Here is a 72,089-nt window from a genome sequence, read left to right on the forward strand (position 1 = left end):
TCCTCACAGCTAATGCCCTCCATACAAGGCAACATTTGCCAAACCGTTTCTGTAACTTCTCCAAAGTCTCCACATCCTTCTTGTAGTGTGGCGACCAGAACTGTGCACAATATTCCAAACATGCATGAACTAAAGTTCGTTAGAGCTGCAAAACGACTTTCAATTTTTATACTGTCTGCCCCAGTCAATGAAGGGAAGCAAACTATAGGCTTTCTTGACCATTGTTCCCACTTGTGTTGCCACTTTCAGGGAACAGTGGACCAGTACGCTTAGATCTCTCTGTACATTGATTCCTCTGAGAGTTCTGCCATTTACTGCATGCTTCCATCCTGCACTAGATCTTCCAAAATGCACCACGATATATTTGTCCAGATTTAACTCCATCTGCTATTTCTCCATCAAGTCTCCAGCCAATCTATATCCCATTGTATCCTCTGGCTATCCTTCTCAATTTCTTATTCCCCAAAATTTGTGTCATTCATACCATCTCCCGAAAAAAGATAAACAATGGATTGTCAACTAATTTTGCCTGGCTCAAGCTGTATTTACAGTTATATAGTTATGGAGTTCTAAACTATAGAAATAGACACTTTGTTCCAACTTGTCCAGATATCCTAAATTAATCTAGTCCCATTTGCCAGCATTTGGGCCATATCTCTCTAAACCCTTTCCATTCATATACCCATCCTGATGTCTTTTAAATGTTGTAATTCTATCAGACCCCACCACTTCCTCTGGCAGCTCATTCCATACAAGCACCACCCTCTGCATGAAGAAGTTGTCCGTAAGTTCTCTTTTAAACCATTCTGCCCCTCACCTTAAAGCTAAACCTTTTAGTTTTGAACACCATTAACCTGGGGAAAAGGCTTTGGCTTTTCACTCTAGCTGTGCACCTCATTATTTTAAAATCTTCTATACGGTTACCCATGAGCCTCCAATGCTCCAGAGAAAATAGCTCCAGCCAATTCAGCTTCTCCCTATAGCTCAAACCCTTCAACCTTGGCAACAACCTTGCAAATCTTTTGTGAAGCTTTTCAAGTTTCACAAGGTTCATCCTATAGCAGGGAGACCAGAAATGAATGTAGTGCTCCAAAAGTGGCCTAAACAATGTCCTGTACAGCCACACATGACTTCCCAACTATGTACTCAGTGCACTAATCAATAAAGGCAAGCATACTTCTTTGCTGATTTCAACTGATTGTTCAATTCAAGAGACTTACATTGTTTCTGATTGCTTCATTTTGGTTTCCATTTCTCAGCAGTGGCAGTAGACCATATTAGAGCAATATCCAGTAATCTGGACCTTTCAATACGACCAATCATTGAAGTAAAGGTTAACTGTACCAATAGTCCAGAAAAAATATCTACTGAGCATGTGCACAAGGTGCTGGGCCATGACGTTTCACCCAGAGGTTGATTGGTATCTGAAACACACTGTCAAAATGTTTGATGGAGGCAGGAACCCTTCAAATATTGACATGAACACATAAAATGCCATAAAATACAGGGTCAAGAGCTAAGTCGGAAAACTGGATTGGAATAGATGGCTGACAAGGACATAACAGGACAAAGGCCCTTTCTTCAAGTTGTGAAAACTCTACGGTGCACTGTTTCTATGTTCACATGGTTCTGAAGCCTGGGTGGATGGAGGGACCAGTGAAATCTTGCTTTCCCCATTTGTAGGCAAGCAACTTAGGCATGTGAGAAAGTTTTTATATTTTTAGCATCCCATAAAGGATTGAAACTGACCACAAACCACTAACAATTTTATTCAATGCCTTTACTGTCTGGTCAAATTTTATCTGAACTCCATGGACAAGTTCGCTGATGGAGTCACCCTTATGGACTGCATTTCAAACAATGATGAGACAAAATACAGGAAAGAGATAGAGTGCTTGGTGGCATGGTATTAAGATAACAATTTCTCCCTCAATGTCAGCAAAACTGAAGATCCAATCATCGACTTCAGAAAGCAAGGAGGAGGGCACGCTCCTCAGTGGAGCTGAGGTGGAGATGGTCGACAGCATCAAGTTCCAAGGATTTACAATCACCAACAATCTATCCTGGACTACACACATTGATTCCATAACCAAGAAGGCATAGCGGCATAATGAAATTCACATGTCCATGCCTTGCATTAAGTTTTACAGATACATCACAGAAAACACTCCATTTGGGTGCATCATGGCTTGGAATGGCAACAGCTCTATCCAGAACCATCAGAAACTCCAGAGAATTGTGAATAAAGCCCAGTCCATCATGCAAGCCAACCGTCCAATCTTTGATTACATTTACACTTCTCAATGCCTTGAAAGACAATCAACATCATCAAAGAACCCTCCCACCCCATTTATAATCTTTTTTGAACTCATTCATCAGGCACAAGATACAAAAGCTTAAAAAGACTTACCAACAGATTCAAGAACAGTTTCTTTCCTACTGTTATCACACTTCTGAATGGACTTCTCAAATTTCAACTCTAATGTCGATCTTGCTTTTTGTGTACCTTCTTTCCAGCCATAGCTTTGTATTCCTCACTCTGTTCAATCACTCCATGGTATTTATATGTTATGAACTGCCTGTACTGCATGCAAACATTTTCACTTCACCTAGGTACATGTGGCAAAGATAAATCAAATGAAAGCAAGCTGTTTACTATGTCAATTCAAATAAATAGCTCAACACCTCTGTTTGAAACCTCTCTTCAAAAACAAAACAGAACAAAATACACCTCACAAAGCCACAGTATCATCATTTCTGTTCTGTGAAAAAAAAAGAACCATCAATGCACAAAGATTTTGTTTCATTTTTATAAACCTCTGATAGGAAACCACATACATATATAATACGTTGACTCTAAGCATGCAAACATTCACTACTACAGTTTAGTTCAGTCCAGTTTTTTCCCACCTCCATCTTCCTTCATCAAAGCTGTGACATCAGCAAATACACTCACTCATCCTGCCACGTGTATAAATTTCAAATTGAATGGCTGCAATAATAAGGTCTCTGCAAACAGTCTGGAATTTGTTTCCTTAAATATCTCCAGAAACATTAAAGTGTTATGATCAGTATATATAATTGTTTCAACCATATTACTGGGATTATAAATGTAGAATTCTTGCAATGCCAACACTAAGCTCAAAGTCTCTTTCTCAATCATGAAATATTTATGTAATTTTCAACAAAAAAAAACAGCCAATAGGTCTTTCTACCTTCTTGTCATCTTCTTTCAACATTACAACACTGGCACCCACATCACTCACATCTATAACAACCTTAAGTGGCTTTGCTTAATTAGGTGTTGCTAACACAGCTTTCAGTCAAATGTCTTCTGACATTCTGTCATCCATTGATATTTTTTTCACTTCTTCAACAAGTCAGTCAGTGGAACAACGATATTGCTAAAATTTGATATAAACTTCCAATAAAAAACTCTCACTCTCAAGAATCATAGTATTTCCCTATTTATCAATGCCATGGGATACTCCCCAGTAAGATTTGTTTTCATATCCTCTGGGGCAATGTGTCCATGTTCAATAACATGGCCACGAACCTGATTTGGACTTTTGTGAACTCATTCTTAACCATTGAATAATTCTGACAGATGCTCTAAAAGTACTTTCCATGTGTGACTAAAACTCATCAGGTTGCCAATATACACCACAAAATTGTGGAATTCTGAAATTACTTCATTGATTCGTCTTTGAAATGGGACTGATGCAATTTTCATACCAAATGACTGGGCTTTCAACTGGTACAATCCGGCAGATGTCAGGAAAGCTGAAATTTCCTTCGCTCTTTCGGATAAATGTACCTGCCAGTATCCTCTGAGTAAGTCCAATGCTGAAATGTGAATTACTTTTCCCACCTTCTCAATGCATTCTTACACATACGGAGTAGGATATGAATCAGATTTGGTAACTGCAAAGACTTTGCAATAGTCCACAAATAATCATCGGGTACTTCCTAGTTTTGGCAGCATTGCTCTGGAGGAGTTTCATTCGCTGCAACTCACTTTGATTGTATTGTCTTTGAGCAGGCATTCAATCTCTTTTTGAACCTATGACAACTTTGAAAGGTGAGGTCTGTGAGGGTGATGCCGAATTGAAACCACATTTCCTACGTCTATACCATGCGTAATTAGATTAGTACTTCCCAGCTTATTCCCACATATCTCCCCACGCAATTTCAAGAACTCATTCAGGTCATTTTGATTTTCCTTTAGAAGGTGACTCAATAATTTATCCCAATTTATAAGAACCTCCTTATTGTCCAATTTAATTTGAGGAAAGTCCAAAGCAGAATCCTCCAAACTTGGTTCTTCACTCAGTGTTGTTAACAGTGACACACTCCCCTTTTGCTTTCCTTCCTTATCAATGTACCTTTTGAGCATGAGTTGCTGGAAAATCACAGCAGGTCAGGCAGCATCCAAGTCAGCCTGGCTCTCAGCCTCATTCCTGATGAAGGGTTCTGGCTGTAAACTATGATTTTCCTGCTCCTTGGATATTGCCTGACCTGCTGTGTTTTTCCCACAACACACTCTCAACTCTGATCTCCCACATTTGTAGACCTCACTGTCTTCAAGTAACTTTTCAGCATATTTACGTGACACATTCTGTGAAATATATTTCTGTCTGATAATCTCATTAAATAGCTCAACTCATTCAATCTCTTTTTGATTGGACAAGACCCATAATCCTGGGTTTTCATGGTTCACCTTCTACTAAAAGTGATACTGAGAATTAATCTGTACGTGTTAAGCGAATATGTACATTTTTGGTTTGTTTGCTTCCTGTTTCATCATTAGATGTGCTACTTTTAAATGCTGTCTCACAAACTCATCCGGTCTATTTTACCTTGCCCTTAACTTTGACACAAATTCTAAAAGTGTGGGCTCTCAATCTGACTCACCAATTTCTCCTGAATTGGTTTCAATGGTTCTCTCACCTCATGTTCAAAAACTAATTCAAATGGACTGTATTTTGTTGATTCATTAGGTGTACCTAAGGCTCTTTCTTTGACATTAAACTCACCTTCCAAGTGTCTGCACATTGTACTAGTCTCTCACGCATGGTTTATATTGCTAATCTCCACATTGCTCACAACACCTCTACATTTCGGATATTGAGCAAACATTGCAAATAAACCCTGGAAGTTCAGGATTTAACACATTTCAAATGACCTGTTTGTTGTGATATAGCCCCTGGGGGCGGGGTGGGGGGGTGTGGGTACAATAAACTTCCAGCCAGTTCAAGAAACAAATGTTCATAAAATGAGGCTGCTTTATGTCCCTTAACAGTTTTATATCAAATTCGCCTTTACCTTTTACCTTTGTTAACTAGTCAGTTTTATGTAAAGATCATTACATAGAATGATCAAAGGCAATAATGCCTGCAACTGGACAAGGGAGGGAGACAAATAGCACCTGTACCGATTCCAAATGTTTTTCCCAAGTGAGCAAAAAGCACCATGTTCTTCAAAGTTCCACATGATTGCATTCAGCACTAGTTGTAAAGTAATGTAGTGTACTATTCCTCCTGCTCTCAGTGCAGTAACACAACGAGTGAACCAGAACCAGAAAGACAGAACGTACTATGTCACCCACAGCCACCATTGTGCTTTGTGTAACACTCCAGCATGTTTTCTTTTCGTGCATGGGATTTATTGAGAAGGCCAGCAATAATCACCAATGGTGATGCTAATGGAAAGTTTACTGGGCCATTTCAAAGGATTGCTGGGAGTCAACCATACTGTTCTCACATAGGAACAATAGTAGCCCAATAGTAGCCAATAATAGCCCTGCTATTGAATACAATCACTGAACACCTCAATAACTTTTATTCACTCTATTCCAAAACCCAATATGCCACTGATAAACAGAACTTATCAATCCGTATCTAAAACACATTCAAAGACTGAGCTTCCACAGCCCTCTGTGGTAGAGAATTTGAAAGGTTCACAACTCGCTGAGTAAAACAATTTCTTCTTTTTCCGAACACCTAATTGGCTTTGCCCTGGTTTTAAATTTTCTCCCCAATTCTAGCTTCCACAGCCAGTGGAAGCATATTACCTGCTTCTACTCTGTCTCTTCCTTTAAGTGTTGGGTTGGTTTCAATGAAATCAAAACTCAAAATTCAAGAGAATACAGATCAATTTTGCAACATCTCTTTTCATTGGACAGTCATGATCCAGATGTGTTGGTGTTGGACTGGGGTGTACAAAGTTAAAAATCACACAACACCAGGTTATACTCCAACAGGTTTCTTTGCAGACACTAGCTTTCAGAGCACTGCTCCTTCATCAGGTGATTGTGGAGTATAAGATCGCAGGACACAGAATTTATAATAAATGTTTACAAAGAACGAAGAACAAAGAAAATTTACAGATCAGGAGCAGACCCTTTGGCCCACCAAGCCTGAGCAAATCCCAATCCACTGTTTAAACATATCGCCCACTTCCTAAGCATCTGTATGCTTCGGCTCCACACATCCGCATGCATCAGTTCAGATGCATTTTAATTGAATCTCTCGTGCCTGCCTCTATGACCTCTGCTGGCAACAAGTTCCAGTCACCGACCAGCCTTTTTACTTACCACATGTTTGCCCTTATACTTTTCACCTCTCACCTTGAAAGCCTTTCCTCTTATTATTGAATCCCTCACACAGGAAAAAAAACCTATCTCTATCCACCCTGTCTATACCCTTCATGATTTTGTAGGCCTCAATCAGGTCCTCTCTCAATTTTCTTTTCTCTATTGAAAACAATCCTAACTTACTCAACCTCTCTTCGTAGCTAGCACTTTCCATACCAGGCAACTTCCTCATAAACCTTCTCTGCATCCTCTCCAAATCATCCTCATCCTTTTGGTAATGTGGCGACCAGAACTGTACACAGTATTCTAAATGCAGCCCTATCAAAGTCCTGTACAATTTTATCATGACATGTCAGTTCTTACACTCAATACCATGTTCGATGAAGGCAAGCATACCATATGCCTTCTTGACCACTTTATCAACTGGTGCAACCCCCCCTCAGGATACAATGAAATTGATCTCCAAGATCTCTCTGCTTATCAACCGACTAAGGATCTTCCATTTATAATATAGTTCACTCTAGAATTAGACTTGCCAAAATGCATCACCTCAAATTGGCCTGTGTTGAACTCCATCTGTCATTTCTCTGCCCAAGTCTACAGTCTATCTATATTCTCCTGTATTCTTTTGACAGTCACCTATGTTTTCTGCTATTCCACCAATCTTTGTATCATCTGCAAACTTACTGATCAGACCAACAGTGCCCTCTTCCAGATCATTTAGGTATATCACAAACAACAGTGGCCCCAACACTGACTCCTGGGGAACACCACTGGTCACCTTTCTCCATCTCGAGAAATTCCATTCAACTACTACTCTCTGTCTCCTGTTACTCAACCAGTTCTTTATCCAATTAGCTAGTACATCCTGCACACCATGTGACTTCACTTTCTCTATTAGTTTACTGTGGGGAAGCTTATCAAACATCTCAATAAAGTTCATGTATATGACATCTACGCCCCTTCTTTCATCTATCAACTTGGTCACTTCCTCAAAGAACTGTATTAAGTTGGTAAGGCATGATCCCGCCCGCACAAACCATGTTGTCAATCTCTGATAAGCACATACTTTTCCACATATAAATAGATTTTATCCCTCAGTACTTTCTCCAGCAACTTTCCCACCACTGATGTCAGGCTCACTGGTCTGTAGTTACCTGAAATTTCCCTACACCCTTCTTGTACAGGAGGACAACATGAGCAGCCCTCCAGTCCACCGACACTTCACCTGTGTTTACAGATGCTACAAAGATATTTGTCAGGACCCCAGCTATTTCCTCCCTTGCCTCCCACGGCAACCTGGGATACATCCCATCCGACCTTGGGGATTTGTCCACCTTAATAACCTTTTGCCTACCCAACACAAACTCCCTTGTTATCGTGATCCAGAGAAAACAAGCTTCATCTCAAATCTCAAAATTCATCATGACCCTCTCCTCAGTGAACATTGATGCAAAGAAATCATTGAGAATCTCACCCATTTTCTCAGGTCCGACAGACAACCTTTCTTCCTTATTCTTTAGTGGGCAACTCTATCTCTTGTTACCCTCTTGCAACTTATATATGAGTAAAAGGTCTTGCAATTCTCCCTAAGCCTCCTTGCTAAAGTTATTTCATAACCCATTTTAGCCTACTTGATTCCTGTTTAAAATTGGCTCTACGCGCCCGATTTTCCTCCAAGGATCGTTCTGTTCTTAGCTGCATGGACCTTATGAATGCTTCCCTTTTCCTTAGTCCAAGACCTAAGTTTATGTGCCTTACCCACTATACTCCTCGTATTAATGTATATGCACTTCAAAACGCCAGTTCTTTTGTGTTTATCTGCTCTCTGCCTACTCTTGCCCTTGGTAATGCTAACGTCATGATCCTTACAGTCTCTAGGTTCCACCTCACTGTCCAATAGTCTTCGCCTCTAGTTCCCAGCCCCCTGCCACATCAATTTAAAACCTCCCCAACAGCTGTAGCAAAAACTCCCCTAAGGTCAATGGTTCCAGTCTGGTTCAGATGTAGACTATCCAATTTATAATAGTCCAAACTTCCCCAGAACAGCTCCCAATGTCCCACAAATCTGAACCCCTCCCTCCTATACCACCCCTCTAGCCATGTGTTCATCCTGCCTATTCTTTCATTTCTACCCTGGCTAGAAGGTGGCACTGGTAGCAATGTTGAAATCATTACCTTTGAGGCCCTCCTCTTTAACTTTTCTCCTAGCACCCTGAATTCTGATTTTGGGACCTCATCTTGCTTTTTACTTATATCATTGGTGCCTAGATGCACCACAAAATCTGGCTGCTCACCTTCCCTTTTCAGAATGCTCTGCAGCTGATCGGTGACATCTCTGACCCGAGCACCTGGGAAGCAACGTACCATTCGGGAGTCTCTTTTTCAGCCACAGAACCGTCTATTTACTCCCTTTACAATAGAATCCCCAAAGACTTTGGCCCTCCGAGCATATTTCATGCCCTTTTGAACACCAGTGCCAGCCACTTTGCCATGATCCTGTCAACTGCTGCCCTCCCCTGGTAAGCCATCTCCCCAACACTATCCGAAACAGTGTGATGTAACTCATATATTGAAATTATATACTGATTTATGTATCCAATACATAATTTCAGTTTCGTCAAACTGTAAACCTTTGCTCTAAATGTTGTGTCCTACCATCTTATACTCCACAACCACATTATGAAGGAGCAGCACTCTGAAGGTTAGTGCTTTCAAATAAACCTGTTGGACTATAACCTGATGTTGTGTGATCATTAATCCATGCCAGTATTTTCTTCCCGATCCCTTGTGCTTAAATTATTCTTGTGGGAGATTTATTCAAAAGAAAGTCCATATCTGCTCCATTCATTGGCTCTCCTTAATCAATTATGTCTCCCTCAGCCAGCTCTGATGACACAGAGGTAATTTGCCCACTTCTGAACTTAGAGGGTAGGGTTGAAATTGCACCTTCTCCTGAGGTATGTAATGATACCTCTGAACAGGTTGATTAGAAAATAGTAACACTGATTTATTTCCAAATTACTCATGTCTATCTTGTACTTAACATGTGGAAACTGTCATTTGGATTCCAAAGAATATATACTGGACAAAAAAGAGATTTAATGCAATTCGGGCTGGCAAAGTCAGTCAAGCTGGAATCAAATTGCCCAGCCTGAAGATTACAGAAGATTATTCAACACTTTCAACATTAAACCTCCAATATCAATGCACAGTAACAGAAGCATATACCACCAGCATGTTCCAAAAATCACAGCTAATATCATGTGGAAGAACAAGGGGAACCTGGAAAGAACTATCACCTGCAAGTTGCCTTTCTTTCTGCAGAGCATCCTGACTGGGAACCATATCATGGTTCCGTCACGTATTTGTCAAAATTCTGAAACGTGCGTAACAACAGTATTCTGAATGATTATGTAAGTTGCAGTGACTCACGAAGGTGTCTCTGCACCCTCAACTCAAAGGTAATTAAGGATGGTCACAAATGCATCATGAATTAAAGAAAAGGCTTAAGTCAGTGCGAAATTGAACTCAATATGCAATTGACCTCAGGAGACTTTGGAAAAGAAATTCCTTCTAAGAGTCACATTTTTACAGCCTGTTAAACCAAAAGTCACTGAAATAAAATAAAGAATTACACAGACTGAAGGTTGAAACCTGGAGAAATTCAACAAGTTCAGCTGCATTTTTGGAAAGACAACAGGGTTGACTTTTAGGATCCAGTCACCTTTCTACAGTAGAAGGATCACGCGACTTGAAACACTAACTCTGTTTTCTCTCCACATATACAGCCAAATGTGTTGATTTTCTTCAGCAGTTTCTGTTTTTTTGTAAACTAAAACACACACTTTCTCTACCGGCAAAGTTGGGCTTAATCCCAAATTTCCATACAGCGGGCAGGGCTACTCCCTTGGTATTAAAAAGTGGCCAATGTTTCACTTTTCAATGTTGCATAGAATTACTCACAAAATTCAGCACAGAAACACCCTCTGGGGACAATGGGGAAGGCTAATATTGATCTTGAGTGCCCCTCTACCTGCACTGGGAGAGTTTAATAAAACTCACAATGCTATCAAGATTAGGATCGTCCCAACAGCATGGGTAGAGGGACAGAGACTGATGTCTTCACAGCAGGGTGAGTGAGGAACACGAGAGGGAGAGAACGTCAGTACAAGCTCCTCTTCTCCTTTGTCTTTAAAGGAGAGTCCTGGGAAATTGTAGGAATTGGGTGGATGCAGAGATTCTAATCATATGCTCATTTGAGACATGCACAAGTTCACATTCAACAGGATTCACTGGACAATGTCTTGGAGCAGAAACTGATTAATTTACTACCCTGATTTGGCAAGGTTCCATAGGCCAATTGTAGATCAATTTCAACTTAGCACTTCTTTCCTTTCATTCAAAGATGTACATTTGACAGGGTGAGTGTGTGAAGAGGGAATGTGGGCTGTAACTGCCCCAGTCATTATATAATTCTGTTTGAAAAGTGATTGAAAACTTCTGTTGCCTGATATGTCCCTTGAGAACTGGTTTACTTCAGTGTTATGTACAGTGTGTCTTACACAAACAGCAAGTTTTCCTTTGAAATATATCGGGACATTACAAAATGAACAGCCATTAACTGGAATCCATGACTGGGCACTAGTTATGAGTCAGCTCTGCCAGGTCAGTATTCTCCATCTCCTCAAGTGAGCTTGCCCGTTGGGGTGCAGAATTAGTTCATCCATCCTGCAGGTTAGAAAAACAGAAACTCCCAGATGTTTTATAAACTATCTTGGCTGATTGGCCGAAGATGGATAAAAGGCTTAAACAGCTGTAAGAATGGGCAAACTCTCTGGATGTATTTAGCAGAGGTTAGATTGCATTATTTTCTCCAACAATGTCATTTAGATTTAACTCTCTCCCTTACTCTCCACCATTTTAAAAATATATTTGCTTTGCCCCTTTGCTTTGGTGGGTAGTGTTTGTTAAATGTTTGATTTGCGAAGTGGGTGATTTAAGACGTGGGTTATTTGATGGCTGTTGAATTCAAAGAAAACTGGGTAAAATCTTATTGATATGAGTGTTTCAGTCTCACATAATGACATTAAATTGAAACTGCAAATATATGACAGAGACAATTATGTGCTGCTTGCAATGGAAGACAGGTCATTGGTTTCCTAACTTAACGCATTCAAATGGTTTACTGGAGATGTGAAGTGTTCTGTCTGAGCAATTGCATGTGTAGTGTTAGGATCATGACACCCTATTTTCTGATATAGGGAGCAAGAGAGTGCAGCTCTGAGAGAGGGATAAAAGAACATAGTCAACCTCAACTATACTCAGTGTTCACAGGTCGAGTCGTCTCTCTGTTTTAAGATCTTACATGATCAGGCAATGAATATGACTACATCAGCAAGATGGATCTGGGAAGGCTCAAAGAACATTGGAGAACTTTGGGATTCAACAGTTTTAGTTGGATCACAAACAAGAACCTTATTAATGATTAATTAGCTGATTCTTTTAATGAGTTTGTCTCTGAGACTGAGAATAACGACACAAAGCCATTTTCTCTTCTAAGTGGTTTAATTCTCAAAATTCGAAGAGGGTCTCCACTTGCTGTTGTTCCAGCAGCTGTGCTGCAGCAGAGATGTTTTCGAAATGTCAATAATAATATTATGTAGTTTACATCTTTGAGCCGATATATTGTTCTACACACATGGAATGAGAGACTCTGATTTCAATGCAAAATTTAGATTTTATGATTTCAGACTCACGATAAGAACCTCCATTTGAAGCAGCTAATTTTCAGAATCAGGACGGACAGGTCAGCAGATCGTCTGGGATTTTCCAACTCATGATGACTGAGAATCTCTGCAGTTTGATCTTCTGGTTCTCAAATTGCTACAGTGAGCATTGACTATGAGAACAACTTTTTAAAGTGTAGACATTAGTAAATAATTTTAGTCGTGTCCATGTTGAGCGTATCTAGAAAGCAATGATAAAAGTAATTTTAAAATATTCTTTTATACACAGGATAGTTTATGTTTGGAATGAACTTCCAGAGGAAGTGGTGAATGCGGGTACCATTACAGCATCTAAAATAACTTTGGATAAGTACATGATAAAGAAAAGTTTGAAGGGACAAAGGGCCAAGCACAGACAAGTGGGACTAGTTTATTGTCGGGATTATGGTCGCCATGGACTGGTGAAACAGAAGGGTCTGTCTCTGTGGTGTACGACTCTATGACTCAAAAATTCTTGGGAACTTAGATATGTTTCTTTTTACAATATTTTGGTGATTTATGTATTGCCTTGTCTGCAAACTGGCATGTGAGACTGATTTGCCCAACTCAAGATCTGGAAGCATCTGGATACATCTTAAAATATCCTTTTCCACAGAGGATAGTTTATGTGTGGAATGAACTTCCAGAGGAAGTGGTGTATGCGGGTACAGTTACAGCGTTTAAAAGAAATTTGGATAAGTACATGATAAAGAAATGTTTGGAGGGGGCAAAGGGCCAAGCACAGACAAGTGGGACTCGTTTATGGTCAGGATTGTGTTTGGCGTGGACTGGTGAAACAGAAGGCTCTGTTTCTGTGCTGTATGACTCAAAGAAATCTTGGAAATTTTCCAGATGACCCCAAAATTGGTGGCCTAGATGCCGCAGAAGAAGAAGTACTGAGTTAACAAAGGGATCTTGATCAAATAGGTCGATGGGCTGAAAAATGGCAGGTGGAGTTCAATCTGGAATAAAACAAGGCATTGCATTTTAGTAAAACAAAAAGTGGTAGGACTTATACAAGAAAGAAAGAGCCTTGGGGTTCAGGTACAGAGGGATCTAGGGGTTCAGGTACATAATTCTCTGAAGTTTGCATTGCATTTGGACAGGGTGGTTAATAAGGTATTTGGCATGCTTGCTTTCATTGCTCAGTCCTTTGACTATCGGAGTTGGGAAGTCATGTTGAGGTTGTAGAAGACATTGCTGAGGCCTTTTCTGGAATACTGTATCCACTTCTTATCACCCAGTTATAGGAAGGACATTATTAAACTGGAGAGGATTCAGAAGAGATTTGTCAGCGTGTTGATGGGGATGGAAAGTTTGAGTTATAAATAAAGACTGGATAGACTGGGAAGTTTTTCATTGGAGGATAGGACATTGAGAGGTGACCCTACAGAAGTGTATAAAATCATAAGGGGTATTGTTAGCCAGGCTGCTCCACAGAGAGAAACAAGGGGACCAGTTGGCGACTACAGTTGAAAATAAGATGTTAGCCAGGAGGCTGCAGGGACACAGAAGTACCATCCACTGACAGGGACTTGGAATGCTCAGTACTCCAAAAAGTGTTCACGCAAAAATAGAGTATTCTCCTGACTGCTGGACCTTGACTTACAGACTGACTGTTGTCCACTCTCTGACTTTATTTGGATATATCTCCTGACCGTAAGAGATCCAAGCAGATAAGTGAGTATGGCTGAACACCTCATTTGTGTGTGGCCATTTCTCCATAACTGCCAGTATTGGAACCCCCTGACAGATAAATGTTGAAGTCTCAGTGTGCAAATCATAAAGAAACCTTAAAATCGAGTCACAGGTAGACAGGAGAGTGAAGAAAGCATTGATATGCGAGCCTTTATTGGTTATTGCATTGAGTATAGGAGTTGAAAAGTCATATCGTACCTGTACTGAACATTGATTAAGCCACTTTTGCAATACTGTGTCCAATTCTGGTCTCCATTCTATAGGAAAAATGATGTGAACCATGAAAATTTCCAGAAAAGATTTACAAGGATGTTGCCAGAGTTTGTGGTTTCAGCTGTAGGAAGAGTTTGAACAGGCTCGGATCACTTTCCCAGGAGCATCAAAGGCTGTGATGCGATCTGCTCGAAGTTTATAAAATCATGAGTTGGAATGGATAAGGTTTACAGCCAGGGTTCTTTCCCCAGGGTAATGGTGTCCAAAACTAGAGGGCATAGGTTTAGGTTGAGAGGGGAAAGATATAAAACGGACATGATGGGCAACTTTTTCACAGAGGGTGGTGTCCACGTAAGGAACAAGTTGCTCAAAGAAGTGTTGGAGGTTAGTTAAAAATAAGGACTGCACATGCTGGAAACCGGAGTCTGCATTAGAGTCGTGCTGGAAAAGCACAGCGGGTCAGGCAGGATCCGAGGAGCCGGAAAATTGATGTTTCGGGCAAAAGCCCTTCATCAGGAATAGAGCTGTTCCCGGGTTTTTGCCCGAAACATCGATTTTACTTCTTCTCGGATGCTGCCTGACCTGCTGTGCTTTTCCAGCACCACTCTAATCCAGTGTTGGAGGCTGATACAATTGCAACATTTAAAAGGTGTCAGGATGGTGACATGAATAGGAAGTGTTTGGAGGAATTTAGGCCAAATTCTGGCAAACGGGACTGGATTAATTTGAAATATCTGGTCAGCATGGATGTGTTAAACTGAAAGATCTGTATCCATGCATCCATGCTTTACAACACTATGACTCCATGACTTTATGTCACCTCCTCACCACCCCAACTCCTGGGCAGATCTTTAATAATGAGATATCTCCTTTAGTCTGTGAAAAAAATCATATCATATAGCAGTACTGATGGCTTCAGGCCCTGACTGGAGTGCCAACATGCAAACACACTGGGCACAGCAAGGCACAGCAAGGATGCTGTGAATATTGGGTAAACGCTAAGTGACCATGAAGAGAGCAAGTGAATAGCGCTGAGATGCAGCCTTTTCCAACCTGTGAGCTGGTTGCCTGTCTGTGAGCACAAAGTTTCCGCACTGCAACCTTTCAATGCTGGTTGCCAGTGCACCCGAGAATGCAAGTCTGGATTCCAGAGCTCCTTGCCAGTGTGTCAGAGAAGTGCCATGATGGTCATGTTGGGTTGGCAAACGTCAGATGCCAATATCTGTGGATGTGAGGTGTGTGCAGCTAGTGTCCATGGATTGTGCCAACATGGAAACTCCTCACAGTTTGCAAAGGTCACCAGGAATCCAATCTAATTTCCATGTTGAGATTTCTTGATGTCTAGCTTATTTGGCACAATTGGTAATGCAGGAAGCTGAATGTTAACAAGGGGATTAGTACTGTTAGTAAGGTAGAATCCTGCTTCATTGGCAACTCACCACTGCCTAGTAAGAAACTTTGTCACCCCCAAAAAGATTCTATAGGTTGTTCCTTAGATAGTCCTTACCAGACTTTTAACCTGTTTTTTTTCCTACAAATCCTAAACATTGCCCATTTTGGTTCGGGACGTAGGAGATGTTCCAGATGTTGTTTTTATTCATCTGGTTGAAATTCTAACAGGTATTGTGGTAGAATTTGAACTTGCACTCAGAACATTAGTCTTGAGCCTCTAAATTTCTCATCCATTCGTTTTAGCATGATACCACCAGAGAACAAAGAAAGGTACAGCACCGGGACAGGTCCTTCAGCATTCCAAGATTGTGCAGACACATGATGCATTTCTGAACTAAAAGGCATTTCCTCTTTATGGTCCATATCCCGCAATTCCCACCCAGTGCATATGTATGACTACATGTTGAGTCCAGCCCCACCACCACCTCTGGCAGCACATTTGAGGCACGTACCACCCTCTGCGTTAAAATCATTACTCTCACATCTCCTTTAAACATGTTCCCCTTTGACCTTAACCTATGTGCCCTAGTCATTGATATTTCTACTCTCGGAAAAAAGATTCTGACTATCCATTCTATCCATTGCCTCTCATAATAGTTTGGACATCAATCAATTCATTCCTTATTCTCTGGCATTCTAATGAAAACAAATCAAGGTATTTTTCCAATCTCTCCACACAGCTAATACCCTCCATACAAGGCAACATTTGCCAAACCGTTTCTGTAACTTCTCCAAAGTCTCCACATCCTTCTTGTAGTGTGGCGACCAGAACTGTGCACAATATTCCAAATGCGCCTGAACTAAAGTTCTATGGAGCTGCAAAACGACTTCCAATTTTTACTGTCTGCCCCAGTCAATGAAGGGAAGCAAACCATAGGCTTTCTTGACCATGGTACCCACTTGTGTTGCCACTTTCGGGGAAAAGTGGACCAGTACGCTTAGATCTCTCTGTACATTGATTCCTCTGAGAGTTCTGCCATTTACTGCATACTTCCATCCTGCATTAGATCTTCCAAAATGCATCACGATACATTTGTCCAGATTTAACTCCATCTGCTATTTCTCCACCCAAGTCTCCAGCCAATCTATATTCCACTGTATCCTCTGGCTATCCTTCTCACTTTCTTATTCCCCAAACTTTGTGTCATTCATACCATCTCCCTAAAAACGATAAACAATGGATCATCAACTAATTTTGCCTGGCTCAAGTTGTATTTAGATTTATATAGTCATGGAGTTCTAAACTATAGAAATAGACACTTTTGTCCAACCTGCCCAGATATCCTAAATTAATCTGGTCCTATTTGCCAGCATTTGGGCTATATCTCTCTTAACCCTTTCATTCATGGACCCATCCTGATGTCTTTTAAATGTTGTAATTGTATCATTCTCCACCACTTCCTCTGGCAGCTCATTCCATACAAGCACCACCCTCTGCATGAAGAAGTTGTCTCTAAGTTCCCTTCTGAACATTTCTGCCCCTCACCTTAAAGCTATGCCTTTTAGTTTTGAATGCCTTTAACCTGGAGAAAAGGCCTTGGCTTTTCATTCTAGCTGTGCACCTCATTATTTTAAAATCTTCTATACGGTTACCCATGAGCTTCCAATGCTCCAGAGAAAAAAGCTGCATTCCAAACAATGATGAGACAAAATACATGAAAGAGAGTGCTTTGTTGCATGTTATTAAGATAACAATTTCTCCCTCAATGTCAGCAAAACTGAAGAGGCAATCATTGACTTCAGAAAACAAGGAGGAGAGCACGCTCCTCAATGGAGCTGAGGTGGAGATGGTCGACAGCATCAAGTTCCTAGGGATTACAATCACCAACAATCTATCCTGGACTACACACATTGATGCCATTGCTAAGAAAACACAGCAGCATAATGAAATTTTGGCATGTCCATGCCTTTCATCAATTTTTATAAATTCACCACAGCAAACATTCCATCTGGATGCATCATGGCTTCGAATGGCAATTGCTCTGTCCAGGACCATAAGAAACAACAGAGAATTATGAACAAAGCCCAGTTCATCATACAAGTCAACCTTCCAATCTTTGGTTACATTTACACTTCTCAATGTCTTGAAAGACAATCAACATCACCAAAGTACCCTCCCACCCCATTTATAATCTTTTTTGAACTCGTTCATCAGGCACAACATACAAATGGTTAAACAGATTTATCAACAGATTCAAGAACAGCTTCTTTTCCACTATTGTTACACTTCTGAATGGATTTATCAAATTTCAAATGAATCATCAATGTACAAAGATTTTGTTTCATTTTTTATAAACCTCTGATAGGACACCACATACATATACAATATGTTGACTCTAAGCATGCAAGCATTCACTACTACAGTTTAGTTCAGTCCAGTTTTTTTCCAACCTCCATCTTCCTTCATCAAAGCTGTGACATCAGCAAATACACTCACTCATCCTGCCACGTGTATAAATTTCAAATTGAGTGGCTGCAACAATAATGTCTCTGCAAACAGCCTGGAATTTCTTTCCTTAAATATCTCCAAAAACATTAAAGGGTCATGATCAGTATATACAATTGTTTTAACCATATTACTGGGATTATAAATGTTGAATTCTTGCAATGCCAACACCAAGCTCAAAGTCTCTTTCTCAATCATGGAATATTTCTGTAATTTTCTGAAAAAAAAAACAGCCAATAGGTCTTTCTATCTTCTTGTCATCTTCTTTCAAGAGTACAGCACTGGCACCCATATCACTCACAAGTGGCTTTGCATAATTAGGTGTTGCTAACACAGCTTTCAGTCAAATGCCTTCTGACAGTCTGCCATCCATTGATATTTTCTGCATTTCTTCAACAAGTCAGTCAGTGGAGCAATGATATTGCTAAAATTTGATATAAACTTCTAATAAAAACCACTCAATCTCAAGAATCATAGTATTTCCCTCTTTATCGATGCCATGGGATACTCCCCAATAAGACTTGTCTTCACATCCTCTGGGGCCATATGCCCATGTTCAATAACATGGCCATGAACCTGATTTGGACTTTTGTGAACTCATTCTTAACCATTGAATAATTCTGACAGATGCTCTAAAAGTACCTTCCATATGTGACTAAAACTCATCAGGTCACCAATATACACCACAAAATTGGGGAATTCTGAAATTACTTCATTGGTTCGTCTTTGAAATGGGACTGATGCAATTTTCATACCAAAGGACTGGGCTTTCAACTGGTACAATCCAGCAGGTGTCAGGAAAGCTGAAATTTCCTTCGCTCTTTCGGATAAATGTACCTGCCAGTATCCTCTGAGTAAGTCCAATGCTGAAATGTGAATTACTTTTCCCACCTTCTCAATGCATTCTTACACATACGGAGTAGGATATGAATCAGATTTGGTAACTGCAAAGACTTTGCAATAGTCCACAAGTAATCATCAGGTACTTCCTGGTTTTGGCAGCATTGCTCTGGAGGAGTTTCATTCGCTGCAACTCACTTTGATGGTGTTGTCTTTGAGCAGGCATTCAATCTCTTTTTGAACCTATGGCAACTTTGAAAGGTGAGGTCTGTGAGGATGATGCCGAATTGAAACCACATTTCCTACATCTAAACATGCGTAATTAGATTAGTACTTCCCAGCTTATTCCCACATATCTCCCCACACAATTGCAAGTACTCATTCAGGTCATTTTGATTTACCTTTAGAAGGTAACTCAATAATTTATCCCAATTTATAAGAACCTCCTCATTGTCCAATTTAATTTGAGGAAAGTCCAATTCAGAATCCTCTTAACTTGGTTCTTCATTCCGTGTTGTTAACAGTGACACACTCCCCTTTTGCTTTCCTTCCTTATCAATATACCTTTTGAGCATGAGTTGCTGGAAAAGCACAGCAGGTCAGGCAGCATCCGAGTCAGCCTGGCTCCCAGCCTCATTCCTGATGAAGGGTTCTGGCTGTAAACTTTGATTTTCCTGCTCCTCGGATATTGTCTGACCTGCTGTGCTTTTCCCACAACACACTCTCAACTCTGATCTCCCACATTTGTAGACCTCACTGTCTTCAAGTAACTTTTCAGCATATTTACGTGACACATTCTGTGAAATATATTTCTGAGTGATAATCTCATTAAATAGTTCAACTCATTCAATCTCTCTTTGATTGGATAAGGCCCATAATCCTGGGCTTTCATGGTTCATCTTCTACTAAAAGTGATACTGAGAGTTAATCTCCATTAGTGAATTATGTAAATTTTTGATTTGTCTGCTTCCTTTTTCATCTTTGGATGTGCTATTTTTAAATGCTGTCTCGCCAACTCATCCACTCTACTTAATCTTGCCCTAAACTTTGAAACAGAGTCTAAACAGGACCCCAGCTATTTGCTCCCTTACCTCCCTCAGCAACCTGTGATCCATCCCATCCGATCTTGGGGATTTGTCCACCTTAATAACCTCTTGCCTACCCAACACAAACTCCCTCCTTATCATGATCCACAGAAAACAAGCTTCTATCTTGAATCTCAAAATTCATGATGACCCTCTCCTCTGAGAATTGATGCAAAGAAATCATTGAGAAACTCACCCATTTTCTCAGGTCCGACACACAACCATTCTTCCTTATTCTTTAGTGGACCAACCCTTTCTCTTGTTACCCTCTTGCAACTTATATATGAATAAAAGGTCTTGCGATTCTCCCTAAGTCTCCTTGCTAATGTTATTTCATAATCCATTTTATCCCGCTTGATTTCTGTTTAAAATTGGCTCTACTCTCCCGATATTCCTCTAAGTACCATTCTGTTCTTAGCTGCCTGGACCTTATGTATGCTTCCCTTTTCCTCTTGGCTAGTTGCACGACTTCTCCTGTCATTCATGCGTCACAAAGCTTGCCTTTTCTATCCCCTGTTTTCAAAGGGACATGCCTATCTTGCAGTATTTTCAATCTATCTTTGAAAGCCATCCACTTATCAAATGTGGACTTCCCTTCAAATAGCTGCTCCCAATCCACATTTCCCAGCTCCTGCCCAATTTTGATCTAATTGGCCTTGGCCCAATTTAGGTCTCTTCCCTAAGTACCACCCTCATCTTTGTCGACGAGTATTCTAAAACTTACCATATTGTGGTCACTATCCCCAAAGTAAACTCCCCTTGCAACTTCTACCACTTGGCCTGGCTCATTCCTCAGCACCAGGTCCAATATAGTACCTTCCCTCGGTCACACTATTGACATACTGCTCAAGAAAACATTCCTGGACACTCCTTATGCATTCTGCCCCATCCAAACCTCTGGTACAAAGTGTATCCCAGTCAATGATGGTAAAATTAAAATCTTCCATCACCATAACCCTGTTGCCTCCCTATCCATCCATAATCTGTTTACCTATTTGTTCTTCTACCTTACGCTCATTATTGGGAGGCCTCAAAAACAGCCCCAGCAATGTAGCTGCACCCTTCTTATTTCTCAGTTTTACCCATAATGCTTCACTGCTCAAGCCCTCCATAGTGTCCTCCTTCAGCACAGCTGCAATAGCATCTCTGACCAGCAATGCAACTCCTCTCCCCCTTTTATTTACCTCCCTGTCCTGTCTGAAGCATCTATATCCTGGAACATTTAGTTGCCAATCATGCCCGTCCTTCAACGAAGTCTCTGTGAAGTCAAAAATGTCATACTCCCAGGCACCAGCCTTAAGTTTATGTGCCTTACCCACTAAACACTTTGCATTAAAGTACATGCACTTCAAACTGCCAGTTTTTTTGCGTTCATCTGCTCTCTGCCTACTCTTGCCATTAGTAATGCTAACGTCATGATCCTTACAGTCTCTAGGTTCCACCTCACTGTCTACTAGTCTTCTCCTCTAGTTCCCAGCCCCCTGCCACATCAGTTTAAAACTTCCCCAACAGCTGGAGCAAAAACTCCTCTAAAGTTCAATGGTTCCAGTCTGGTTCAGATGTAGACTATCCAATTTGCAATAGTCCAATCTTCCCCAGAACAGGTCCCAATGTCCTACATATCTGAACCCCTCCCTCCTGCACCATCTCTCGAGCCACGTTGTCATCCTGCCTATTCTTTCATTTCTACCCTGGATAGAATGTGGCACTGGTAGCAGTCCTGAAATCACAACCTTTGAGGTCCTCCTCTTTAACTTCTCCCCTAGCTCGCTGAATTCTTCTTTCGGGACCTCATCTTGCTTTTTACTTATATCATTGGTGCCTAGATGCACCACAAAATCTGGCTGCGCACCCTCCCTTTTCAGAATGCTCTGCAGCTGATTGGTGACATCCCTGACCCGAGCACCTGGGAGGCAATGTATCATTCGGGAGTCTCTTTTTCAGCCGCAGAACTGTCTATTTACTCACTTTACAATCGAATCCTCGAAGACTTTGGCCCTCCGAGCCTATTTGATGCCCTTCTGAACACCAATGCCAGCCACTCTCACCTATGGCTCTCCTTAATCAATTTTGTCTCCGTCAGCCAACTCTTATGACACAGAGGTAATGTGCCTACTTCTGAACTTAGAGGATAGGGTTGAAGTCGTACCTTCTCCTGAAGTCTGTAATGATACCTCTGAACAGGTTGATTAGAAAACATTAACACTGATTTATTTCCTAATTACTCATGTCTATCTTCTACTTAACATATGGAAACTGTCATTTAGATTCCAAAGAATATATACTGGACAAAAAAGAGATTTAATGCAATTCGGGCTGGCAAAGTCAGTCAAGCTGGAATCAAATTGCCCAGCCTGAAGATTACAGAAGATTATTCACCACTTTCAACATTAAACCTCCAATATCAATGCACAGTAACAGAAGCATATACCACCAGCATGTTCCAAAAAACACAGCTAATATCATGTGGAAGAACAAGGGGAACCTGGAATGAACCATCACCTGTAAGTTGCCTTTCATTCTGCAGAGCATCCTGACTGGGAACCATATCATGGTTCCGTCACATATTTGTCAAAATTCTGAAACGTGCGTACCAACAGTATTCTGAATGATTATGTAAGTTGCAGTGACTCACAAAGGTGGCTCTGCACCCTCAACTCAAAGGTAATTAAGGATGGTCACAAATGCCTCATGAAATAAAGAAAAGGCTTAAATCAGTGCGAAATTGAATTCAATATGCAATTGACCTCAAGAACCTTGGAAAAATGATTCCTCTTAAAGAGTCAAATTTTTCCAGTCGGATAAATCAAAAGTCACTGAAATAAAACAAAAAATTACACAGACTGAAAGTTGAAACCTGGAGAAACTCAGCAAGTTCAACTGCATTTTTGGATAGACAGCCGAGATGACTTTTCTTCAGCACAAGGATCACTCGACTTGAAACATTTACTCTGTTTTCGATCCACAGATGCTGCCAGAACTGCTGAGTTTCTTCAGCAATTTCTGTTTTTGTGTAAACTAAAAGCCACCCTTCCTAAACTGGAAAAGGTGGACTGAATCTCAACTTTCCATACAGCAGGCAGGGCTACTCTCTTGGTATTAAAACCTGGCCAATGTTTCACTTTTCCATGTTGCATAGAATTACTCACAAAATACAGCACAGCAACACCCTCTGGGGACAATGGGGAAGGATAATGTTGATCTTGAGTGCCCCTCTACCTGCACTGGGGGAGTTTAATAAAACTCACAATGCTATCAGAGTAGGACTGTCCCAACAGTAGGGGAAGAGGGACAGAGACCGATGTCTTCACAGCAGGGTGAGTGAGGAACATGAGAGGGAGAGAAGGTCAGTACAAGCTCCTCTTCTCCATTGTCTTTAAAGGAGAGTCCTGGGAAATTGTAGGAATTGGGTGGATGCAGAGGATGCAGAGATTCTGATCATATGCACATTTGAGACATGCACAAGCTCACATTCAACAGGATTCACTGGACAATATCTTGGAGCAGAAACTTATTAATTTACTACCTTCATTTTGACAAGGTCCCTTAGGCCAATTGCGAATCAATATCAACTTAGCACTTCTTTTCTTTCATTCAAAGATGTGTGTTTGACAGGGTGAGTGTCTGAAGAGGAAATGTGGGCTGTAACTGCCCCAATCATTATATAATTCTGTTTGAAAAGTGATGGTTAGCTTCTGTTGCCTGATATGTCCTTTGAGAACTTCAGTGATGTGTGCAGTGTGTCTTACAAAAACAGCAAATTTTAATTTAAAATATATCAGGGCATTACAAAATGAACAGCCATTAACTGGAAGCCATGACTGGGCACTAGTTATGAGTCAGCTCTGACAGGTCGGAATTCTCCATCTCTCCAAGTGAGCTTGCCCATTGGGTTGCAGGATTAGTTCATCCATCCTGCAGGTTAGAAAAACAGAAACTCTCAGATGTTTTATAAACTATATTGGCTGATTGGCCGAAGCTGGATAAAAAGCTTTAGCAGTTGTAAGAATGGGCAAACTTTCTGGATGCATTTAGAAGTGGTTGGAGTGCATTATTTTCTCCAAAAACGTCATTTTGATTTAACTCTCTCCCTTTCCCTCTACCATTTCCTTTTGATATTTTTGATTTGCCCTGGTGGGTAGTGTTTGTTAAATATTTGATTTGTGACGTGGGTGATTTGAGACGTGGGTGATTTGATGGCTGTTGAATTCAAAGAAAACTGGGTAAAATCTTACTGATATGAATGTTCCAGTCTCACATAATGACATTAAATTGAAACTGCAAATATATGACAGAGACAGTTATGTGCTGCTTGCAATGGAAGACAGGTCATTGGTTTCCTAACTCAATGCATTCAAATGTTTTACTGGAGATGTGAAGTGTTCTGTCTGAGCAATTGCATGTGTAGTGTTAGGATCACAACACCCTATTTTCTGATATAGGGAGCAAGAGAGTGCAGCTCTGACAGAGGGATAAAAGAACATAGTCAACCTCAACTATACTCAGTGTTTATATGTGGTGTCATATCTCTGTTTGAGATCTTCCGTGATCAATCAATGAATATGACTACATCAGCTAGATGGATCTGGGAAGGCTCAAAGAACATTGAAGAACTTTGGGATTCAACAGTTTTAGTTGGATCACAAACAAGAACCTGTTGACAATGGCTCCAGCCAGTATGATCAATTAGCTGATGCTTTTAATGAGTTTGTCTCTGAGACTGAGAATAACGACAGAAAGCCATTTTCTCTTCTAAGTGGTTTAATTCTCAAAATTCAAAGAGGGTCTCCACTTGCTGTTGATCCGGCAGCTGTGCTGCAGCAGAGATGTTTTCAAAATGTCAATAATAAAATTATGTAGATTACATCTTTGAGCCGATATATTGTTCTACACACATGGAATGAGAGACTCTGATTTCAAAGCAAAAATGTAGATTTTATGATTTCAGACTCATGATAAGAACCTTCACCTTGAAGCAGCTAATTTTCAGAATCAGGACTGAGAGGTCAGCAGATCGCCTGGGATTTTCCAACTCATGATGACTGAGAATCTCTGCAGTTTGATCTTCTGGTTCTCAAATTGCTACAGTGAGCATTGATTCTGAGAACAACTTCTTAAACTGTTGACAATAGTAAATAATTTATGTAGTGTCCATGTTGACGGCATCTAAAAAGCAATTTTAAAAGTAATTTAAAAACATCCATTTACACAGAGGATGGTTTATGTGTGGAATGAACTTCCAGAGGAAGTAGTGAATGTGGGTACAGTTACAGAGTTTAAGAGAAATTTGGATAAGTACATGGAAAAGAAAAAATTGGAGGGACAAAGGACCAAACACAGACAAGTGGGGTTAGTTTATTGTCGGGATTATGGTCGACAAGGGCTGGTGAAACAGACAAGTCTGTTTCTGTGCTGTATGTTTCTGTGACTCAAAAAAGTCTCGGGAATTTAGATACATTTCTTTTTTCCTTATTTTAGTGATTTATGTATTGCCTTGTCTGCAAACTGGCTTGTGTGACTGATCTGCCCAACTCAAGATCTGGATGCATCTGGTGAAGTTGTCAGTGAACAGGAAATTTCCATCAGAAATATACAGATCATAATATCAAGGAATATTAAAAAATTAGCACAGGAATTTGCTATTCATTCCATTGGGTATGTATGCTTCACCAATCAGTACAATCATAGACAATTTAACGCCTTTCACTCATACTATCCTCAAACTCAATATAATTTCGCCAAATCTCAATTTAAAACTGTTCCTTCCTTATTCAGTTCCAAATGTCAGTCACTGTCAGATGGGGAGGGTATTAAAGCAACTGAGTTTAAGGAGTATGGCAAGATTTTCCACTGTGTTTGCCCTGTGTTGTCCATGAATTGTTTAATGGGGACAGTGTTGAGGGAGTAAAAAGTGAGGTCTGCAGATGCTGGAGATCACAGTTGAAAATGTGTTGCTGGTTAAAACACAGTAGGTCAGGCAGCATCCAAGGAATAGGAAATTCGACGTTTCGGGCATAAGCCCTTCATCAGGAATGAGGACAGGGTGCCAGGCAGGCTGAGACAAAAGGTAGGGAGGAGGGACTTGGGGGAGGGGCGATGGAGATGTGATAGGTGGAAGGAGGTCAAGGTGAGGGTGATAGGCCGGAGTGGGGTGGGGGCGGAGAGGTTAGGAAGAAGATTGCAGGTTGGGAGGGCGGTGCTGAGTTGAGGGAGCCGACTGAGACAAGGTGGGAGAAGGGGAAATGAGGAAACTGGAGAAATCCGAGTTCATCCCTTGTGGTTGGAGGGTTCCCAGGCGGAAGATGAGGCGCTCTTCCTCCAACCATCGTGTTGTTATGTTTTGCCGGTGGAGGAGAAGTCACCCTGTTGGAAGTTTTCTATAGGGCTCCAAGTAGTTCCAGAGATGTAGTGGAAAGGATAGCAAAGTTGATTCTTGGTAGGAGCGAGCGTGACAAGGTAGTTGTTATGGGGGACTTTAACTTCCCAAATATTGACTGGAAATACTATAACAGAAAGCATATCAAACACCTTCTTCACTATCTTATCTACTTGTGACTCCACTTTCAATGAACTATGAACTTGCACTACAAAATCTCTGGTCAGCAATACTCCATAGGATCTTACCATTAAGTGTATAAGTCCTGCTAAGATTTGCTTTCCCAAAATGCAGTGCCTTGCATTTATCTAAATTAAACTCCATGTGCCACTTCTCAGCCCTTTGGCCCATCCGATCAAGATCCTGTTGTAATCTGAGGTAATCCTCTACGCTTTCCACTATACCTCCAATTTTGCTGTCATCTGCAAACTTACTAACTGTACCTATTATGCTCGCATCCAAATCATTGATGTAAATAGCAAAAAGTCGATGACCCAGCACCTATCCTTGTGGCACTCCACTGGTCACAGACCTCCAGTCTGAAAAACAACCCTCCACTACCACCCTCTGTCTTCAACCTTTGAGCCAGTTCTATATCCGAAAGGCTAGTATAGGAGAGAGGGGAAGTGGTAAATGAATATTTTTTGTCAGCATTTACACTAGAAAAAGCAATGTTGTCGAGGAGAATACTGAGATACAGGCTACCAGACTGCATGGGATTGAGGTTCAAAAGGAGAAGGCGTTAGCAATTCTGGAAAGTGTGAAATAGGTAAATCCCCTGGGTCTGATGGGATTTATCCTGGGATTCTCTGGGAAGCCAGGAAGGAGATTGCTAGAGCCTTTGGCTTTGATCTTTATGTCCGCAGAATAGTGCCAGAAGACTGGAGGATAGCAAGTATTGTTCCCTTGTTCACAAAGGGGAGTAGAGACAACCCTGGTAATTATAGACCAGTGAGCCTTACTTCATTTGCAGGTAAAGTGTTGGAAAATATTATAAGAGATAAGATTTATTATCCTCTAGTAAAGCATAAGTTGATTGGGGATAGTCAACACAATTTTGTGAAAGGTGAGTCTCACAACTTTATTGAGTTCTTTGAAAAGGTAACCAACCAGGTGAATGAGAGTAAAGCGGTCAATGTGATGTATACGGATTTCAGTAAGGTGTTTGATTAGGTTCCCCATGGTAGGCTATTGCACAAAATATGGAGGCATGGGATTGAGGGTGATTTAGCGGTTTGCATCAGACATTGGCTAGCTGAAAGGAGACAGAAGATAATGGTTGATGGGAGATGTTCATCCTGGAGCTCAGTTACTAGTTGTGTACCAGGATGATCTGATTTGGATCCACTGTTGTTTGGCATTTTTATAAATGACTTGGATGAGTGTGTGGAAGGATGGTTCAGTAAATTTGTGGATGGCACGAAGGTTGGTAGAGTTGTCGGTAGTGACGAAGGATGTTGCAGGTTACAAAGGTACATAGATTAGCTGCAGAGCTGGACTGAGAGGTGGCAATAGAGGTTAATGTAGAAAAGTGTGAGGTGATTCACTTTAGAAGGAGTAACGGGAATGCAGAGTACTGGGCTCATGGTAAGATTCTTGGTAGTGTAGATGAGCAGAGACATTTCGGTGTCCATGTACATAGATTCCTGAACTTTGCTACCCAGGTTGATGGAATTTTTAAGAAGGCATACAGTGTGTTAGATTTTATTAGTGGAGGGATTAAGTTTCAGAACCATGAGGACATGCTGCATCTGCATAAAACTCTGAAGCGGCCACCTTTGGAGTATTGTGTACAGTTCTAGTCACCACATAATAGGACAGATCTGGAAAGGTACAGAGGAGATTTATTAGGACGTTGTCTGGTATGGAAGGAAGGTCTTACAAGGAAAAGCTGAGGGACTTGAGGCTGTTTTTGTTCGAGAGAAGAAGTTTGAAGGGTGACCTAATTGAGACATACAAAATAAACACTGGGTTAGGTAAGGTGGACAGTGAGAGCCTTTATTCCTCAGATGGTGACAGCTAGCATGAGGGGACACAGCTTTAAATTGAGGGGTGATAGATTTAGGACAGATGTCTGAGATAATTTCTTTACTCAGAGAGTAGTAGGGGAATGGAATGCACTGCCTGCAATCATAGTAAATTTGCCAACTTTAAGGGCATTTAAATGGTTATTGGATAGACATATGGACAAAAATGGAATAATGCAGGTTAGATGGGCTCAGATTGGATCCATAGGTCGGAACAACATTGAGGACCGAAAGGCCTGCACTGCACTGTAGTGTCCTATGTTCTATAAATTAGGAGCCTTAACCTTTGTATCACTCAAAGCAGTCGGATATCGAGTGAAATTTAATATGAAGTGAAACATCAGAAGATCTGAACTAATAAACCTGCAGCCCAAGCAATTATCCCTCACCCAAGAATTGGAAGAAGCAGAAGAGGGCATAGTAATAACGTTACAGATCTCGTAATCCAAAGGCGGAAGCTATGGATTGAGAACACAGACTCAAATTCCACCATGGCAGCGGCTGGAATTTAAATGAATTACTAACGTCTCACATTGAAAGCAGTCTCTGCAATGGTAACTGTGAATGTATCCTTTATGGTTATGCAAACCCATCTGGTTGTCAAACATTCATTAGGGAAGGCAATCTGCTATCCTTACACAGCCTGGCCCCAGGTGACTTGAAACCCACAGAAATGTACTTGACTCTTAACTCTCCAGCTACCCATTTCGTTTAAAGGCAATTGTACATGGACTACAAATGCTGGCCTTATCAGTGATCTCTACATCCCATAAAATAATAAATAAAGCTATGGAATGTGAAACAGACCAAGCAAGCCGAAGAAAAAGATACTTTGAAGACCAAAGATTACATTTTGAGTTTCAGGAAAGAGGGTAGAATTGGGAAAGGCAGTAAAATGAAAGAATTCCAAGAAAGAGAGAGCATTCAGTGTGTTAGATTTTATGAGGGATTGAGTTTCAGAACCATGAGGTCATGCTGCAATTGTACAAAATTCTGGTGCAGCCACATTTGGAGTATTGCGTACAGTTCTGGTCACCGCATTATAGGATGGATGTGGAAGAGTGCAGAGGAGATTTACTAGGATGTTGCCTGGTCTGGAAGGAAGGTCTGACGAGGAAAAGCTACAGGAATAATAATTATGAGTGCAAACATTGAGTGAAATGAGAACACTTAAATTGACTGGAGTATCAGACCCACTGGGGGAAGGTGCTGGAAATTACCCCCCCTATTCATGGAGACATTGCAAAAGTTAAAGATTGTAAAATAAGTACACAAAGATTACCCAATTTACCTGGTTTTCAGACGAGATTGATAGAAAGCACCGACTATGTTTTTGTAAATTACTGCTTCTTACAATCAGACTCCAACTACAAAGAAACAGTATTAATGTTTATGATCCTATAAATGAAAACTCTGATCCCCTTATAAACTCATATATATATATATATATACACACACACACATACACGCACATATCCTCTCACACCCCCTCACACACTTTCCCATTCATTCACACAAAGAAACACACTCTCTCATGCGCACTCATACTCACATTCACATGCACATACTCACATGCATATACACTCTCTCTCTCTCTCTCTCTCTCTTGCTCTCATGCACACATACACACATATATGTCTATGGGGTGAATTTGTCTTTGCAGAATTATATTTGCAGATACATTCTATTTTGCTCAAAAATGTACAATCTGCAGGCAGTCAATCCATGTAATAGTTTGTAAATTCCACTTTGGAAAGAGAACCAGTCTGACTCAAGACTGGGATACACACAGACCTCACACACCTTGAATGCATTGTCTGAGCTGAGATGTCACCTTTTGTTTTAAAACCTTAAGTTATATCAAGAAGGTGGTTTAAAAGAAATTCTGGGATTTACATATGAATGAACTGAAACCTGCAATCCATTCTAACAGATGAAAGACATAACAACAATCCAGATGTGCTTGATGGATCATTTCAGTTGCATGACACAGTAATCTTTTGCTGTAAATTCTGTGTCTTATGGTCTTCACAACCACCTGATGAAGGAGCAGCGCTCCAAATGCTAGTGCTTCCAAATAAACCTGTTGGACTATAATCTGGTGTTGTGTGATTTTTAACTCTGTCCACCCCAGTCCACCACCAGCTCCTCCACATCAATGTTAAAAATATTTAACAAGGACATACTATTTGGGGCAACTGTTGGTGTTCTGTAATCTATTCAGGCCTGAGGGATGGTTGATTAGGGCTGATTAATATTATAACCTTTCCATTGCTTCGGGTAGGTCATTGAGACATGACAGTGTGAAGGTATTGTTCAGAATAGGTTTGCAATCTTTGATACTTATTCAGAAATAAATAGGCCTAAATATTGCTTGTAGCAAGGGCTGCTAAGAATTGAAGGTGTGAAAAAGCATGAATGGTTGAAAGGGTTATCTTAATTTGGCCTATATTATAATAGTAAATAGTAAAATAGCACAAAACGTGGTTTTATGAATGAATGAATGAAACCGTGTTATAGGAAACAAGGGGGTTAGTAAACAGTTATAAACGAATGAACGGGAACCCAGTATTACTGAATATAGAGAGCCTATAAACCAGTATCTCACACAATTCAATAATTTTTGTTGATAAGATCTGTGATGTGGGTTTTTGATGAGCAGAAGGTTTATTCTCAGCTTTCGTATTCTGAATACTTCCCTTGATTTGCAGGAGGGATAGTGGGTTGTTCAATTAGAAAATGTCTCTGACTTAAGAATTAAAAAGTCACAACTGACAGATATTGAAAAGGTATAACAATGGGCTTAACTAAACAATAATCATTAAAGGGTTATAGCTATGTTTGATTCAGACATTATGCAAAATGACATGTCAGTAAGGTTCAGAAGTTTCCAGAAAAAAGGACAGAAGTTAATGTCTGATAATGATAAGTTACTGTAAGGGAGCAAAGTCACTACAAAAAGGGAGAAGATACAAGTTGGAACAAAGTGAGAGACTGAGAAGGTTTGGAAATCATTCTGCTGAAACAATACAGAAGCTGGTTTAATTTGATTTTACAACAGAAAAAGAAATTGAGATCTGCCATTAAGTGCAGATCCAATTTGATCAGTAGAATCATTCGAAATTGATCAGAGTATTTTGTTCTAGGTTCCTGGACAGAGTAGAAGAAGCTGAAGCTGATCACTTGTGAGCTGCGATAAAGTGTCTGGTGGTCATCATTGCAGTTGGACTGCTGTTGAGCCTGGCCCCTCTCCGTATGATCATGTGTTCAGAAATCTCTGTGGTCATGACTTTGTCAGAGAGCTAATCAAAGTCTGCCGGGGTAGCTGTTACATCGGTGAGTATTACATTCCATGCTATTAGCCCAGATGCAGTAATAATCATTGAACTCTGAACATTGTCCTAGCCTACAAATCAAAAAAAATGATTTTTTTCAATTTTCAGCCAAGCTAAACTCAGTGAGTTAGAGAGACACAATTGGCCTTAGCAACCTTCAATTGGAAAAGGAAGGGAAATAAATCAGTAGGTTTCTGTTCCTGACTGTTATTCAGTGACTCTAGTTGATAGTGAGCCTGTGTGTGTCTCACATGAGGGCAGAATTTTCCTTTCACATTGAACACAATTTAGTCCATTTCCCATGGTTGTCTTGTGAAGACACTGAGGTCCACAATAAAGGAGTGGGCACTGAACATCTTTCCCTCAATGGAGCTGTCACTCAGCCTCCTGTGAAGGAGTCAGTCTCCGTCACCTCATCCCCTGCTGTGTTGACAGACCCACTGTGATGATATTGGGACTTTGCAACTCTCCTCTTGCAGTCAAGGAAGGCGGCATGCTCAACTTAAACATGAGCCTCATCAACGGGCAGCTTTACTTACTGACTGTTTCTGTGCTGTACCTTCTGTACTTCTATGCAGCACAGAGAAGTGAAGCGTTGTCTTGTATTTAATGCCATGATAGGGGTCGTGCCCACTGTATAGAATGCTGAGATTAAATCCAGCTCTGTTAAGTTGTGAAGGTTCGTGCTCCATTTAACTGATCTGAAAAATGTAACTGCAATCAGGAGGAATCTGGTCTCATACTCTAGGATTACAGAGAATGTGTATTGGCTGTTACTCTCTAAGGTATTATAAATCAAATATTCTGTTCCAAAGGGACTAAAAGCTCCACTATACTGCATTTCCGTCAAAGACGTTTTTACTCCCATGGTGTGCGGGGTGAATATTACACAATCAACAAGTTTTAACTTAAAGTACATTAGGTGAGTTGCCATGAGCAAGTGAGGGGTAAGTGCAGAGGTAATGCAGGATTAAAGGTGTTGAGGTGGGTGAGAGTGAGAGAGAGAAGATATTGCAAGCAATGGTGAAGATCATAGAACAAAATCCTTGATGGATGGTGTGTGCAGATGCAGAGATAGAAAAAAATAGAAGTACAGAGAGAACATTTGTCTCTTAGCCTGGATGAGCAGAGAAAGTCATTCTTCCTATACTGTCATGCATAACTTGAGACAACTGAGTCAACATTGACATGGTGGGAAGGAGGCATCCTCAGACCAATTGGCAGGATCTGGTGCCATGGCCTTCACTGTCAAATTCGGAGAAGAGTATTACCTTCCTCTGCATCACCCCACTCACCAGGACCCCCAGTTTCCTGTCCTCAAAGCTAATTTCCCACCTCTTCTATTTTTGGGGCAAATATTAGTGACCATGTAGGGCAGCTCCAGGATGATGGTTGCTGTTCAGATGTACATGGCTTTTTAAGGATAACATTGGTGCCAGGGATGATTGTGCATTATGGCATATCCAAATAGTAGCAAGTAATTCTGGGTACAGCAAGTGGTAGAATTGGCTTAATGTCAGGCAATGGGGTCACTACTGCGGGCAGAGTATATGATTAATGAATTACATTTTGGCCATATTTGACATTTATCCAAAGTAGGACAAGTTTCAGCTCAGAGAGTCAGTATTGGAAATAGTTGACAGATTTTTTGCACATTTTGTTGCTGTTTGCAGAAGATTGTGCCATAGTTTTCTGCATCGAATTGAACATTCAAATTGTTTTTTGGAGATGTGAAGTCTTATATCTGAACAGTCACAAGTATCACACAATATCCCATTATCGGGTATAAATAGTGCAGTAGTGATAGAGGGAGGAAAGAAACCACGATCAATCCCAATAATCCTCAGTGTACACAGATGGAGTTCTCTCTCTCTGCTTCAGGTTGGTTAATGGATTTCAAAGATGATGTCCCATTCCTGGAGAAGTAGATAAAGAAGTCTCAAAGGATGTTGGTGAATGCTGGAATGGACAGTTCTTCCTCAAATTCTCAACAGCATGAGCAGTTAGTTGATGGTACCAACCAGTTTGTCTCTGAGATTGAGAGAGACAACACGATGCCAGCTGGTCTTCCAATATCCAAGACAAAAAGACAACTCTTTTCTCAATGTTGTACAAGCAGCTGTACTGTGAGAGAAATAATTGATACTTACTGTTGATAAATAAAATGATGTTAACCGGATCGTTATGTTTGTAGAATATTCTACACACATGGAATCAGATTCAGTCTCTTTTTAAAGTAAAAAATTACACTTTATGAATTTGGATTTCTGACTAGAATTTTCATCTTGCAGCAGCTAATTTTGGGAATCAGGGCGCAGAGGTCAACAGACCGTTTGAGATTTTCCAATCCACAGGTAAATGAAAAATCCATCACAATTTAATGATCTTGTCCTCAAATTCCCACAATGGGTGCTGACTAGAGCTGTACATTTGTAAAATGTCCTCTGTTGATGCTATTAAAATGAATTGAGTAGTGTTGATGTCAAAGACTTGGAGTAACATAGCAATGGTAAAAATAAAAAAGTCAAATGGCTTTGTATTAGTTCAATTCATAAAGTCAGACTTACAAAAAGTCTTTTTCATGAAAAATCACATATCACATTCAGTTTTTCGTTTAACAGTGTTTTGTGGCTCTGTTCGCCAAGATGGGAATTTCTGGTTCATCCCTTGTCTCGGTGACATCCTCAGTGCTTGGGAGCCGCCTGTGAAGCCCTTCTGTGATGTTTCCTCCGACATTTATAGTGATTCGTATCTGCCGTTTCCGGTTGTCAGTTCCAGCTGTCCGTTGCACTGGCCGGTATATTGGGTCCAGGTCGATGTGCTTGTTGATTGAATCAATGGATGAATGCCATGCCTCTAGGAATTCCCTGGCTGTTCTCTGTTTGGCTTATCCTATAATAGTAGTATTATCCCAGTCAAACTCATGTTGCTTGTCATCTGAGTGGGTGGCTACTAAGGATAGCTGGTCATGTCGTTTCGTGGCTAGTTGGTGTTCATGGATGTGGATCGTTAGCTGTCTTCCTGTTTGTCCTGTGTCATGTTTTGTGCAGTCCTTGCATGGGAGTTTGTACATTATATTGGTTTTGCTCATGCTGGCTATTGGGTCCTTCGTCCTGGTGAGTTGTTGTCTGAGAGTGGCTGTTGGTTTGTGTGCTGTTATGAGTCCTAGTGGTCGCAGTAGTCTGGCTGTTAGTTCAGAAATGTTTTTGATGTATGGTAGTGTGGCCAGTCCTTTGGGTTGTGGCATGTCCTCATTCCGTTGTCTTTCCCTTAGGCATCTGTTGATGAAATTGCGGGGTTATCCGTTTTTGGCGAATACGTTGTATAGTGTTCTTCACCCTCTTTTTTGCAGTTCTGGTGTGCTGCAGTGTGTTGTGGCCCTTTTGAACAGTGTCTTGATGCAACTTCTTTTGTGTGTGTTGGGGTGGTTGCTTTCATAGTTTAGGAATTGGTCTGTGTGTGTGGTTTTCCTGTATACCTTTGTGGTGAATTCTCCATTCAGTGTTCTCTGTACCATCACGTCTAGGAATGGGAGTTGGTTGTCCTTTTCATCCTCTCTAGTGAATCAGATTCCTGTGAGTGTGGCGTTGATGATCCGGTGTGTGTTAATCCTGTGTGGTTGCAGGATCCCAAGATGGAAGATGAGACATTCTTCCCCTAGTCGTAGGGGTGGTTAGGGTTTGGTGATGGAGGAGGCCCAGAACGTGCATGTCCCTGGTGGAATAGAAGGGGGAGATTCAGTGTTCAGCCATGGAGTGGTGGGGTTGGTTGGTGTGGGTGTCCCAGAGATATGAGAGTCCTAGAGTCATAGAGATGTACAGCATGGAAACAGACCCTTCAGTCCAACCTATCCATGCTGACCAGATATCCCAACGCAATCTCGTCCCACCTGCCAGCCCCAGGCCCATATCCCTCCAAACCCTTCCTCTTCGTATACCCATCCAAATGCCTCTTAAATGTTGCAATTGTACCAGCCTCCACCACTTCCTCTGGCAGCTCATTCCGTACACATACCACCCTCTGTGTGAAAAAGTTGCCCCTTAGGACTCTTTTATATCTTTCTCCTCTCACAATAAACCTATGCCCTCTCGTTCTGGACTCCCCGACCCCAAGACTTTGTCTATTTATCCTATCCATGCTCCTCATAATTTTGTAAACCTCTATAAGGTCACCACTCAGCCTCCAACACTCCAGGGAAAACAGCCCCAGCCTGTTCAGCCTCTCCCTATAGCTCAAATCCTCCAACCCTCACAACATCCTTTTCTGAACCCTTTCAAGTTTCACAACATTTGTCCAATAGGAAGGAGACCAGAATTGCACACAATATTCCAACAGTGTCCTAATCAATGTCCTGTACAGTCGCAACATGATCTCCCAACTCCTGACCAATGAAGGAAAACATACCACATGCCATCTTCACTATCCATCTACTGCGACTCCACTTTCAAGGACCTATGAACCTGCACTCCAAGATCTATTGTTCAGCAACACTCCCTAGGACCTTACCATGAAGTGTATACGTCCTGCTAAGATTTGCTTTCCCAAAATGCAGCACCTCGCATTAATATGAATTAATTCCATCTGCCACTTGGCCCATTGACCCAGCTGGTCCAGATTCTGTTGTAATCTGAGGTAACCGTCTTCGCTGTCCACTACACGTCCAATTTTGGTGTCATCTGCAAACTTATTAACTCTACCTCTTAAGCTCATATCCAAATCATTTATGTAAATGACAAAAAGTCGAGGAAACAGCACCGATCCTTGTGGCACTCCACTGGTTACAGGCCCCCAGTCTGAAAAACATCCCTCCACCACCACCCTCTGGTTTCTACATTTGAGCCAGTTCTGTATCTGAATGGATAGTTCTCCCTGTATTCCGTGAGATCTAACCTTGCTCATCAGTCTCCCATGGGGAACCTTGTCAAACACCTTACTGAAGTCCATATAGATCACATCTACTGCTCTGCCTTCAACAATCTTCTTTGTTACTTCTTCAAAAAATTCAATCAAATTTGTGAAACATGATTTCTCACGCACAAAGCCATGTTGACTATTCCTAATCAATCCTTGCCTTTCCAAATACATGTACATCCTGTCCCTCAGGATTCCCTCAAACAACTTGTCCACCAGTGAGGTCAGACTCACTGGTCTATAGTTCCCTTGCTTGTCTCCACCACCCTTAAACAGTGGCACCACGTTTGCCAACCTCCAGTCTTCCGGCACCTCACCTGTGACTATCGATGATACAAATATCTCAGCAAGAGGCCCAGCAATCACTTCTTACAGCAATAGCTTCCTACAGAGTTCTTGAGTACACCTGATCAAGTTCGAGGGATTTATCCACCTTTAACTGTTTCAAGACATCTAGCACTTCCTCCTCTGTAAGCTGAACATTTTGCAAGATGTCGCCATCAATTTCCCTACAGTCTATATCTTCCATATCCTTTTCCACAGTAAATACTGATGCAAAATAATCATTTAGTATCACCCCCATTTTCTGTGGCTCCACACAAAGGTCGCCTTGCTGATCTTTGATGGGCCCTATTCTCTCCCTAGTTATCCTTTTGTCCTTAATATATTTGCAAAAACCCTTTGGATTCTTGTTAATTCGATTTGCCAAAGCTATTTCATGTCCCCTTTTTGCCCTCCTGATTTTCCTCTAAAATATACTTCTACTTCCTTTGTACTCTTCTAAGGATTCACTCGATCTATCCTATCTATACCTGACATATGCTTCCTTCTTTTTCTTAACCAAACCCTCAAATTCTTCAGTCATCCAGCATTCCCTATACCTACCAGTCTTCCCTTTCACCCTGACAGGAATATACTTTCTCTGGATTCTTGTTATCTCATTTCTGAAGGCTTCCCATTTTCCAGCCATCCCTTTACCTGCGAACATCTGCCTCCAATCAACTTTCAAAAGTTCTTGCCTAATACCATCAAAATTGACCTTTCTCCAAATTAGAATTTCAACTTTTAGATCTTCTATTCGTTTCCATCACTATTTTAAAACGAATAGAATTATGGTCGCTGGCCCCAAAGACCCTCCCCCCAGCACCCTCCCGCTCCCCCAACCCCCTCCCCGCCCCCACACTCCCTGGCACCACTGACACCTCAATCACCTGCCCTGCCTTATTTCCCAAGAGTAGTCAAGTTTTGCACCTTCTCTAGTAGGTGCATCCACATACTGAATCAGAAAATTGTCTTGTACGGACTTAAGAAATTCCTTCCATCTAAACCATTAACACTATGGCAGTCCCAGTTGATGTTTAGAAAGTTAAAATCCCCTACCATAATTACCCTATTATTCTTACAGATAGCTGAGATCTCCTTACAAGTTTGTTTCTCAATTTCCCTCTGACTATTGGGGGGTCTATAATATAATCCTAATAAGGTGATCATCGCTTTCTTATTTCTCAGTTCCACGCAAATATATTCCCTGGATGTATTGCCAGGAATATCCTCCCTCAGCACAGCTGAAATGCTATTCTTTATCAAAAATGCCACTCCCCGTCCTCTCTTGCTTCCCTTTCTATTCTTCCTGTAGCATTTGTATCCTGGAAAATTAAGCTGCCAGCCCTGCCCATCCTTGAGCCATGTTTCTGTAATTGCTTTGATATCCAAGTCTCATATTCCTAACCATGCCCTGAGTTCATCTGCCTTCCCTGTTAGGCCCCTTGCATTGAATTAAATGCAGTTTAATGTATTAGTCCTACCATGTTCTCTGCTTTGTCCCTGCCTGCCCTGACTGTTTGACTCACTTCTGTTCTCAACTGTACCAGTCTCAGATTGATCTCTTTCCTCACTATCTCTCTGGCTGTCCCACCCTCTCACCGAACTAGTTTAAATCCTCCAAAGCAGTTCTAGCAAATTTCCCTGCCAGTATATTCGTCCCCTTCCAATTTAGGTGCAATCCGTCCTTCTTGTACTGGGCACTTCTACCCCAAAAGAGATTCCAATGATCCAAAAATGTGAATCCTTCTCCCATATACCAGCTCCTCAGCCTTGCATTCATCTGCTCTATCCTCCTATTCATGCCCTCATTAGCTCCTAGCACTGGGAGTAATGCAGATTTACTACTCTTGAGGACCTCCTTTTTAAACTCTGCCTAACTCTCTGTAATCTCCCTTCAGAATCTCAACCTTTTCCCTTCCAATGACGTTGGTTCCAATGTGGACAATGACCTCCTGCTGGCCCCTCTCCCCCATGAGAACATTCTAAACCCTCTCTGAGACATCCTTGATCCTGGCACAAGAGAAACAAGACACCATTCTGCCTTTTCTCTGCTGGCCACAGAAACGTCTGTCTGTACCTCGGACTATAGAATCCCCTAACACAATTGATCTCTTGGGAGCCGACATACCCCTCGTTGCATTAGAGCCAGTCTCAATACCAGAAACTTGGCTGTTTGTGCTACGTTCCCCTGAGAAACCATCACCCCCTACATACTTGTTTGAAATGGGTATATCCACAAAAGACTCCTGCCCTAGGCGCCTACCTCTCTTACCCTTCCTGGAGTTAACCCATCTATGTGACTTTATCTGAGACTTTCCCTCCTTCATATAACTGCCATCCATTACATACTGTTGCTGTTGCAAATTCCTCATCGCTTCTACCTGTCTCTCCAACTAATCCACTCAATCTGATAAGATTCGCATCCAACAGCATTTATGGCAGATATAACCTGCAGTGACCCTTAAACTCTCTTTAAACTCCCACATCTGACAAGAAATACATATCACTGCAAAGGCCATTTTTGTACCTTCACAATCTACAGATCCAGAAAAAAACACCGTCTTTTTTCCTCTACAAAACAGTGCGCCAGGTTAGATTAATAGCTATGGCTTATATTTTAAGTTTAATCAAAAGAATTACCTACAAAATCATATAATCAAGAAAAAACTCACTGTACCCACTAATACAGCCTTTCTCTTGGACAGACTTAAAACAACAATTAACTTATCTGTTTCTGTGCTGTGAACTTCGCCCAAACCGGTTCCTCCAAGATTAGTTGTGAAATTCACTGTTTGTTTATTTTCCCAGGTGCACTCCAATGCCCAGCGACACATGAATTCAAAACAGCAAAGGCAGTAACTGCGCAGGTTCTCTCTCTCTCTCTCTCTCCTGTACTGTCCAGACCATGTGCTTCCTTTGTCTGCTCTTCTCCGTTTTAAAACTGCTGTTGCTTTGACTTCTTTTTTTCCAGAGTTCCAAAACAATGCAACAGCATATAAAACAGTAATTGCTGCTCCTGGAATTCGAGGAAATCACCTCCAGCACCTAAAATGCCTCAAGAAAAGTAGCAGCTCTTACAGCCAGAAATGTTTCCCATCCTCCATCTTGGATTACCCAGAATTCTCTGAAATGATCTGCAAGTTGACATCCTGCCTCCCCGATGTACGGGAGACCACATCAGGTGCAACAGATACAGGAGTAAATTTCAGTTGGATGTGGAAGGATTCTTTGTGACCTTGGATGGAGGTGAGCGGGGAGATGTGAGCGCACGTTTTGCAACTCTTGCAGTGGCAGGGGAACATACTAAGAGTGGATGCTGCCTGACTCGCTGTGGTTTTTCAGCACTGCCCTCTTGACACTGATTACCTGCTGCACCTATGATATTTAGCTTTCTGTATTTGTAGACTAGTATTCCTGAGTCCTATTGTGTTCAGCTTTCTGCAGCGTTTCTCCATTTAAATAAAACTTTGTTCTTTTCATCTCCCTTCCAAAATGAACAGCTTCACATTTTCGTACATTACCAACCTTTGTGTACTTGTGTAACTTATCAATATCCGTCTCCAAAATTGTTCTTTCCCCTGTCTGTTTTTGCGTTATCTACAAATTTGCCAACAGTGCATTCATTTCCTTCCTCCAAGTCACTAATGTATAGTAAACAGTTGTATTCCCATCATTGATCCCTGCGAAATTTCACTGGTTATAGGTTCCAAACACAAAACAGAATCACTGTTTCCTGCCCAATAGCCAATTCTCTATCCACACTAATATACTATCTCTAGCACTATTGGCTCTATGACTTTGCTTTTTCTTGTCAAACACCTTTTGGAAGTCCAAATGCAACACATCTACTGGTTCCCCTGTAACCATTCCAGTTGAGATTTACTCGAAAATGCTCATAAATTCGACACAGTTTCACTTTCGTGAGGTCATGTTGACTTTGCTTGATTAGATCATGATTGTCCAAATGTGCTGCTATTATTTGCAAAAATTGATTTCAATATTTTTTCAAAAGTAGATGTTAAGCTAATCAGCCTTTGATAACTTGCTTTTTGCCACACTCCTCTTTTTAAATATGGGTGTCACATTTGCTGTTTTCCAATCCCCTGGTTCTTCTTCAGAATCCAAGAATTGTTGGAAAATTATAAATAATGTATTATAAATAAAATTATAAATAATATATCTCTGTAGATACATCTTTTAGGATTCTAGGATTCAAGCTATCAGGGCCAGGGACAAAAGCCAGGGAGCTATAGAGCGGTGAGACTGACGTTGGTGGTCGGAAAGTTATTGGAGGGAATCCTGAGGGACAGGCTTTACATGTATTTCGGAAGGCAAGGACTGATTGGGATAGTCAACATGGCTTTGCACATGGGAGGTCATGTCTCACAAACTTGATTGAATGTTTTGAAGAAATAACAAGTGGGATTGATGAGGGCAGAGTAGTAGACACAATCTATATTCACTTCAGTAAGGCGTTTGACAAGGTTCCTCATGGAAGTCAGGTTAGACAGTTTAGATCTCATGGAATACAGAGAGAACCAGCCTGTATTGAATACAGAACTGGCTAGAATGTAGAATGTAGGTGGTGGTGAAGGGTTGTTTTTCAGACTGGAGGCAGTCTCAAAAGGATCAGTGCTAGTCAATTGTTTTTCATTATTTATATAAATGATTTGGATGTGAACGTAGGAGGTTTTGCCACCCAGGTAAATAGTGCTGTGAGGAAGGCATATGGTGTACTGGGCTTTATTGGTAGAGGAATTGAGTTCCGGAGTCCTGAGGTCATGTTGCAGTTGTATAAGACTCTGGTGCGGCCTCATCTGGAGTATTGTGTGCAGTTTTGGTCGCCATACTATAGGAAGGATGTGGAGGCATTGGAACGAGTGCAGAGGAGGTTTACCAGGATGTTGCCTGGCATGGTACGAAGATCGTATGAGGAAAGTCTGAGGCACTTGGGCCTGTTCTCATTGGAGAAAAGAAGGTTTAGGGGAGATTTGATAGAGGTGTATAAGATGATTAGGGGTTTAGATAGGGTAGACACTGAGAACCTTTTACCGCTAATGGAGTCAGGTGTTACTAGGGGACACAGCTTTAAATTAAGGGGTGGTAGGTATAGGACAGATGTTAGGTGTAGATTCTTTACGCAGCGGGTTGTGAGTTCATGGAATGCCCTGCCAGTAGCAGTGGTGAACTCTCCCTCTTTATGGTCATTTAAGCAGGCATTGGATAGGCATATGGAAGTTATTGGGCTAGTGTAGGTTAGGTAGGATTTGGTCGGCGCAACATCGAGGGCCAAAGGGCCTGTACTGCGCTGTATATTTCTATCTTCTATGTTCTATGTATAGTTAGTAAGTTTGCAGATGACACCAAAATTGGAGATGGACAACAAAGAAGGTTACCTTAGAGTACAATGTGATCTTGATCAGGTGGGCCAAAGGGCTGAAAAGTGGCAGATGGAGTTTAAATCAGTTAAATGTGAGGTGCTGCATTTTGGAAAAGCAAATTAGAACAGGACTCACACACTTAATGGTAAGATTCTCGGGAGTGTTGCTGAATGTAGAGACCTTGGAGTGCATAGCTCCTTGGAAGTAGAATCACAGGTAGGTAGGACAGTGAAAAAGGCATTTGGTATGCTTTTGTTCATTGGTCAAAGCATCAAGTATAGGAGTTAGGAGGTCATGTTGTGGCTGTACAAGATATTGGATAGGTCACCTTTGGAACATTATGTGCAATTCTGGTCTCCTTCCTACCGGAAAGATGTTGTGAAACTTGAAAGAGTTTGAAAAGATTTACAAGGATGTTGCCAGGGTTGGAGAATTTGAGCTATAGGGAGAGATTGAATAGGCTGGGGCTGTTCTTCATGGAACGTCGGAAGCTGAGGGGTGACCTTATCGAGGTTTATAAAATCATAACGGGGATGGATAGGATAAGTAGACAAGGTCAGGGAGTCCAGAACTTGAGAGTATAGGTTCAGGGTGAAAGGGTAAAGATGTAAAAGAGACCTAACAAGTAACTTTTTCATGCAGAGAGTGGTGCATGTATGGAATAAGCTGCCATAGGAAGTGGTAGAGGCTGGTACAATTGCAGCATTTAAAAGGCATCTGAGTGAGTATATGAATGGGAAGGGTTTTAGGTGGATATGGGTCAACTGCTAGCAGATGCGACTGGATTAGGCTAGGATATCTGGGCGGCATGGACGAGATAGACCAAAGGATCTGTTTCCATGCTGTACACCTGCATAACTTATCTGCCATTAGCCCCATTAGTTTCTCTAAAACTGCTTGTCTCGTGATGGTAATGGCACTTAATTCCCCACTGTTGTTAGGCATGTTCAAAGTAGCTTCCACCTTAAAGACTGACAATATAATTCCTCTACCAATTCCTTGTTCCCCATAACCATCACCACAGGTTCATCTTCTGAAGATACTGCATTCATTCGCTCTTCCTTTTCATATATTTAAAGAAGCTCTTAATGTCAATTTTTTTTATATTCCTTGCTAGTTTGCCCTTGTTGTTTATTTTCCCTTTGCTTATTATCTTTTTAGTGCCATTTTGCTGGATTCTGAATTGATTCCAGCCTTGGGATTTTCTTCTTATATCTTTTTCTTACAACTTTATACTCTCCTTAACTTCCTTTGATAACTTCCTGGATTGGTTTATATCTCTGTTATTATTTTTCCTCTTTTCTGGGATGTATTTTTGTTGAGAGTTATGAACTATGTCCTTAAATGCCTGCCACTACTTGCTTACTGTCTTTCCTGCTAATCTATCTGCCCAATCCACTTTATCTAACTTCTCATTTCATTGTGATTCCCTTCATTTTAGTTAAACCTAGTTTTGTTTCTGACTCAAATTTCTCACAATCATACTTAATATCAAATTCCATCATGTTATGATAACTACAAACTGAATGTACTATGAGAGGAAACTGCAGGATGGTTGGCAAACCAATTCTGATTGGGATAAGCATTGCCATGGAGAATACCCCAATTAATGAAGATTGCCAGTTCACCTTTGTAGTGGAGCAATCAAATAATTTCCCTTCCCAAATATCCCACTGGAGAAATCATCTGGTGTGAGAGAGGGAGTTCTTTACTTCTGTCTGCCACAAACCTACTATACAGCAACAGGCACAGTATCCATGAAATTGATACTGTGACCAAGCCAATACATGCTTCTTTCTGTCACACAATGAGATACATCAAATGGATTTCAATAAGAGAGCAATGTCAGTTATATAGGCTAGGAATCCTAAAGACTGGTGGAACATATTAAACAGGATATACCTTCAGCTGTATACAACAAGGAAGTACTGACCATACTCAATTAGCCCACACTTGCAAAACACACAGCACAGCGTTTGAAACTAGATGTGATTAATGGTTTGACAACATTTGTTAGATAATCCTGAGTGTATGAAGAATTAATCTGACCACAAATTATAATTTTAAGTCAGATACAGAATGTGCACAGAATAAGTCAGTATACACAATATGTGTATACTGGATAGTAAATATATCATTACACAAGATCCTGGTATTTGTAAACATTTAGAACATGTACACAAGTCTATTCCTCGGGGCAAAGTCGTGATCATCAGAGACAACCTTCCTGCTCTAAAATTTAAACAAAGCTTGGCATTTATTTGTCAGTCTTCATTAATTAGTGCATGAAAGCAGCAAGCAGCAAGAAGACAAGAGCTGCATTATCGATAAAACTGGTAAAACAAGAGAAAGTGAGATGAATTGAAAGGGTGAACTATTAGGAAAACTGGAAAAGTAAAAGGCGGGTTCGAAGGATAACCAAGCGTTTGAGGGACAGGAGAAGATAAAGGCATTGCTGATCGACGCAGTTTCCGATCAGTCCCTCAATTCTAAATGTGACAGTGAGCCAAATCTGCCAATCTGCCAAGAACATCCCGAAGACGTCAGAGGGAGAGCGGGAGGGATAAATGCTTCAAAAAAAAGGCGGTGGGTCAGAGGGAAGGAGGAAAAACAGCGATATAAAGGGCAGCGGATCGGACATGTAGAAGGCAGTGACAAAAGGGAGAGAGTCACTACAATATTGACATCTTTCTGCCAACAGTCCGGGCATCCGCGAGAGAAACACACCCCAGAGCTACGATTCCTGAGAAGCCCACGCTCAACACTTGTGAGCTGAGATGAAGTGCCTGGTGTGTGTTCTGATCATCAACCTGTTGCTGACCTCCTTTCCCGTTTCTGGAATCAAGCTGTGCGGCCCCGAATTCATCCGAGCGATCGTGTATAACTGTGTGTCTTCTCGCTTGAAGAGGCTTCTGGATGACCAGAACGGTGAGCATTCAATGAAAAAAAATCTTAATTGCTGCGTCCTTATCTAAAAAGCGAGTGTTTTAAACAATATTGCATTGGAGAGGTATTTGCGGGGGCTCTGCAAAAGTCGGGAATCTAAGTGGTACCTGTATACTATTAAAACTGAAATAGTCATTTATGAAATGCCGCACTCCAAAATGTCAGCTTGAGTGGAAATGATAAAATGTTGATTCCAATTTTACTTGCGAGAGCTTGCCCCTCTTGTAGATTCTTGTGCAGAAAGTGCATCACTTCTGAACATGCCAATAGAAATCACCGTCCAGCCTGTTTTGAGCTTGGGTAGAAACATTTACCGTACTAGGTAAGTTCTGAAAAACAAGTCAATGTGAGGACTGTTGTCAGCACAATTGATAGCAGAGGACTGCTCTTTTCCAAGTGCTGCCTGATTCTCATTCTCAGTCCTTATTTCAGCTTCGGCAATAACTTTCAGGGGATGGGGGGAAGGACTGGTGCAGCTGTCAGCCGGCAGTTACCCTTTATTTGAAATCACAGCGTTGTGAGAAATGTATGAGTTTTCCTGGGCAGATCAATCACCAAATATCCTGATCACATTTTCATGGAAGTTGTTAGTGCTTTAAGTTGACAGTGGCATCTTTCAATAAAGCCTGAACTATGATGACCGTATTCCTAACCGAGGCAAAATCAGGGAGGAAAGCCATTGATATTGAGATTTCAATTTAATACGGTACATGTTTCCACTGATTTGCAAACCGGAACCTTATTCAATGAGCATTCTGCATGAGGCTCTGGGAGTAGGAATGGGAAAGACCAAGAGAGCAGCTCTAATTGGTCAGCTGGTGGAAGACTAGCTGACTGTATGCAGGAGGAAGGTAGGAAAGAGAATACTGCACCTGAACTTGGAAGGTGATAATGACCATGCAACCCTTGGCCCATAGCGTGTACAATATAGTTAATTTACAATCGGTAATTATTAGTAGTCCACTTCCATCAACTAATACTGAGATGCCATCAGTTTGGTAAGTTATTTTCTGCTTATCTTCTTTCCAGAATTGGGGATAGAGAAGGATGGTGAGAGATATTTGAAGGGTTTGGCTGAGAAAAGACAACAAATTGGATTGGAGACACAATTGGAAGGAAAAAAGCTCTGATGTAGCCTGAATGCCAGGAGTCATGACTGACTCCCATTCAACAGGTAGCTAACAGTGACTTATGTAATAAAAGAGCAGAATTGTCAACCATCAAGCAGGGAATAGAAACTTTCAAATCAAAACTACAAATATGAACTTCCCATTGGCAGGAATGGGTGTGGCACTAGAAGAGGAAGGAGAAAAAAAAGACTATATTTCAAGTTCTAGAAAATATTTACCTACTATCAACCAATGATGTTTACCTCAACATATTAGAATCAGTAACACCTCTTATGCAGTCACTCCTCTTCAGACTGGAGATTTATTCACTCGAGGTTTGATTATAATTTCTTTCACTTTCTTTGCAATGTAGGCCAAGTAGTGATTATCAAATTTGGGATCGCTATTAATTATTTCTCTGACCATATCACCAATATATATTTAACAAAATATGTTTGAAGTCAAAATACAATGGTACACATTAAAGTAGAATGCTTTGTGAGTCCAGGGACTAGAACATTTCTCTCAAACAAAAGAGAGCAGGAATTAGCTGCATATGATACAAATACATATGTTATTAAACATATTATTTTTGTTCTAGATCCTTTCCAGATCTCAGCTGATAAAGATTACTCCAAGGAGATGGACAGCATGAGAAATCTTCAAAGCATCTTTGGCAGTGACAGAAACCAGGAAACCGAGCCATCTTATGCTGATCAAGTATTTGACAAGTACAACAACCAGTATGATCAGGCACCAGGGGATTTCAGTGAGTACATTCGCCAGATTGATGGAGGCAGCAATAAAGACCACGCTTTTGCATCAGCACAGGTGCAGCATCAACTGTGGGCCAGATCCATTGGGAAGAATGACGCAACATTAACAAGAATGGCAATCAAATGCTGCGTTCAAGGCTGTACCTACAAAGATATCAGCATATTCTGCTGAAAACTGTACATTTCTGTTTATAGAATATTCACACATGAACTCTGTTTCAGTGAGATTTCAAATCATGTAATCTATTAAATATCTCACAAATGTGGTATAAAGGAATTGTAACATACATGAAATTTCTAGTATGGTCTATGTGACAAGCTTGTGTGAGTGATTCTGAAACACTTAAAACTGTAAAGTTTCAACTCTTGATTTCTTATAACCACTTTTTAAAATAATTTCATTTATTCACAGCATTGAAACATATTTCCCAATGAATTCCATGTGTTATCATTAACATTCATGCACAAATTCTAAAGTTGAGATTCAAAACTATCCAATCCAGGCACATTTATGAAGCAAATTTAACATAATCAAGACAATAGTAGCTGGAAATGCTACAGTGTTATTTGTCATGATTTGATCCTGTTGGCAATATTCAACATAGCAGAATTTTCAAATTGTAATTCTAGTGCTCCTCTTTTATCAGCCCAACAATAACTTCAATTTATGTATCTCCTTTCATGAAATCAAAAGCATTATCAAATAACATGTTAAATAGGTTTACTTGTTACTTCACCACTAAAGCTTTCCTCTGTGTGAAGAATCACTCAATAAGTAAATCAAAACATTGTCATAAACTTCCAATGCATCCAAAATTGCTGAACCTGATGATAGTACAACAATTATGAGATAGCCTTTCTTAAAGCGAGACAAATTATGCCAAGTCTGATCACAAAAGCTTAGTCCATGAGCAAACATCAAAGTTTAGTGGCAGCACGGTTGACTATGTGATAGGTCAATAAAGGTATTTTATTTGTACTTAGTAAAACATACTCAGCAAGTATAAAAAAAGATCTGAACAACTTGGACTATGTTCATCATCACAGGGTGGATATGACTTGATTTGGGTGTTTAATATTATAAAGCATTCAGAGAACCAAAACAAGGAAGCATAAAAAGGAACAACTTGAGCACAAGTAATAGGAAGTTTATTGATGTGCAGCAAGTTCTGAGGCTGTGACATGCACTACCAAAGTAACCAAGCTCAACATTAGCTCCACCTCTTATTTATCCTTCAAGCTGAAGACGGACAATGATCATCATCTAGTTTATAAGTTGATAAGGCAGAGGGACAGAATTAGACCATTTGGCCCACTGAAACTGCTCTGCTATTTGATTATGGATGATAGGCTCCTCACCCCCATTTTCCTGCCTTCTCCACATAACCCTTCAAACTATTATCAATGAAGAATCTCTCTAACTCTTCAAATTTACTCACTGTCTCAGCACCCACTGCACTTTGGAGTAACAAATTCCACAGGTTCACAACACTCTGGGAGAAGTAGTTTCTCCTCAACTCTTTATTATTGCTACCCCTTATCCTAAGACTACAATCTCCCATCCGAGAATGCTCCACAACAGAAAGCATCCATTCCACATTGATTTCATCCAAACCTTTAATCATCTTGAAAACATCAATTTTATCTCCCTCATCCTTCCAAATTACAGACAGTATAGGCCTAAACTGTTAAATTTCTCTTTATACGACAAACCCGTCATTTCTGGGATCAATCTGGTGAACCTCCTCTGAACTGAATCTATTGCCATTACATCTTTCCTCAAACAATGGGACCAAATCTGTACACAATTCTCAGCTGATGTCTCACTGATGCCTTGTATAGTTGTAACAGTACTTCCTTACATTTATATTCTAATCCTTTACCTATAAAGGCCATCATTCCATTCACTTTTTTTATTATTTGCTGTACATGCATGCTAGTTTTCTATGACTCATGAACAAGAACACCCAGATCCCTCTGCACTGGAGCACCATGAAGTCTCTCCCATTTAGATAACATGTCACCATCCCTTTTTCTGAACAAAATGCAAGACCTCACACTTATCCATGTTAAACTCCAAATGCCATATTTTGGCCCACTCTCCTAACCTATCTATATCTATTTGTAAGGTTCTTATTTCCTCATTGTAGTTTACTGTTCCACCCATTTTTGTGTCATTCACAATTTGGCTATAGAGCCTTCTATCCCTGTATCCAAATCATTAATAAAGCTTGTAAATAGCTGGGGTCCAAGGACTAAACCCTGTGGCACTGCACTAGTTACTTCTTGCCATTCAGAAAATAAAACTATCCTGACTCTCTGTCTTATGTCCAAAGGCCAGTCACTTAACCAAGTTAATAAATTGCCCCTAACTCCATTTGATCCAACTTTGTGAATTCAACTTTTGTGCGGCACCTTATAAAATGCCTTCCGGGAAGTCCAGATATATTATATCTACAGGATTCCCATTGTGCACTTTGTTTGTTACACCGTCAAGGGACTCTAAACTGCCAGAGGAAGTGGTGGAGGCAGTTACAGTTACAACATTTAAAAGGCATCTGGGTGGGTATATGAATAGGAAGGGTTTGGAGGGATATGGGCCGTGTGCTGGCAAGTGGGACTTGATTGGGTTTGGATATCTGGTTGGCATGGACGAGATGGACGGAAGGGCCTGTTATCATGCTGTACATCTCTATGATTCTATACATTAGTCAAAAATGATTTAGGCCCTAAGACCATAAGACATAGGAGTGGAAGTAAGGCCATTCGGCCCATCGACTCCACTCCACCATTCAATCATGGCTCATGGGCATTTCAACTCCACTTACCCGCATTCTCCCCGTAGCCCTTAATTCCGTGTGACATCAAGAATTTATCAATCTCTGCCTTGAAGACATTTAGCGTCCCAGCCTCCACTGCACTCTGCAGCAATGAATTCCACAGGCCTACCACTCTCTGGCTGAAGAAATGTCTTCGCATTTCTGTTCTGAATTTACCCCCTCTAATTCTAAGGCTGTATCCATGGGTCCTAGTCTCCTCGCCTAACGGAAACAATTTCCTAGCGTCGACCCTTTCAAAGCCATATTATCTTGTAAGTTTCTATTAGATCTCCCCTTAATCTTCTAAACACCAATTAATACAATCCCAGGATCCTCAGCCGTTCCTCGTATATTAAACCTACCATTCCAGGGATCATCCTTGTGAATCTCCGCTGGACATGTTCTAGTGCCAGTATGTCCTTCCTGAGGTGTGGGGACCAAAACTGGACACAGTACTCCAAATGGGGCCTAACCAGAGCTTTATAAAATCTCAGTAGCACAACGGTGCTTTTATAGTCCACCCCTCTTGAGATAAATGACAACATCGCATTCGCTTTCTAAATCACGGATTCAACCTGCATGGTTACCTTTAGAGAATCCTCGACTAGCACTCCCAGATCCCTTTGCACTTTGGCTTTATGAATTTTCTCACCATTTAGAAAGTAGACCATGCCTGTATTCTTTTTTTCAAAGTGCAAGACCTCGCATTTGTTCACATTGGATTTCATCAGCCATTTCCTGGACCACTCTCCCAAACTGTCTAGATCCTTCTGCAGCCTCCCCAACTCCTCGGTACTACCTGCCTGTCCACCTAATTTCGTATCAATAGACAATAGACAATAGGTGCAGGAGTAGGCCATTCAGCCCTTCGTGTTTGCTCCGCCATTCAATATGATCATAGCTGGTCATTCCTAATTAGTATCCTCTTTCCTGCCTTATCTCCATAACCCTTGATTCCACTATCTTTGAGAGCTCTATCCAGCTCTTTCTTAAATGAATCCAGAGACTGGGCTTCCACTGCCCTCTGGGGCAGAGCATTTCACACAGCCACCCACTCTTTGGGTGAAGAAGTTTCTCCTCATCTCTGTCCTAAATGGTCTACCCCGTACTTTTAAGCTGTGTCCTCTGGTTCGGCACTCACCCATCAGCGGAAACATGTTTCCTGCTGCCAGACTGCCCAATTCTTTCATAATCTTATATGTCTCAATCAAATCCCCTTTCAGTCATCTAAACTCAAGGGTATACAAGCCCAGTCGCTTCAGTCTTACAGTGTAAGGTAATCCCGCCATTCCAGGAACTGACCTCGTGAACATCGCTGCACTCCCTCAATAGCCAGATTGTCTTTCCTCAAATTTGGAGACCAGAACTGCACACAGTACTCCAGGTGTTGTCTCACCAGGGCCCTGTACAGCTGCAGAAGCACCTCTTTGCTTCTATATTCAATTCCTCTTGTTATGAAGGCCAGCATGCTATTAGCCTTCTTCACTACCTGCTGTACCTGCATGATTGCCTTCATTGACTGGTGTACAAGAATACCCAGATCTCTCTGTACTGCCCCTTTAGCTAAATTGATTCCATTGAGGTCGTATTCTGCCTTCCTGTTCTGGCCACCAAAGTGGATAACCATACATTTATCCACATTAAACTGCATCTGACATGCACCTGCCCACCCACCTAACTTGTCCAGGTCACCCTGTAATTTCCTAACATCCTCATCACATTTCATCCTGCCACCCACCTTTGTATCATCAGCAAATTTACTAATGTTATTGCTGATACCATCTTCTGTATCATTAACATATATTGTAAAAAGCTGCGGACCCAGCACGGATCCCTGCGGTACCCCACTGGTCACTGCCTGCCATTCTGAAATGGAGCCATTTATCACTAAATTTGTTTCCTATCAGCCAACCAATTTTCAATCCAATCCTATACTTTGCTCCCAATACCATGCGCCCTAATTTTACTCACTAACCTCCTGTGTGGGACTTTATCAAAAGCTTTCTGAAAGTCCAGGTACACTACATCTACTGGATCTCCCTCATCCATCTTCAGAGTTACATCCTTAAAAAATTCAAGAAGATTACTCAAGCATGATTTCCCCTTCATGCTGACTCTGTCCTATCCTGTTACTACTATCCAGATGTGCCGCAATTTCATCCTTTATAATAGACTCCAGCATCTTTCCCACCACTGAGGTCAGACTAACTGGACTATAATTTCCTGCTTTTTCTCTCCCACCTTTCTTAAAAAGTGGGAAAACATTAGCCACCCTCTAATCCTCAGGAACCGACTCCGACTCTATCATCGGCAAACTTCGTTAGAATGCCCCCAGTCCCTTCATCCAGATCATTAATATATAACAGCGATGTCAACATTGAATCCTGCAGGACACCGCTCATCACCGGCTGCATTCCGAAAAAGAACCTTTTATCCCAACTCTCTGCCTTCTCTCAGACAGCCAATCCTCAATCCATACCAGTAGCTCACCTCGGACACCATGGGCCCTCACCTTGCACAGCAGCCTCCTGTGTGGCACCTTATCAAAGGCCTTTTGGAAGTCTAGATAGACCACATCCACTGGGTTTCCCTGGTCTAACCTACTTGTCACCTCTTCAAAAAATTCCAACAGGTTTGTCAGGCAGAACCTCCTCTTATTAAAGCCATGTTGTTTTGGTCTAATCCGAACCTGCTCTTCCAAGAATTTAGAAACCTCATCCTTAATGATGGATTCTAGAATTTTACCAACAACCAGGTTAGGCTAATTGGCCTATAATTTCCCATTTTTGTCTTGATCCTTTCTTGAACAAGAGGGTTACAACAGCAATCTTCCAATCATCCGGGACTTCCCCTGACTCCAGTGACTTTTGAAAGATCTCAAACAATGCCTCCGCTATTTCCTCAGCCACCTCCCTCAGAACTCTAGGATGTAGCCCATCGGGGCCAGGAGATTTATCAATTTTAAGACCTTTTAGCTTAACTAGCATTTTCTCTTTTGTCATGGCAACCATACTCAACTCAGCCCCCTGACTCCCTTTAATTGTTGGGATATTACTCATGTCTTCCACTGTGAAGACTGACACAAAGTACTTGTTAAGTTCTCCAGCTATTTCCTTATCTCCCATCACTAGGCTTCCAGCATCAGTTTGAAGTGGTCCAATGTCTACTTTTGCCTGTCGTTTGTTTCTTATGTATTGCAAGAAACTTTTACTATCATTTCTAATATTACTGGCTAGCCTACCTTCATATTTGATCCTCTCCTTCCTTATTTCTCTCTTTCTTATCCTCTTTAATTTTTAGCCTTCCCAATCTTCTGATTTCCCAGTGCTCTTGGCCACTTTGTAGGATCTCTCTTTTTCTTTAATACATTTCCTGACTTCCTTTGTCAGCCATGGCTGTCTAATCCCTCCCTGTATAATCTTTCATTTCTTGGGGATGAACCTCGGTACAGTGTCCTCAAATATGCCCACAAACTCCTGCCATTTTTGCTCTACTGTCTTCCCTGCTAGACTCTGCTTCCAGTCTACTTTCGTCAGTTCCTTTCTCATGCCCTCATAATTACCTTTATTTAACTGTAACACCATTACAGCTGATTTTGCCTTCTCTCTTTCAAACTGCAGACTGAACTCTACCATATTATGATCGCAGCTTCCTAAGTGTTCCCTTACTTTAAGATTTTTTATAAAGTCTGGTTCATTACATAGCACTAGGTCCAGAATAGCCTGCTCCCTTGTGGGCTCCATGACAAGCTGTTCCAAAAAGCCATCCTGAAAGCATTCCATGAATTCCCTTTCTTTGGATCCACTGGCAACATTATTTACCCAGTCCACCTGCATATTGAAGTCTCCCGTGATATCTGTGACCTTGCCTTTCTGACATGCCTTCTCTATTTCCCGGAACATGTTGCGACCCTGGTCCTGACCACTGTTAGGAGGCCTGTACAAAACTCCCATTATGGTTTTATTGCCTTTGTGGTTCCTCAATTCCATCCACACAGACTCCACAACATCCAACGCTATGTCATTCAGTGCCATAGATTTAACTTTGTTCTTAACGAACAAGGCAACTCCACCCTCTCTGCCCGCCTCCCTGTCCTATCGATAAGTTGAAAATCCTTGGATATTTAACTGCCAATCCTGACCCCCCTGCAACCACGTCTCTGTGATGCCTACCACATCATAATCATTCATGATGATCTGTGCCATTCGTTCATCTGCTTTGTTGCGAATGCTACGAGCATTCAGGTAAAGTGCCTTAATGCCAACTTTCTTATCATTATCATTTGCACATCATAAAACCATGTTGACTGATTGATAGATTTTGACATTCCAAATGTCCTGATATTGCTTCTTTGATAATTGATTTTAACATTTTCCCAATAATGGATGATAAACTAACTGGCCTGTGATTTCCCACATATTGCCTTCTTCCCGTTTTGAATAATGACATTACATTAGCATTTTTCCAATCCACTGGAACCTTTCCTGTGTCGAGGGAATTTTAGAATATTGTAACCAAAGGATCCATTATCTCCACCACCACTTCCTTAATATCGTAGGATGGAGGCCATTAGGCCTGAGGTCTTGTCTGTCATCAATCCTAATATTTTGCTGAGTGCCTTTCCCCAGTCGTTGTTGATTGTTCTAAGTTCTAACCATTCTGTTGCCCTTGACTTCTCCATTCTAATTGCAATGGTACTCAACCAAGAAAACTGAGGCAAACTACTGATTTAGCATCGCTGTTATTTCAGTGCTACCCACTATTCACGCTTCAATTTCATCTTCCAAGGGTTCAACTTTCACCTTAGCAATTCTCTTCCCTTTTACATACCTATAGAAGCTTTTGATATCCTTTTTGATGTTTCTTTCCAGTTTATTTTCATAATTTTTATTAACTTTTAGTATCCCTTTGTTTATATGTAAAAGTTTCACAATTTTCCAGCCTACCACTGGCCTTTGCAATATGGTATCCCTTAGTTTTTGACTTTTTATTGTCCTTGAACTCCTAGTGCAGTCATGGAAGTTTTTTACATGCATTGCCATCATTCTTGCTCACTGGGATATATTCAGTTGTGAGGAAATGAGCAGCTCCTGAAACAATTGCTACTGCTTATCTGTTGTTTTACCTTTTAGCCTTCCTGCCCAATGCACTTGTGCAAAATCTGTTCTCATGCCTATGCAAGTTCCTTTGTATCATTCCAGAATATTACTGTGGGACTCCACTTCCTCACCCCAAACTGAACTTTGAATTCTATCATACAATGGTCACTACTCGCTAGAGGATCATTAACTTTGATGTCATCAATTAATCCTCCCATATTACATAATACTAAATCCAGAGTAGACTGCTCCCTGGTTGGTTCCACAACATAATGTTCTGAGAAATCATCTCTTAACACATTCAATGAATTCAGTCTCCAGGTGACTGTTGCCAATTTGATTCTTCTAATGTATGTGCATTGGTGAAGTATTTGGGAAGGTTCTGATGGCAACATAGGTAAATGTTAAAACTGATCTTCACCAATGAGGTTCTGTTGTAAATGGCATCTGTAAGGAAATGGTCAAACAATAAGAGATGAGACAAGCTAAGTCATTGCATTCCATGGTATTGGGAAAGTTAAAGTGCAATTTTGTCATGAAATTGAATGGCATAGGTAGAGTTTGTTGGAAGAAGAGTTCCCTGCTAGTAGTGAAGTCTGAGACTAGGGCTATGATCAAAATTAAGCTCAACCACTGAAATAGGAATTTACAGGTACTCAGATAGTTAATTAGACAACCTGCCCAATACAGTTACAGAACCCTTTGAATTAGACGCTGTGATGTAAGCTTTTGTTCAGTGCTGGATTGTCTAATTTGCGTGTTGCTTTGTTGCAAGAGAGCGCAACTGGAATTTGGTGAAACACCATGTTAAGTGAAAGAGGGAGGAGGTGATCAGTCTCTCCTATCTCTCATCAGTGAGCACTTCTGCACTTTAATAGCAAAGTAAGGTCTTAGGAAATCTAAGCATAAGAGGAAAGAGTGACCTGAAGGAACTCTTACAGCGTAGAGCGCTAGAGGTCAGAGAGGAAGAGCGAATCTGCCAATGGAGCAGCTAAGCAGAGCAACAGAAAAACTTTCACAGGAGCAGCTGATGTTTCTTATATTCAAACCAGAGGCACAGCATTTGAGGTGATATCAGGACTCTAAAGTCACACGAGGCAAGTGGAAGATTCCTGATTGGGTCAGTGCAGACATTAAGCATTTGCAATACTAATATTGCCTACATTTTATAAAGCTTTTGTTTAGTGATTTATTGTTTGTAAGGGCTATATTCTGTTACAACAAGGTCCAAGGAAGAAGGCCCTTAAGCAACTGATACTATTTGATGGTAAGAGCCCTTTAAATATTTAAACTGAAGGGGTAAGTCATTTTAAGAGAGTTAATAGCCAGGGTGCACTTCTCCTGCACTATGTGGGAAGTCAGGCATATTTCCAGTACTTGGGGCCAGCACGTGTGCAGGGGATGTCTCCAGCTGCAGCTCCTGGAAGCCTCGGTTTTGGAGCTGGAGCGTCAGCTGAGGATACTGTGGAGCATCCACAAAGCTGAAAGTATCATAGATAGCCCGTACAGAGAGGTGGCTACAATGCAAGCTCTGGCTCCATGGGCAGAAAGGGAATGAATGGCCATTTGGCACAGTAAGATGACGAGGCAGACATTGCAGAAATCACGTGGCTACTCCCCTGAAAAACCATATAACTTTGGATACAATTGAGGAGAATGTTTTCTTAGGGGGAAACAGTCAGAGCTAAATTTGTTCCACCACACCACAGTTGCTCTGTTTCAATAGAGAGAAGGAGAAATAGAGGTAATGCTATAGTTATACAGGATTCAATTGTAAGGGAAATAGATGAATATTTACGTTGCTGTCAATAGATGCCAAGATGGTGTGTTGCCTCTCTGGTTTTTGGGGAAAATTGCTCTTCGCTGCTACAGAACTTTCTGAAGGGGGAGGTGAACACATTAGTTCTAAAAAAATATCTGATCCTAAAGTCAGAACATAGAGAGTTCAGAAGTAAAGTGAAAAGTAGGATCTCAAAGGTGATTACCTCAGGATTCCTATCAGTGCCGCATCGAGTCAGAACAGAAAAAGCAAAGTAGATCAGTTGAATAGTTGGCTGGAAAGATGGTGCAAGGGGAAGAAGTTCAGATTCCTGTGACATTATGACCGGGCCTGGGGAAGGTGGGACCATTACAAACTGATTGGGCTACTCCTCAACAGGATGGAGACTGATGTTGTAGGAAAAGCATTTGCCAATGTGGTTGAAGAGGGTTTAAATTAGAATTGCAGTGGGGTGGGAATCAAAACAGGTTGACAAAGTAAAGAAAGATAACAACTGTAGTAAAAGTCAGAACGCTAAACTGCAAAAAAAACCGTAGTTAGAGTAATCAAGGACAGAAGCAAATAGGGCCACAGTGCAAAGAAAAGTTTGGATGATTAAAAATAGCAAAAAGACAAGCCTAACTGCTTGTATCTGACTACATGAAGATTTGGAGTAAGATAGGTGAACCGATGGCACAAATTAAGGTAACTGATATGATTTTGTAGCCATTAAGGAGACATGATTACAGGCATATCTGAAACTTTTCATTCAGGAATATTTGACCTGTTGGAAAGACATGCGAATGAAACAGTGGTGGAATAGCACTGTTAATAAGAGATGAATGGGTTCAGTTTAGCGATGGTTAAGGCTGAGATGATATAGAGTCAATTTGGATGCAGGTAAATAATAGAAAGGGAAAGAAGAAGCTGGTAGGTGAAAATGTATAGAACCCCAAAGAGTATTCAAACAGTAAGAAAAGGAATAATAACATATTAATAAAAGTATTATAAAAATAACTGAATAAGTATTTAGGTGATTTAAATCATTACGTTAATTGTGTCAATCAAGCTGAAATGAATAACAATGACAATTATTTGATAGAGTGGATTAAGACTAGTTTCCCAGAGCAACATGTCATTTAGTTATCCTCAATCTGGTAATGTTTAATAAGGTGCGTTCAATAAAATACGATGTGGAGGTGCTCATGTTGGACTGGCGTGGACAAGTTAAAAATCAGGTTACGGTTGAACAGATTTATTTGAAAGTACAAGCTGTTGGAGTGCTGTTCGTTCATCAGGTAGCTAGTGGGACAGGAACATAGGATGCAGAATTTATAGTGAAAGATGAAAGTGTTATAAAGCTGATGCAATGTATTAAACAAACCTAGATTGCTGTTATGTCTTTCATCATTTAGAATGGGGATGCAAGTTTTGATTTATTAATATGTAAATCCCAGAACTTCTTTCAAGTCATATTTCAGAGATAACTTAAGGTCAGCTCAGACAATGAATTAAAGGAGTGAGGTCGGAATCTCTCTGTATCCCAGCCTTGAGTCAGACTGGTTCCATTTCCAAAGTAGGAATTTATAAAATGTCACATTGACTAACTGCCTACAGATTGTGTGCTTTTTGAACAAAATAGAATGTATCTGCAAAAACAAATCTGCAAATGGGGAATATTCTCCATTTGCCTTGCTATGGACCAGGCCAGACCCCACAAAACATTTCAAGAAGGTAGCTTAAACCCTAACTTTGCTAGATGTTTCCAGCAGGTGTAAGTGGATATTCCAGGACAAATGTCACTGGTCAAACCACTTAGTTTTAAACAAAACAGAATTTATATATACGGTTACTGAACAATATTGAATAATTTAATCTCTCTGAAAACCCAACAGATTATATCAACTTAATGATGCTGTTCCAGATACTTGCGACGATCAAACACAGATTCTTACAGGACAGAAGTCATACAGAGAACCAGCCTGGACCTGCATCTTTGGCTCCAGCCTTTTTGCACACTCCTGCTAACACCAAATCAAACCAAACCAAACCAATGCTGAACTGGGAGAACTGGCCACTCTGCTTTCATTGTGTGTGTGTGTGTATATATATATATATATATATATAAACCTGACAGCCTTTGTCTGAGGCAGTATCTGTTAGCTATAAACAAATTGGCCCTAAAACCCTTCAACCCCAGACTTTTCAGAGTGTGTGTCGTTATCACCTCTCTGAAAAAAAATACCAAGGACAGCAAAGCTTTGTTAAAGAAATGGCTTCGTCATAGCCTGGATGGATGCATCCCCAACAACACCCAAGAAGTTTGACACCATCAACAACAAAGCAGCCCACTTGATTGGTATCCACATTCCACTCTCACCACCACCTTCGCAAACCCTACTATCCGCAAGCTGCACTGTGAACATTCACCAAAGATCTTGAGATGGCATTCTCCAAACCTGTGATGATTCCCAATTAAAAGGACAAGGGCAGCTGATAGTTGGGAACACCACCATCTGCAAACTCTGCTCCAAGAACCTCAACATCCTGACTTGAAAATACATCGCTGTTCCTTCATTGTTGCTGGGTCAAAATCTTGGAATTCCCTCCCTTATGGCATTACGGATAAACCTATAGCATATGGACTGCAGTTGTTCACCCCTTTCTTCTCATGGGTAACTAGGGACAGACAATAAAACTGCTGCCAGTCCGTGATGTCCATATCCCACAAGTGAGTAACAAAAAAGTGAAAGTCAGTGAAAACCTGGAATATTGGAACAAAATCAGAACTCTATCAATCTATATCTTAAACACAATCAAAGACTGAGCTTCCACAGCCCTCTGTGGAAGAGAATTCGAAAGATTCACAACTCACTGAGTAAAATAATTTCTTCTTTTTCCAAACCTCTACTGGCTTTGTCCTGTTTTAAAATTTTCTCCCCAACTCTAGCTTTTCAGCCAGTGGAAGCATATTACTTGCTTCTACCCGGTCTCTTCCTTTAAGTGTCTGGTAGGTTTCAATGAAATCAAAACCCAAAATTCAAGAGAATACAGATCAATTTTGCAACATCTCTCTTCATTGGACAGTCATGATCTGGAGGTGCTGGTGTTGGACTGTAATGTTCAAAGTTAAAAACTAGGTTATAGTCCAACAGGATTATTTGCAAGTACTAGCTTTCAGAGTGCTGCTCCTTCATCGGGTGGTTTTGGATGATAAGATCATAAGACACAGAATTTATAGCAAAGGTTTACAAAGAACAAAGAAAATTTGCCACCAGGGAACAGAACTTTCGGCCCTCCAAACCTGAGTCAATCCAAATCCACTGTCTAACCTATCACCCAATTCCTAAGCATCTATATGCCTCTGCTCCCCATTTTCCTTACATCTGTCCAGACGCACCTTAAATGAATCTACTGTGCCTGCCTCTACTACCTCTGCTGGAAACGCATTACAGGCACCTACCACCCTCTGTGTAAATTACTTTCCACCTCTCACCTTGAACACATGACCTCTCGTTATTGAATCCCTCACCCTCGGAAAAAGCTTATCTCTATCCACCCTGTCTATACCATCCATGATTTTGAAGACCTCAATCAGGTCCACCCATAATCTTCCTTTTCCTAATGAAAACAATCCTAACCTATTAAACTTCTCTTCATAGCAACCACCTTCCATACCAGGCAACATCCTTATGCACCCTCTCCAAAGCATCCACATGCTTTTGGTAATGTGTCGAACAGAACTGTACACACTATTCTAAATGCAGCCAAATCAAAGTCTTGTGCAATTTTAACATGACCTGCCAGCTCTTATACTCAATACACCGTCTGATGAACGCAATCATACCATATGCCTTCTTGACCACACTATCCACTTGTGCAGCCACCTTGAGGGTACAATGGTCCTGAATTCCCAGATCTCACTGCGCATCAACTCTTCCCAAAGCTCTTCTGTTTACAGTATAGTTCACTCTAGAATAAGACTTCCCAAAATGCATCAACACAAATTTGCCTGGATTGAACTCCATCTGCTATTTCTCTGCCCAAGTCTCCAGCCTACTTATATTTGCCAGTATTCTTTGACAGAGCCCTATGCTTTCTCCGACTCCACTAGTCTTAGCATCATCTGCAAACCTACTGATCAGACCAACAATGCCCTCTTCCAAGATCATTTATGTATATCACAAACAATAGTGACCCCAGCACTGATCCCTGTGGAACACCACTGGTCACCTTTCTCCATTTTGAGAAACTCCCTTCAACTACTACTCTCTGCCTCCTGTTGCTCAACCAGTTCTTTATCCACCTAGCTAGAACACCCTGCACACCATGTGACTTCACTTTCTCCACTTACCATGGAGAATCTTATCAAATGTCTTACTAAAGTCCATGTATATGGCATCTACAGACTTTCCTTCATCTGTCAACTTAGTCACTTGCTCAAAGAACTGTATTAAGTTGATAGCGCTCAATCTCCCAATCCCCCCCCCGCCTTCACACACACACACACACACACACACACACACAACCATGTTGCCTATTACTGATAAGCCCATTCATTCCCAAATTTAAATAGACTTTATCCCTCCATACCTTCTCCATACATTCCCACCATTGACGACAGGGTCACTGGTCAGTAGTTACCTGGTATATCCTTACTACACTTCTTGTACAGGGGGACAACATGAGCAGCCCTCCAGTCCACTGGCATTTCACCTGTGTTTAAGGATGCTACAAAGATATCTGTCAGGCCTTCAGCTATTTCCTCTCTCACCTCCCTAAGCAACCTGGGATAGATCCCATTCGGTCCTCTAGATTTGTCCACCTTAATAACCTTTAGCCTACCCAACACATCTTCCCTACTAATGTCAACATGATCCAGAGTAATCAAACTTCTATCTCTAATCTAAGCATTCATCATGTCCCTCTCCTCAGTGAACACTGATGTAAAATAATCATTCAGAATCTCAGCATTTTCTCAGGTTCGACAGACAGCCTTCCTTCTTTATCCTTTAGTGGACCAATCTTTTCTCTTGTTACCCTCTTGCATCTTATAAATGAATAAAAGGCCTTCAGATACTCCCAAAGTCTGCTCGCTAATGTTATTTCATGACCTCTTTTATCCTGCTTGATTCCTCATTCAAGATTGGTCCTACCCTCCTGATATTCCTCTCAGTCCCATTTTTTCGTAGCTGCCTGGACCTTATGCACGCTTCCCGTTTCCTCTTGGCAAGTTGCACGATTTCTCCTGGCATTCATGAATCTTGCCTTTCCTGTCCCATGTTTTCAAAGGGACATGCCTATCCTGCACTATCTTCAACCGATCTTCGAAAGTCTCCCACATATCAAATGCAGCCTTCCCTTCAAATAGTTGTACCAATCCACATTTCCCAGCTCCTGTTAAGTTTTTATAGAATTGGACTTGGCCCAGTTTTGCACTCTTCCCTATAGACCACTCTTATCTTTGTTTACGAGTATTCTAAAACCTACCAAATTGTGGTCACTATTCATCAAAGAAATCCTCCACTGCAACATCTACCACCTGGTCTGGCTCATTCCCCAACACCAGGTCCAAAATGGCCCCTTCCTATGGTCAGACTATTGACACACTACTCTAGAAAACTTTCCTGGATGCTCCTTATATATTCTGCCCCGTCCAGACCTCTGGCACGAAATGTATCCCAGTCAATGTTGGGAAAACTTAAACTCCCATCACCACCATACTCTTGCCTTGATATCTTGCCATATCTGTTTACCTATTTGTTCTTCTACCTCACGCTCACTGTTGGGAGGCCTGTAATACAGCCCCACCAAAGTAACTGCACCCTTGTTATTTTTCAGCTCTACCCATAATGCCTCACTGCTAAAGCCTCCATAGTGTCCTCCTTTAGCACAGCTCTAAAATTATCCCAGACTAGCAATGCAACTCCTCTCCCTCTTTTACTTCCCTCCTTGTCCAGTCTGAAGCATCTATATCCTGGAACATTTAGTTGCCCATCATGCCGATCCTTCAACCAAGTCTCTGTGATTGCAATAAAGTCATACTCCCCTGCATCAATCCATGCCCCCAGTTCATCTGCCTTACCCACTGTACTCCTTGCATTAAAGTATATGAACTTCAGACCGCCAGTTCTTTTGCGATCATTCACTCTCTGCCTACTCTTCCCTTTGGTAATGTTCACTTCATGATCCTTACAGTCTCTCATTTCCACCACACTGTCTACTTGTCTTCTCTTCTGGTTACCTGCCCCCTGCCACATTAGTTTAAAACCTCGTCAACAGCATTTGCAAACACTCCCCCAAAGAAATTAGTTCCAGTCTGGTAGACCATCCAATTTGTAATAATCCCACCTTCCTCAGACCTGGTCCCAATGTCCTACAAATCTGAACCCCTCCCTCCTCCACCATCCCTCAAGCCACGTGTTCATCCTGCCAATATAACCTGATGATGTGTGATTTTTAACTTCACTGGGCAGCTCCACCATACTGGGATCACGTCTGGTGCCCTTACATCGCACCAATACTTAGTGAGTTATGGAGATCAGAACTGCACACCATACTCCAGGCACTGCCGAACCAAGGTACTATACAATTGAAACAAGACTTCAATAATCCTGTTCACTGCCTTTCTTTCAGTGAAACTTAATTGAACATTGCCTTTTACTGAAGGAGGAGCGCAGCACAGGATTCATTAACTTTCATTAAAGTTGCACTCTCTTTCCGATAGCTTTCTGCATTTGCACATTACTTTTCAGTGACTGATGATCAAGAATACCTGGATCCTTTCTTACTGTTACAATTTCTAGTTGCTTACCATTTGGAAAATATTCTGTTGATTTGGTTCTCCTCCCAAACTAGGTAACCACAAATGTTTGTGGAGAATGTGCAAACTCCACACAGTCAGTCACCTGAGGCGACAATTGAACCCGGGTCTCTGGCGCTGTGAAGTAACAGTGCTAACCATTGTGCCACCGTGCTGCCTACAGTATTGTGAACACCTGGAGCCCAAGTGCTAATCGCAGCCTGACCCTTTTATTCCTATTGCTTGTTTTCTATCTTTTAAATGATCATTAATCCATGCCAGTACATTCTTTCCTATCCCTTGTGCTGAAATTATTATTGTGGGAGATTTATTCAAAAGATTTATCTCAAAGTGTATATGTGCTCGAATCATTGGCTCTCCTAAATCAATTATGGCTCCATCAGCCAGCTCTAATGAGACAGGGGTAATGTGCCTACTTCTGAACTAAGAAGATAGGGTTGAATTTGTACCTTCTCCTGAGGTTTGTAATGATACCTCTGAACAGGTTGATCAGAAAACATTGAAAGCAATCAAATTTATTTTCAAATTACTCATGTCTATCTTGTACTTAAATATGTGGAAAATGTCTAAAAGCAAAGCCATTTGGTTTCCAAACAAAATATACTAGACAAAAAAAGAGATTTATGCAATTCTGGATGGCAAAGTCAGTCAGTCTGGATTCAAATTGCTCTGCCTGAAGATTACAGAAGATTATTCACCACTTTCAACATTAAACCTCCAATACCAATGCACGGTCAGAGCAGCGTTTACCACCGGCAAGTCAACAATGACTGCATGTTCCAAATAACACAGCCAATATCATGTGGAGGAACAGGGGATCCTGGAAAAAAACCATCACCTGCAAGTTGCCTTTCATTCTGCAGAGCATCCTGACTTGGGAACCATATCATTGTTCCGTCACGTATTTGTCAAAATTCTGAAACGTGCGTAACAACAGTATTCTGAATGATTATGTAAGTTGCAGTGACTCACGAATGTGGCTCTGCACCCTCAACTGAAAGGTAATTAAGGATATATTGTTCTACACACATAGAATGAGACTCTGATTTCAGCAGATCGCCTGGGATTTTCCAAATCATGATGACTGAGAATCTCTGCAGTTTGATCTTCTGGTTCTCAAATTGCTACAGTGAGCATTGATTCTGAGAACAACTTCTTAAACTGTTGACAATAGTAAATACATTTTGTAGTGTCCATGTTGAGGGCATCTAGAAAGCAATGGTAAAAGTAATTTAAAAATATTCTTTTACACAGAGGATAGTTTATGTGTGGAATGAATGTCCAGAGGAAGTGGTGAATGCGGGTACAGTTACAGCTTTTAAAATCAATTTGGATAAGTACATGATAAAGAAAAGTTTGAAGGGACAACGGGCCAAGCACAGACAAGTGGGATTAGTTTATTGTCAGGATTATGGTCGCCATGGACTGGTGAAACAGAAGGGTCTGTTTCTGTGCTGTATGACTCTATGTACAGAAAGGGGATTAAACGTTTGCAACAAAAACTCCCAGCTCGGCAAACAGAACCACAACAACGAGCACCCGAGCTACAAATCTTCTCACAATCTATGAATCAAAAATTCTTGGGAACTTAGATACGTTTATTTTTACCTTATTTTGGTGATTTATGTATTGCCCTGTCTGCAAACTGGCATGCGTGACTGATCTGCCCAATTCAAGATCTGGTTGCATCTTGGTGAGGTTGTCAGTGAACAGGAAATTTTGACCAGAAATATACAGATCATAACATCAAGAGACATTGCAAAATTGGCACAGGAATTCACCATTCATTCCATTGGGTAAGTTTCACTACCCAGTGCAATCAGAGCCAATCATAACACCTTTCAATAATACTATCCTTAAACTCCATATAATTTCACCTAATCTCAGTTTAAAACTGTTTCTTCCTTAGTCAATTGCCAGTGTGAGTCTATCACAGATGGGAGCTGATTTTGTTTATCATGTGGTTATGATGCTGTCAGTTTCATGCGCCACGATCGTAGTGTGCCGTGAAATAGCTTTAGCAAGCAGAATTAAGGAAAATCCCAAAGCATTTTATTCTTATTTCAGTAGCAAGCGAGTAACCAGAGGAAGAATTGGTCCACCAAACGATAATGAAGGAATTAAAGCATGCCAAACCTGAGAGAATGAGTGAGATTCTGAATGATTACTTTGGATCAGTGTTCACTGAGGAGATGAACATGATGAATCTTGAGATTAAAGATCAAACTTTGATTCGTCTGGATCACGTTGGCATAAGTAGGGAAGATGTGTTGGGTATGCTAGAGGTTATTAAGGTGGACAAATCCCCAGCCCCGGATGGGATCTATCCCAGATTGCTTAGGGAGGTGAGAGATGAAAAAGCTGGGGTCCTGACATATATCTTTGTGGCACCCTGAAATACAGGTGATGAGCTGGAGGACTGGAAAGTTGCTCATGTTGTCCCTCTGTACAACAAGGGTAGTAGGGATATTCTGGGTAACTACAGACCAGTGAGTCTGACGTCAGTGGTGGGGAAGTTGTTGGAAGAGGGTACTGAGAGATAGGATCTATTTATATTTAGAAAAGAATGAGCTTATCAGTGATATGCAACATGGTTTTGTGCAGGGGAGACCGTGCTTCACCAACTTAAAAGAGTTCTTTGAGGAAGTGACCAAGGTGTTAGATGAAGGAAGGGCTGTTGATATCATTTTCATGGATTTTATTAAGGCGTTTGATAAGGTTCCCATTGCAGACGAATGGAGAAAGTGATGTCACATGGTGTGCAGGGTGTTCTCACTAGGTGGATAAAGAACTGGTTGAGCAACAGGAAACAGACAGTAGTCATTGAAGGGAGTTTCTCGAAATGGAGAAAGGTGATCACTGGTGTTCCACAGGGGTCAATATTGGGCCACTTTTGTTTGTAATATACATAAATGATCTAGAAGAGGGCACTGTTGGTATGATCAGCAAGTTTGCTGATGACACAAAGATTGGTGGAGTGGCAGAAAGCATAGGGGACTGTCAGAGAATGCAGGAGTACATAGATAGCCTGGACAGTTGGGCAGAAAAGTGGCAGATGGCTTTCAATACAGACAAATGTGAGGTGATGCATTTAGGCAGATCTAATTCTAGAGCGAAATATAAAATGAATGGAAGAGCCTTGGGTAAAGTTGATGGGCAGAGAGATCTGGGAGTGCAGGTCTATTGTACCCTAAAGGTTGCTGCACAGGTGGTTAGAGTGGTCAAGAAGGCATATAGTTAATTTCTGATAATGATTAGTTAGTGTAAGGGAGCAAGGTCATTCGAAAAAGGGAGAGGATGCAAGTTAGAATGAAGTGAGAGACTGAGAAGGTTTGGAAATTATTGTGCTGAAACAATACAGAGACCAGTTTAATTTGAGTTTTAAACAGGAAAAGAAATAGAGATCTGCCATTGAATGCAGATCCAATTTGTGCAGTAGAATCGTTTGAAATTGATCAGAGTATTTTGTTCTAGGTTTCTTGACAGAGTAGAAGAAGCTGAAGCTGATCACTTGTGAGCTGCGATGAAGTGTCTGGTGGTCATCATTGCAGTCGGACTGCTGCTACCCTCTGTTGAGCCTGGCCCCTATCCGCCTGATCATGTGTTCACAAATCTCTGTGGTCGTGAATTAATGAGAGAGATACTCAAAGTCTGCCCGGGTACTCATTTTTCACGTAGCTTTGAGCTTGTTGAGTGTTGCATTCCATGCTATTAGCCCAGATGCAGTAATAATTATTGAACTCTGAACATTATCTGAGCCTACAATGCCAAAAAATGAATTTTTTACATTTTCAGTCAAAGCTGTTAGTTAAACTCTGTCAGTAAGTGGAACATTAATTGGCCTCAGCAACCTTCAATTGGAAAAGGAAGGAAAATAAATCAGTAGGTTTCTGTTCCTGACTGTTATTCAGTGACTCTAATTGATAATGAGCCTGTCTCACATGAGGGCAGAATTTTCCTTTCACATTGAACACAATTTAGTCCATTTCCCATGGTTGTCTTGTGAAGACACTGAGGTCCACAATAAAGGAGTGGGCACTGAATACCTTTCCCTCAATAGAGTTGTCACTTAGCCTCCTGTGAAGGAGTCAGTCTCTGTCACCTCATTCCCCCGCTGTGTTGACCGGCCCACTCTGATGATATTGGGATTTTGCAAGTATCCTCTTGCAGTTGAGGAAGGCGGCGTGCTCAACTTAAACATTAGCCTCACCAACGGGCAGTTTACTTACTGACTGTTTCTGTGCTGTACCTTCTGTACTTCTATGCAGCACAGAGAAGTGAAGCATTGTCTAGTATTTAATGCTATGATAGTGGTCCTGCCCATTGAATAGAATGCTGAGATTAAATCCAGCTCTGCTAAGTTGTGAAGATTCGCTGTCTATTTAACTGATCTGTCAAAATGTAAATGCACCTCAGAAGGAAACTGGCCCCATACTCTGGGATTGCAGAGAGAGTGTGTGGGCTGTTACTCCCCAAGTTATTACATATCAAACATTCTGTTTGAAAGGGACTAAAAGCCTCCACTTAACAGCATTTCCTTCAAAAGTTTTTTCACTCCCATGGCGTGCGGGGTGAATTTTACACATTCAAAAAGTTTTAATTTAAAGTACATTTGGACATTGCAGAATGAACAGCCATTAACTACAAGCCATGACAGTAGCATTACTTGATGAATCAGCTCCAGCATGTTGGAACTCTGTATCCATCCCTCAAGTGAGCTCCCGGTTGTGGCACAAGATCAGATCATTGCCCTGCAGGTTTGGAAAACAGGAAGATTAAGAATATCTTCAATTGTATTAGCCATTGACCATAATTGAAATGCAGAATGTGTAATCAATTGTAAGACTGGATAAACACTATCTGATGTGAATGTTCCAGTCAAACACAATGGTATTGGGAGATTTTCATATGCGTCTGAATGACATGGGCTATGATGGGGAATCTGGGATAATCGATGAAGCTTTGCTCAACATTAAGGCATCTGGCTAAGTTATGCATATAAAGATAAGGTTCTCGCTAAGCAGTGGTGAGAGGTTGAATAACCAGGATTATTACATTATTAATAGTCTCATTCACACTGAATTTCATTTCAGTAATTCACAGCTCACTACCCAATATGAGGAAACTAGACATTGACTATTCCCAATGAGAAACTATGAGTGGATTCTTGGTAACTCCAGCTTACTCCACACTCCTCTGGGCAGCCATCTTGAACACTTGGCAACTCTGTCTCAGCACATGCTCCAGGGCACCATCCACGTGCAACCTCATCCACAGATACTTGCATCCAACAGCTGCCACTCTAAGAGAACTCTCATGGCATCATTAATCCACTTGTTGGGTGATTCATGATTCACTAATGCATCTCAGGGGACACTGGAAACTAACTATGCAGTGTTGCTGTTAGGCCACCTGTGCGCAGGGACAGGCTTCCATCTCACGGTAAGGATCATGCTGGATGCTTATACTCCCGACCTTGCCTTGCCTTACCTTTTTGCATTTTGTCTTCTGAGCTAGAGTTCCCAAGCATCCAAGATTTCTGTCTTGCCTTGCTGTTTGGTGCAAACTCAAAGCCAGGAAATGTGTAATGGTTGTTAGGAGGACTCAGTCAAGGGAAAGAGCCTTCAGTCAGGAGTGGTGACACAGTAAGTCAAGCGCAGTGTCCAATACATATCTGGAGGATTAAATATGGTCAGCCAAGCATTTGAAACAATAAGGAACATGAATCCTTTCTTTAAGGGGTGAGGAGCCATATGTTGGGCAGCCCACAATCTGTCTTGGCTCATTCTGCCCTATTGTGAGCTCTTTTCCCCTGGATTGAGAGAAAATGGGGAAATTGACTGAGGTAAAAGTGGGTGGCATAGCTGTTAGTACTGGTGTATCTGGGGAAAAAGTGGTGAGTTGCCATGAGCAAGTGAGGGGTCAGTGCAGAGGTAATGCAGGATTAAAGGTGTCGAGGTGGGTGAGAGTGAGAGAGAGAAGATATTGCAAGCAATGGTGAAGATCATAGAACAAAAACCTTGATGGATGGTGTGTGCAGAGGCAGAGACAGAAAAATAGAAGTACAGAGAGAAGATTTGTCTCTTAGCCTGGATGAGCAAAGTCATTGACCTTCTTCCTATACTGCCAGGCATAACTTGAGACAATTAAGTCAACATTGACATGGTGGGAAGGGGGCAACCTCAGACCAATTGGCAGGATCTGGTGTCATGCCCTTTACTGTTAAACTGGGAGAAGAGTACTACCTACCTCTGCATCACCCCACCCACCAGGACCCCCAGTTCCCTGTCCTCAAAGCTAATTTCTCACCTCTTCCATTTCTGGGGCAAATGTGAGTGACCATGCAGGGCAGCTCCAGGATGATGGTTCCTGTTCAGATGTAAATGGCCTTGTAAGGATAACATTGGTGCCAGGGATGATGGTGCAAAATGGAATATCTAAATAGTGGCAAGTAACTCTGGGTACAGCAAGTGGTAGAATTGGCTTAATGTCAGGCCATGGGGTCACTACTGGGGGCAGAGTATATGATTAATGAAGTACAATTTGGCCATATTTGAAATTTATCCAAAGTAGGACAAGTTTCAACTCAGAGACTCAGTATTGCAAATAGTTGACAGATTTTTCACATTTTGTTGCTGTTTGTAGAAGATTGTGCCATTACTTTCTGCATTGAGTTCAACATTCAAATTGATTTTTGGAGATGTGAAGTCTTATGTCTGAACAGTTACAAATGCTGTAAAACAGACACAAAATCCCATTATCGGGTACAAAGAGTGCAGCAGTGACAGAGGGAGGAAAACAACGATCAATCCCAATAATCCTCAGTGTACACAGATGGAGTTCTCTCTCTGTTTCAGATTCTTTAATAGACTTCTAGATGATGTCCCATTCCTGGAAAAGGAGATGAAGAAGTCTCAAAGAATGTTGGTGAATGCTGAAATGGAGCCGTTTGACTCAGCTTCTCAACAGCATGAGCAGTTAGGTGATGTTACTAATTGGTTTGTCTCTGAGATTGAGACAGACAACACAATGCCACCTGTTCATCCAATATCCAAGACAAAAAGACAACTCCTTTCTCAATGTTGTACAAGCAGTTGTACTGTGAGAGAAATACTTGATACTTACTGTTGAAAAATAAAATGATGTTGACTGAATCGTCATGTTTGTAGAATATTCTACACACATGGAATCAGATTCAATCTCTTTTTAAAGTAAAAAGTTACACTTTATGAATCTGGATTTCTGACAAACAGCTCCATCTTGCAGCAGCTAATTTTGGGAATCAGGGAACAGAGGACAACTGACCCTGTAGGATTTTCTAATACATAGTGAATGAAAAATCAATCACAATTTAATAATCTCGTCTTCAAATTCCCACAATGGGTGCTGACTAGAGCTGTACATTTGTAAAATGTCCTCTGTGGATGCTATTAAAATGAATTGAGTAGTGTTGATATCAACGACTTGTAGTAACATAACAATGGTAAAAATTTTACAAACATCAATGGATTTGTATTGGTTCATTTCGTAAAGTCATACTTACAAAACGTCTCTTTCATGAAAAATGACATATCACATTCAGCTTTTCTTTCAACAGTGTGTATTTTCACCATTTAGTGAACCATCTCAGGAGAAATTAATTCAAAATTCAGATCATTTTCTTTTGACTTAGCTCCCATTTTGCCTTCAACATGGCATCTGGTCTGATGTTCCCGGTTCAAGTTCTGGATGCCATTTTGATCGAGCTGTTCATGAACAGCAAATATTCACCAGAAATATACAGGTCACGATGTTAATGGATACGGCAACATTAGAGCAGGAGATGGCCTTTCAGCCCATTGCTCCTTATTCATCTTGCAGTGTAATCATGGCTAATCATCCAATTCAATAGCCCTATCCACATTATGACTACAAAATCCCAACAATTTATCTTTATTTGTGTCTTCAATTGCTTCTTCCTTTTTATGAAATTATTTTCTCCGATTTGTAATCTCCCCAACCAGAGGAAACATCTTACTGACATTTATCTTGCTATCGCTTTCAGTATTTTGTAGGTTTCGTCGAGGTAACTTCTCAATATTTGGAACATCAGAGAATACATAAACTATTTTCTCAATCTCTCTTCATTGGACTCTTCCACCATCCTCAGCAGGGATCTGGTGAATATTGGTCACTCTAACCCAGTGACAGTAACATTGAGCTAGGGTAAAGGGATCAAAACTGCACAAAGTTCAACCATGGTTATGTACAACTGAGCATGACTTTGCTGCTCTTCTACTCAATTCCTCTTGTCACAAAATTAAATAC

The sequence above is a fragment of the Hemiscyllium ocellatum genome, chromosome 2 (assembly GCF_020745735.1).
Source record: "Hemiscyllium ocellatum isolate sHemOce1 chromosome 2, sHemOce1.pat.X.cur, whole genome shotgun sequence".
In the NCBI taxonomy this organism is placed as follows: domain Eukaryota; kingdom Metazoa; phylum Chordata; class Chondrichthyes; order Orectolobiformes; family Hemiscylliidae; genus Hemiscyllium; species Hemiscyllium ocellatum.